The following is a 72089-nucleotide window of genomic DNA, read 5'->3' as shown; positions in this document are numbered from 1 at the left end:
CTGAAACGCACTTTAGAGCAATAAAAAAATCAAAGTTTCTAAAAGTGAATCTAATGGCTAAACATCTTCACTAAACACCTGTACCATGTTAAAACAGCCACAGAAGCATGTTATAACACTCAAAACATCAAGAAAACCATTCAGCCAGAAGTTACATGCCAAACATTGTAAATGCATTGAAAACGCTATTCTGGAGCTGAAAAGCACTTTAGAGCAACAAAAAAAATGAAAGTCTCTAAAAGTGAATCTAATAGCTAAAAATCTTCACAAAACACCTGTACCATGTTTAAACAGCCACAGAAGCATGTTATAACACTCAAAACATCAAGAAAACCATTCAGCCAGAAGTTACATGCCAAACATTGTAAATGCATTGAAAACGCTATTCTGGAGCTGAAAAGCACTTTAGAGCAATACAAAAATGAAAGTCTCTAAAAGTGAATCTACTGGCTAAACCTCTTCACAAAACACCTTTACTATGTTTAAACAGCCACAGAAGCATGTTATAACACTCAAAGCTTCAAGAAAACCTTTCAGCCAGAAGTTACATGCCAAACATTGTAAATGCATTGAAAACGCTATTCAGGAGCTGAAACGCACTTTAGAGCAATAAAAAAATGAAAGTCTCTAAAAGTGAATCTAATGGCTAAACATCTTCACAAAACACCTGTACCATGTTAAAACAGCCACAGAAGCATGTTATAACACTCAAAACATCAAGAAAACCATTCAGCCAGAAGTTACATGCCAAACATTGTAAATTAAATGAAAACGCTATTCTGGAGCTGAAAAGCACTTTAGAGCAATACAAAAATGAAAGTCTCTAAAAGTGACTCAAATGGCTAAACATCTTCACAAAACACCTTTACTATGTTTAACCAGCCACAGAAGCATGTTATAACACTCAAAACATCAAGAAAACCATTCAGCCAGAAGTTACATGCCAAACATTGTAAATGCATTGAAAACGCTATTCTGGAGCTGAAAAGCACTTTAGAGCAACAAAAAAAATGAAAGTCTCTAAAAGTGAATCTAATAGCTAAACATCTTCACAAAACACCTGTACCATGTTTAAACAGCCACAGAAGCATGTTATAACACTCAAACCATCAAGAAAACCATTCAGCCAGAAGTTACATGCCAAACATTGTAAATGCATTGAAAACGCTATTCTGGAGCTGAAAAGCACTTTAGAGCAATAAAAAAATGAAAGTCTCTAAAAGTGAATCTAATGGCTAAACATCTTCACAAAACACCTTTACTATGTTTACACAGCCACAGAAGCATGTTATAACACTCAAAACATCAAGAAAACCATTCAGCCAGAAGTTACATGCCAAACATTGTAAATTAAATGAAAACGCTATTCTGGAGCTGAAAAGCACTTTAGAGCAATACAAAAATGAAAGTCTCTAAAAGTGAATCTACTGGCTAAACCTCTTCACAAAACACCTTTACTATGTTTAAACAGCCACAGAAGCATGTTATAACACTCAAAGCTTCAAGAAAACCATTCAGCCAGAAGTTACATGCCAAACATTGTAAATGCATTGAAAACGCTATTCAGGAGCTGAAACGCACTTTAGAGCAATAAAAAAATGAAAGTCTCTAAAAGTGAATCTAATGGCTAAACGTCTTCACAAAACACCTGTACCATGTTAAAACAGCCACAGAAGCATGTTATAACACTCAAAACATCAAGAAAACCATTCAGCCAGAAGTTACATGCCAAACATTGTAAATTAAATGAAAACGCTATTCTGGAGCTGAAAAGCACTTTAGAGCAATACAAAAATGAAAGTCTCTAAAAGTGACTCAAATGGCTAAACATCTTCACAAAACACCTTTACTATGTTTACACAGCCACAGAAGCATGTTATAACACTCAAAACATCAAGAAAACCATTCAGCCAGAAGTTACATGCCAAACATTGTAAATGCATTGAAAACGCTGTTCTGGAGCTGAATAGCACTTTAGAGCAATACAAAAATGAAAGTCTCTAAAAGTGAATCTAATGGCTAAACATCTTCACAAAACACCTTTACTATGTTTAACCAGCCACAGAAGCATGTTATAACACTCAAAACATCAAGAAAACCATTCAGCCAGAAGTTACATGCCAAACATTGTAAATACAATGAAAACGCTATTCAGGAGCTGAAAAGCACTTTAGAGCAATAAAAAAATGAAAGTCTCTAAAAGTGAATCTAATGGCTTAACATCTTCACAAAACACCTTTATTATGTTTACACAGCCACAGAAGCATGTTATAACACTCAAAGCTTCAAGAAAACCATTCAGCCAGAAGTTACATGCCAAACATTGTAAATGCATTGAAAACGCTATTCAGGAGCTGAAACGCACTTTAGAGCAATAAAAAAATGAAAGTCTCTAAAAGTGAATCTAATGGCTAAACGTCTTCACAAAACACCTGTACCATGTTAAAACAGCCACAGAAGCATGTTATAACACTCAAAACATCAAGAAAACCATTCAGCCAGAAGTTACATGCCAAACATTGTAAATTAAATGAAAACGCTATTCTGGAGCTGAAAAGCACTTTAGAGCAATACAAAAATGAAAAGTCTCTAAAAGTGACTCAAATGGCTAAACATCTTCACAAAACACCTTTACTATGTTTACACAGCCACAGAAGCATGTTATAACACTCAAAACATCAAGAAAACCATTCAGCCAGAAGTTACATGCCAAACATTGTAAATGCATTGAAAACGCTGTTCTGGAGCTGAATAGCACTTTAGAGCAATACAAAAATGAAAGTCTCTAAAAGTGAATCTAATGGCTTAACATCTTCACAAAACACCTTTATTATGTTTACACAGCCACAGAAGCATGTTATAACACTCAAAGCTTCAAGAAAACCATTCAGCCAGAAGTTACATGCCAAACATTGTAAATGCATTGAAAACGCTATCAGGAGCTGAAACGCACTTTAGAGCAATAAAAAAATCAAAGTTTCTAAAAGTGAATCTAATGGCTAAACATCTTCACTAAACACCTGTACCATGTTAAAACAGCCACAGAAGCATGTTATAACACTCAAAACATCAAGAAAACCATTCAGCCAGAAGTTACATGCCAAACATTGTAAAATAAATGAAAACGCTATTTGGAGCTGAAAAGCACTTTAGAGCAATATAAAAATGAAAGTCTCTAAAAGTGACTCTAATGGCTAAACATCTTCACAAAACACCTTTACTATGTTTAACCAGCCACAGAAGCATGTTATAACACTCAAAGCATCAAGAAAACCATTCAGCCAGAAGTTACATGCCAAACATTGTAAATGCATTGAAAACGCTATTCTGGAGCTGAATAGCACTTTAGAGCAATAAAAAAATGAAAGTCTCTAAAAGTGAATCTAATGGCTAAACATCTTCACAAAACACCTTTACTATGTTTACACAGCCACAGAAGCATGTTATAACACTCAAAACATCAAGAAAACCATTCAGCCAGAAGTTACATGCCAAACATTGTAAATACAATGAAAACGCTATTCAGGAGCTGAAAAGCACTTTAGAGCAATAAAAAAATGAAAGTCTCTAAAAGTGAATCTAATGGCTTAACATCTTCACAAAACACCTTTACTATGTTTACACAGCCACAGAAGCATGTTATAACACTCAAAGCTTCAAGAAAACCATTCAGCCAGAAGTTACATGCCAAACATTGTAATTGCATTGAAAACGCTATCAGGAGCTGAAACGCACTTTAGAGCAATAAAAAAATGAAAGTCTCTAAAAGTGAATCTAATGGCTAAACATCTTCAATAAACACCTGTACCATGTTAAAACAGCCACAGAAGCATGTTATAACACTCAAAACATCAAGAAAACCATTCAGGCAGAAGTTACATGCCAAACATTGTAAAATAAATGAAAACGCTATTTGGAGATGAAAAGCACTTTAGAGAAATACAAAAATGAAAGTCTCTAAAAGTGACTCTAATGGCTAAACATCTTCACAAAACACCTTTACTATGTTTAACCAGCCACAGAAGCATGTTATAACACTCAAAGCATCAAGAAAACCATTCAGCCAGAAGTTACATGCCAAACATTGTAAATGCATTGAAAACGCTACTCTGGAAGTGAAACGCACTTAGAGCAATACAAAAATGAAAGTCTCTAAAAGTGAATCTAATGGCTAAACATCTTCACAAAACACCTTTACTATGTTTACACAGCCACAGAAGCATGTTATAACCCTCAAAACATCAAGAAAACCATTCAGCCAGAAGTTACATGCCAAACATTGTAAATGCATTGAAAACGCTATTCTGGAGCTGAAAAGCACTTTAGAGCAACAAAAAAAATGAAAGTCTCTAAAAGTGAATCTAATGGCTAAACATCTTCACAAAACACCTGTGCCATGTTTAAACAGCCACAAAAGCATGTTATAACACTCAAAACATCAAGAAAACCATTCAGCCAGAAGTTACATGCCAAACATTGTAAATGCATTGAAAACGCTATTCTGGAGCTGAAAAGCACTTTAGAGCAATAAAAAAATGAAAGTCTCTAAAAGTGAATCTAATGGCTAAACATCTCCACAAAACACCTTTACTATGTTTACACAGCCACAGAAGCATGTTATAACACTCAAAACATCAAGAAAACCATTCAGCTAGAAGTTACATGCCAAACATTGTAAATTAAATGAAAACGCTATTCTGGAGCTGAAAAGCACTTTAGAGCAATACAAAAATGAAAGTCGCTAAAAGTGACTCAAATGGCTAAACATCTTCACAAAACACCTTTACTATGTTTAACCAGCCACAGAAGCATGTTATAACACTCAAAACATCAAGAAAACCATTCAGCCAGAAGTTACATGCCAAACTTTGTAAATGAATTGAAAACGCTATTCTGGAGCTGAAAAGCACTTTAAGGCAATATAAAAATGAAAGTCTCTAAAAGTGAATCTAATGGCTAAACATCTTCACAAAACACCTGTACCATGTTAAAACAGCCACAGAAGCATGTTATAACACTCAAAACATCAAGAAAACCATTCAGCCAGAAGTTACATGCCAAACATTGTAAATTAAATGAAAACGCTATTCTGGAGCTGAAAAGCACTTTAGAGCAATACAAAAATGAAAGTCTCTAAAAGTGACTCAAATGGCTAAACATCTTCACAAAACACCTTTACTATGTTTAACCAGCCACAGAAGCATGTTATAACACTCAAAACATCAAGAAAACCATTCAGCCAGAAGTTACATGCCAAACATTGTAAATGCATTGAAAACGCTATTCAGGAGCTGAAAAGCACTTTAGAGCAATAGAAAAATTAAAGTCTCTAAAAGTAAATCTAATGGCTAAACATCTACACAAAACACCTGTACCATGTTTAAACAGCAAGAGACGCATATTATAACACTAAAAACATCAAGAAAACCATTCAGCCAGAAGTTACATGCCAAACATTGTAAATGCATTGAAAACGCCATTCAGGAGCTGAAGAGCACTTTAGAGCAACAAAAAAAATGAAAGTCTCTAAAAGTGAATCTAATGGCTAAACATCTTCACAAAACACCTTTACTATGTTTACACAGCCACAGAAGCATGTTATAACACTCAAAACATCAAGAAAACCATTCAGCCAGAAGTTACATGCCAAACATTGTAAATTAAATGAAAACGCTAATCTGGAGCTGAAAAGCACTGTAGAGCAATACAAAAATGAAAGTCTCTAAAAGTGACTCAAATGGCTAAACATCTTCACAAAACACCTTTACTATGTTTAACCAGCCACAGAAGCATGTTATAACACTCAAAACATCAAGAAAACCATTCAGCCAGAAGTTACATGCCAAACATTGTAAATGAATTGAAAACGCTATTCTGGAGCTGAAAAGCACTTTAGAGCAATATAAAAATGAAAGTCTCTAAAAGTGAATCTAATGGCTAAACATCTTCACAAAACACCTGTACTATGTCTACACAGCCCCAGAAGCATGTTATAACACTCAAAGCATCAAGAAAACCATTCAGCCAGAAGTTACATGCCAAACATTGTAAATGCATTGAAAACGCTATTCTGGAAGTGAAACGCACTTTAGAGCTAAACAAAAATGAAAGTCTCTAAAAGTGAATCTAATGGCTAAACATCTTCACAAAACACCTGTACTATGTTTACACAGCCACAGAAGCATGTTATAACACTCAAAACATCAAGAAAACCATTCAGCCAGAAGTTACATGCCAAACATTGTAAATACAATGAAAACGCTCTTCAGGAGCTGAAAAGCACTTTAGAGCAATAAAAAAATGAAAGTCTCTAAAAGTGAATCTAATGGCTTAACATCTTCACAAAACACCTTTACTATGTTTACACAGCCACAGAAGCATGTTATAACACTCAAAGCTTCAAGAAAACCATTCAGCCAGAAGTTACATGCCAAACATTCTAAATGCATTGAAAACGCTATCAGGAGCTGAAACGCACTTTAGAGCAATAAAAAAATCAAAGTTTCTAAAAGTGAATCTAATGGCTAAACATCTTCACTAAACACCTGTACCATGTTAAAACAGCCACAGAAGCATGTTATAACACTCAAAACATCAAGAAAACCATTCAGCCAGAAGTTACATGCCAAACATTGTAAAATAAATGAAAACGCTATTTGGAGCTGAAAAGCACTTTAGAGCAATACAAAAATGAAAGTCTCTAAAAGTGACTCTAATGGCTAAACATCTTCACAAAACACCTTTACTATGTTTAACCAGCCACAGAAGCATGTTATAACACTCAAAGCATCAAGAAAACCATTCAGCCAGAAGTTACATGCCAAACATTGTAAATGCATTGAAAACGCTATTCTGGAGCTGAAAAGCACTTTAGAGCAATACAAAAATGAAAGTCTCTAAAAGTGAATCTAATAGCTAAAAATCTTCACAAAACACCAGTACCATGTTTAAACAGCCACAGAAGCATGTTATAACACTCAAAACATCAAGAAAACCATTCAGCCAGAAGTTACATGCCAAACATTGTAAATGCATTGAAAACGCTATTCTGGAGCTGAAAAGCACTTTAGAGCAATACAAAAATGAAAGTCTCTAAAAGTGAATCTACTGGCTAAACCTCTTCACAAAACACCTTTACTATGTTTAAACAGCCACAGAAGCATGTTATAACACTCAAAGCTTCAAGAAAACCTTTCAGCCAGAAGTTACATGCCAAACATTGTAAATGCATTGAAAACGCTATTCAGGAGCTGAAACGCACTTTAGAGCAATAAAAAAATGAAAGTCTCTAAAAGTGAATCTAATGGCTAAACATCTTCACAAAACACCTGTACCATGTTAAAACAGCCACAGAAGCATGTTATAACACTCAAAACATCAAGAAAACCATTCAGCCAGAAGTTACATGCCAAACATTGTAAATTAAATGAAAACGCTATTCTGGAGCTGAAAAGCACTTTAGAGCAATACAAAAATGAAAGTCTCTAAAAGTGACTCAAATGGCTAAACATCTTCACAAAACACCTTTACTATGTTTAACCAGCCACAGAAGCATGTTATAACACTCAAAACATCAAGAAAACCATTCAGCCAGAAGTTACATGCCAAACATTGTAAATGCATTGAAAACGCTATTCTGGAGCTGAAAAGCACTTTAGAGCAACAAAAAAAATGAAAGTCTCTAAAAGTGAATCAAATAGCTAAACATCTTCACAAAACACCTGTACCATGTTTAAACAGCCACAGAAGCATGTTATAACACTCAAACCATCAAGAAAACCATTCAGCCAGAAGTTACATGCCAAACATTGTAAATGCATTGAAAACGCTATTCTGGAGCTGAAAAGCACTTTAGAGCAATAAAAAAATGAAAGTCTCTAAAAGTGAATCTAATGGCTAAACATCTTCACAAAACACCTTTACTATGTTTACACAGCCACAGAAGCATGTTATAACACTCAAAACATCAAGAAAACCATTCAGCCAGAAGTTACATGCCAAACATTGTAAATTAAATGAAAACGCTATTCTGGAGCTGAAAAGCACTTTAGAGCAATACAAAAATGAAAGTCTCTAAAAGTGAATCTACTGGCTAAACCTCTTCACAAAACACCTTTACTATGTTTAAACAGCCACAGAAGCATGTTATAACACTCAAAGCTTCAAGAAAACCATTCAGCCAGAAGTTACATGCCAAACATTGTAAATGCATTGAAAACGCTATTCAGGAGCTGAAACGCACTTTAGAGCAATAAAAAAATGAAAGTCTCTAAAAGTGAATCTAATGGCTAAACGTCTTCACAAAACACCTGTACCATGTTAAAACAGCCACAGAAGCATGTTATAACACTCAAAACATCAAGAAAACCATTCAGCCAGAAGTTACATGCCAAACATTGTAAATTAAATGAAAACGCTATTCTGGAGCTGAAAAGCACTTTAGAGCAATACAAAAATGAAAGTCTCTAAAAGTGACTCAAATGGCTAAACATCTTCACAAAACACCTTTACTATGTTTAACCAGCCACAGAAGCATGTTATAACACTCAAAACATCAAGAAAACCATTCAGCCAGAAGTTACATGCCAAACATTGTAAATGCATTGAAAACGCTGTTCTGGAGCTGAATAGCACTTTAGAGCAATACAAAAATGAAAGTCTCTAAAAGTGAATCTAATGGCTAAACATCTTCACAAAACACCTTTACTATGTTTAACCAGCCACAGAAGCATGTTATAACACTCAAAACATCAAGAAAACCATTCAGCCAGAAGTTACATGCCAAACATTGTAAATACAATGAAAACGCTATTCAGGAGCTGAAAAGCACTTTAGAGCAATAAAAAAATGAAAGTCTCTAAAAGTGAATCTAATGGCTTAACATCTTCACAAAACACCTTTATTATGTTTACACAGCCACAGAAGCATGTTATAACACTCAAAGCTTCAAGAAAACCATTCAGCCAGAACTTACATGCCAAACATTGTAAATGCATTGAAAACGCTATCAGGAGCTGAAACGCACTTTAGAGCAATAAAAAAATGAAAGTCTCTAAAAGTGAATCTAATGGCTAAACATCTTCACTAAACACCTGTACCATGTTAAAACAGCCACAGAAGCATGTTATAACACTCAAAACATCAAGAAAACCATTCATGAGAGTGATTTTTCTGACATGAGAGTGATTTTTCTGACAATTTATCTGAGGAAAACACAGATTTTTCAGAGTTCGATTCAGAAGCTGAGGAATTATTTCTGGAAGGAGGAGATATTACCCTGGATAAGTAAGTTTCGTTTTATATTATAAAACAGTTTACTGTATATTCCGCATGAATAAGCTTTAGTTTGAAATCCAAAAACAAAATGTTGCCGTGTTTTTGTAATCATTTGAGGTTTCTTTGTTTCACGTTTCAAGATACTAATATAGCTACTTTGGCGTTGTAAAAACAATGTTTTATACCATATCAGTAAGTAACTCTATTAGTTTATCTTATTTAGTGAAACTTGGAACAAACACACAGCAACATTTTGTTTTCGTTATTGTTTTTGTGACTTGTTTTACTGAATCAGAGCAGATAGCTCCATTTGTCATGGTATAACATTGTTTTTACATAGCCAAAGCACCCAGTATTTCTTCTAGCAACAGAAAAACTATATTTGTGTATAATAACTTATTCATTAGAAGTTTAGAAGTTCGTGTGTGTGTTTGTGTTTCCAATTTTGAACTGCATTTGGGGGAGGTGTGTGGCTCTTTGTTTCAAGGTGTGAACTGTGGGGGTGGGGGGTGTCTTTGTTTCAGTGCTAATGTTTGAGGCAGTAAACTTGTGAAAAGTAGAATACAGAAAATATGGGAATGGTTTGTAACTGGCTGTTTATATTGTCATTATAGGAAAACATCTGATGAGGACTACGAGCCAGATATTCCTGCTCAAGTCAGCAAGCGGCCCCGTACAGCAGCAGGACAGGGGGGCAGCGGCAGCTCGTCCAGTGATGAGCCTCAAACTCCACAGAGAGGTTCTGCCAGCAGGAGAAGGCCAAGAGGAAGAGGAAGGGGAAGAGGAAGGGGGAGAGGCAGCAGCAGAACTAAAGCTGGAGCATCAACAACCCCATCTGGAGAGAGATGGAATGATGTTGACATTCCTGACATCACTCCACCTCAGCCTACTTTCAGGCCGACAAACCCACCTGGACCCCAGCTAATTCAGACCGCGACCTACACAGCCCTGCAGCTTTTCCAACTGTTTTGGACAAAATCAGTTTTACAAACAATCCTTCTAAACACCAATGAGTTTGGCTCGACTCACCACTCCACACCCACTCACCCCTGGATTGATCTGACATTGCAGGACATGTTTACCTTCATTTCCATGGTAATCTACATGGGTCTGGTAAAATGCTCTGCATTTAATGATTACTGGCGAAAGGACAAACTGCACAGCTTTCCTTTCCCAAAGCAAGTAATGACCGGGAAGAAGTTCCTCCGAATGTCCCGATCTCTTCATCTGAGTAGCATGGCGGACGATGCTGCTAATGAGCAGAGGAGAGGCACAGCAGCCTTCAACCGTCTTTGCAAGATCAACCCAGTTTATCAGGAGATGAGAGAAGCCTGCAGAAGGAACTATCACCCAGACCAGGATATTGCCATTGACGAGAGGATGGTTGCCTCCAAAGCTCGCATTGGACTAAAACAATATATGAAAAATAAGCCTGTTCACTGGGGATACAAACTGTTTGTTCTGGCTGACTCAAAGAGCGGATACACATGGGACTTTTTTGTGTATGAAGGAAAGCTCCAAGGAAACACTGGCAAAGGTCTCAGCTATGAATCAGTGATGGAGCTAATAGACACACAGTTGCTGGGCACTGGGTACAAACTTTTTGTTGACAATTTCTACACAAGTCCCACCCTTTTCCTTGACCTCCTTCAGAAGAGGATCTGGGCATGCGGAACCATCCGCACAAACAGAATTGGATTCCCGAAAACAAAAGAAAACTGTCTGGACTCTAAATCTCCGCGCGGCAGCATTCGCTGGATAAGGAACGGCTCCCTCCTCTTTGTCCAGTGGCGAGACACAAGGGACGTCTTCCTGTGTTCAACACTCCACACAGCACATTCACAGGACACAGTGCAGAGGAGGGTCAAAGGTGCAGATCAGCGCTGGGTACTGAAAGACATCCCAGTTCCGCCAGTGGTCAAGAACTACAACCAGTGCATGGGTGGAGTGGACCTCTCCGATGCACTGATCGGATACTATAAAGTCCTCCACAAGACCCAGAGATGGTACAATACTTTTTTTTATCATTTCCTGGACATTGGGATTGTGAACGCCTTCCTCCTTCACAAAGACATCGCAAAAGGAAAAGGACAGGTACCTCTGACCCAGAAGGCCTTCAGAGAGACCCTGGCTGTTGAGCTTGCAGAGTTGGGGTCTCAACCCTTACCCGGTCCCTCATCTTCCATCGTGCCTCAACCCACAGCTAGTCACAGGCCAGTGCATATCAGTGGAGACAGCACCGCTGGTCGGCTGAGGTGCAAACACTGTGGTTTACGCACACCAGTGAAGTGTGCAACCTGTGATGTGGCTTTGTGCTTTGTCCCCAAACGAGACTGCTACAATGACTGGCATGTTGCCCAAAACATTTTGTAAAATTGTAAATCATTTGTCACAATTCACTGTATGTAAATAGTTTGGTGTGTTTTTCTTATATAAACTTCTTTTTTTTTTACACAATAGCTCTTGTTTTGACTCTTTTATTTGCACAACATTTAGTTTCAAGAAGGTAAGCACTCTTATGCCTCAGTTACTTTGTTTCAACACCACTAATGGTGAATCTGAATCTGGGATATGATAGCCCTGAGTGTCACCTTTCATTAGAGCCCAAACTTATGACTGTAGGTGAAATAGTTCAAAAGTTGTAGCATTTTATGCTAGGTATGTGGCAATGGTTTCCAAGGGTCCTTTTGGAGTCTCCAAAAGGCCCTTTTAGAAAACGCATGGATGTACTCTTATAAAAACATGTGTCAAATATGAATATATTGTGGTATTATGTTTGACTTTTGATCTGAATTGGGTAAGGCTTCAACCTGTGGTCCAATGCTGTCTTCCAGCTAATACCTACCACCTCTGGGCCTCTTCAGGCCTCTGTTTTCAACACAAAATCTAGGCGGAAATTGAAACTTTCAGTTTCCTTGTGTTCTAGCTTCTATTACTCAACACCAGTAGGACTTACAGGGGTCCTGACACCAGGGGAAGAAACTTCAGAGTGTCAGCTTTCAAAAGAGACCATTTACATGCATGTACTCCAAATGGTTCAAGAACAGCAGTCAATTTACTTTGGGTATGCTGTTTAGGCGTTTTTGGGAACATTTAACAGGATCCATAAGAGGTTAAGGCAATATAAAAATGAAAGTCTCTAAAAGTGAATCTAATGGCTAAACATCTTCACAAAACACCTTTACTATGTTTACACAGCCCCAAAAGCATGTTATTACACTCAAAGCATCAAGAAAACCATTCAGCCAGAAGTTACATGCCAAACATTGTAAATTAATTGAAAACGCTATTCTGGAAGTGAAACGCACTTTAGAGCAATACAAAAATGAAAGTCTCTAAAAGTGAATCTAATGGCTAAACATCTTCACAAAACACCTTTACTATGTTTACACAGCCACAGAAGCATGTTATAACACTCAAAACATCAAGAAAACCATTCAGCCAGAAGTTACATGCCAAACATTGTAAATTAAATGAAAACGCTATTCTGGAGCTGAAAAGCACTTTAGAGCAATACAAAAATGAAAGTCTCTAAAAGTGAATCTAATGGCTAAACATCTTCACAAAACACCTTTACTATGTTTACACAGCCACAGAAGCATGTTATAACCCTCAAAACATCAAGAAAACCATTCAGCCAGAAGTTACATGCCAAACATTGTAAATGCATTGAAAACGCTATTCTGGAGCTGAAAAGCACTTTAGAGCAACAAAAAAAATGAAAGTCTCTAAAAGTGAATCTAATGGCTAAACATCTTCACAAAACACCTGTACCATGTTTAAACAGCCACAGAAGCATGTTATAACACTCAAAACATCAAGAAAACCATTCAGCCAGAAGTTACATGCCAAACATTGTAAATGCATTGAAAACGCTATTCTGGAGCTGAAAAGCACTTTAGAGCAATAAAAAAATGAAAGTCTCTAAAAGTGAATCTAATGGCTAAACATCTTCACAAAACACCTTTACTATGTTTACACAGCCACAGAAGCATGTTATAACACTCAAAACATCAAGAAAACCATTCAGCCAGAAGTTACATGCCAAACATTGTAAATGCATTGAAAACGCTATCAGGAGCTGAAACGCACTTTAGAGCAATAAAAAAATGAAAGTCTCTAAAAGTGACTCAAATGGCTAAACATCTTCACAAAACACCTTTACTATGTTTAACCAGCCACAGAAGCATGTTATAACACTCAAAACATCAAGAAAACCATTCAGCCAGAAGTTACATGCCAAACATTGTAAATGAATTGAAAACGCTATTCTGGAGCTGAAAAGCACTTTAAGGCAATATAAAAATGAAAGTCTCTAAAAGTGAATCTAATGGCTAAACATCTTCACAAAACACCTTTACTATGTTTACACAGCCCCAAAAGCATGTTATTACACTCAAAGCATCAAGAAAACCATTCAGCCAGAAGTAACATGCCAAACATTGTAAATTAATTGAAAACGCTATTCTGGAAGTGAAACGCACTTTAGAGCAATACAAAAATGAAAGTCTCTAAAAGTGAATCTACTGGCTAAACCTCTTCAAAAAAACACCTTTACTATGTTTAAACAGCCACAGAAGCATGTTATAACACTCAAAACATCAAGAAAACCATTCATCCAGAAGTTAAATGCCAAACATTGTAAATGCATTGAAAACGCTATTCTGGAGCTGAAAAGCACTTTAGAGCAACAAAAAAAATGAAAGTCTCTAAAAGTGAATCTAATGGCTAAACATCTTCACAAAACACCTGTACCATGTTTAAACAGCCACAGAAGCATGTTATAACACTCAAAACATCAAGAAAACCATTCAGCCAGAAGTTACATGCCAAACATTGTAAATGCATTGAAAACGCTATTCTGGAGCTGAAAAGCACTTTAGAGCAATAAAAAAATGAAAGTCTCTAAAAGTGAATCTAATGGCTAAACATCTTCACAAAACACCTTTACTATGTTTACACAGCCACAGAAGCATGTTATAACACTCAAAACATCAAGAAAACCATTCAGCCAGAAGTTACATGCCAAACATTGTAAATGCATTGAAAACGCTATCAGGAGCTGAAACGCACTTTAGAGCAATAAAAAAATGAAAGTCTCTAAAAGTGACTCAAATGGCTAAACATCTTCACAAAACACCTTTACTATGTTTAACCAGCCACAGAAGCATGTTATAACACTCAAAACATCAAGAAAACCATTCAGCCAGAAGTTACATGCCAAACATTGTAAATGAATTGAAAACGCTATTCTGGAGCTGAAAAGCACTTTAAGGCAATATAAAAATGAAAGTCTCTAAAAGTGAATCTAATGGCTAAACATCTTCACAAAACACCTTTACTATGTTTACACAGCCCCAAAAGCATGTTATTACACTCAAAGCATCAAGAAAACCATTCAGCCAGAAGTAACATGCCAAACATTGTAAATTAATTGAAAACGCTATTCTGGAAGTGAAACGCACTTTAGAGCAATACAAAAATGAAAGTCTCTAAAAGTGAATCTACTGGCTAAACCTCTTCAAAAAAACACCTTTACTATGTTTAAACAGCCACAGAAGCATGTTATAACACTCAAAACATCAAGAAAACCATTCATCCAGAAGTTAAATGCCAAACATTTTATATGCATTGAAAACGCTATTCAGGAGCTGGAAAGCACTTTAAAGCAATACAAAAATTAAAGTCTCTAAAAGTGACTCAAATGGCTAAACATCTTCACAAAACACCTTTACTATGTTTACACAGCCACAGAAGCATGTTATAACACTCAAAACATCAAGAAAACCATTCAGCCAGAAGTTACATGCCAAACATTGTAAATTAAATGAAAACGCTATTTGGAGCTGAAAAGCACTTTAGAGCAATACAAAAATGAAAGTCTCTAAAAGTGAATCTAATGGCTAAACATCTTCACAAAACACCTGTACCATGTTTAAACAGCCACAGAAGCATGTTATAACACTCAAAACATCAAGAAAACCATTCAGCCAGAAGTTACATGCCAAACATTGTAAATGCATTGAAAACGCTATTCTGGAGCTGAAAAGCACTTTAGAGCAATACAAAAATGAAAGTCTCTAAAAGTGAATCTAATGGCTAAACCTCTTCACAAAACACCTGTACCATGCTTAATGTAAGATGAAAAGTAGATTAATTGTGAATATATAAAATATGTATGCTTGGCTAATTTCTAGAGCTTTTACCCCAAATCTTGTCTGTAGTTTGTTTAAACAAATGTAGCCTTTTAAACCTCTAGGTTTAATTCTCTCTTTTATACATTTAAAGTTGGATTTGACATTTAATCATTTAGCAAGTTGTTTGACTCAAAAACCATAACAGTACATGGCCCCAACAGTACCAAGCTCCCACCTTCACTCCTTAGTCTAGTAGACATTTTAGACTAGTAGGCATTCTGTGATTAGTTTGGCCACAGCTAATTCTACTGTTAAAAGAAACAGAAGGTCTTCTTCTTCAGAACTATACAGTTGAATCAACCAAACATAGCTTGGTCATGTTATCATCTTCTTTGGCACATCTAAATTAAGGACTAGACTTTTAAGAAAGCATGACCAAAGCAATTTGTTGAGGGATGGTTCCTCCATAAACAGTTGCCGACAAAGAATGTCAGACAATAACTTTAACATAGTCTTGCATTAAGAGTAGAGTCAACAAATTGAATAACTGTGCTGATGGTTGTTGAAACTCATTGCTCTGAGTTGGTGCATGTCAATTTAGGCAGAAGTCCATGTCTGGTGATATTTGACAACCTCAAACAGCATGAGTGTGCTCGACATACGTTCTTTTACTTATATTCATTTTACTTATTCATTTGCCTTTAATTTGTAAATTTTGTTCATTGCTAATAAAGTATTTGTTTATTCTAAAACTGCTATCTATCTTAACACCTCACAGAATATTTACCTTGCTTACATCTCAAACAGATCATACAATAAGAAATAGTCAACCACCCAGCATTCACATACATTTCCAACACAACAATGACATGGACATATTACCACATGTAACTACACTGACTACAATTGATTTAAAATTCAGTGTGTATGTTTATGTAAGACACATATGTAGTTATTCTACTTTGACATCACAAAAACTATGAAATAAGAGTGAATGCAATTAGGAAGCAACTTTGTCCATGTACAATATGGTTGATGTTTGTTTATAACTGGAATATAAATGTGTGCGCAACAATTAGTTCCATTCAAGTAAGTCTATTTTATTGGACAAGAAACATTCCATGAGTGGTGACATTTGACAACCTCAGACAGTCTGCCACTGGGCCAAATGAAAAGCTCTATTCTTGATTTGTAATGCAGCTAGAGGAAGTCCTAGACCATAAGGGGCAAAGCTGCGACCACTTGTGATGTTAAAAAGGCCAGTTACATAAAAAAAATATTACTGTCATATACCATATTTCTTTGATTAAACGCTGCAGACAAACAACTAGACAAGGAGGTCAAACAAACGCTGAGTGTAAAATTGAAGCTGCGCGTGTCTCTCCTTTTTGTAGAAATCTGAAGTAGCATGCCAAAACATTGTTATATTTTAGCTTTCAAACAGAAAGCTGTGCAGAAAGCACTCACAAGCAGCAACAGACCTGTAGCACGCAAACTTGGGGTTGATGAAAGGCACATTGACCCAAGCCGAGGACTTCAAGTGTCTCTGGGTCTTGTTCACGAGTGAGGGAAGAATGCAGCGCAAGATCGACAGGCGGATCGGTGCGGCGTTCGCAGTGATGCAGGCTCTGCATCGGTCCGTCGTGGTGAAGAAGGAGCTGAGTCGAAAGGCAAAGCTCTCTATTTACCAGTCGATCTACGTTCCTACCCTCACCAATGGTCACGAACTATGGGCGGTGACCGAATACAAGCGGCCGAAATGAGCTTTCTCCGCAGGGTGTCCGGGCTTTCCCTTAGGGGGAAGATAGGGTAAGAAGCTTGGTCATCCGGGAGGGGCTCAGAGGAGAACCGCTGCTCCTCTGCGTCAAGAGGAGCCAGCTGAGGTGGCTCGGGCATCTGATCAGGATGCCTCCTGGACGCCTCCCTGGTGAGGTGTTTTGGGCACGTCCCACTGGGAAGGGGCCCCGGGGAAGACCCAGGACACGCTGGAGGGACTGTCTCTTGGCTGGCCTGGGAACGCCTCGGGGTCCCCAAGGGGGAGCTGGTGGAAGTGGCCGGGGAGAGGGAAGTCGGGGCCTCCTTGCTTAGGTTGTTGCCCCCGCGACCCGACCCCCGGACAAGCGGTAGATGACAACGACGACAACAGCATTTTAACCCCGTTTGTCCAAAATTTCTCAAAGTTGGTACGCATGCCTCATATTGCTCATGGGGAACAAAAGAGTATCAAGAACCCACAATGTCGGCAGCATGGACATTTCTCTACAGTGACAATTTGTGAAGAATTTTTGAAAATGACTTAAAATCAGCCATTGATCCAATTGTCTTGAAATGTTGTGTACATGTGTGAAATACATGTCTGTGTCATGTCAATTTGGTAATGGTTTGCAATGTTAAGGAGGAACCCGCCATTGCTGCCTGCAGCTATATTTAGGGGCCAAGCAGCAGCGAAGCTGCTGTGGCAACTATTGTAACTGTTAGTTTTATTAGGGGCCAAGCAGCAGCGAAGCTGCTGTGGCACCTATTGTAACTGTTAGTTTTATTATTATTATTATACTTAGGACTAGGAGTCTATGGCAGCCCATAGAACCGATTGGTGCGAAGTTTTGAAATTTGGCACACTGATTTGGAACAGTCTCCTGATTATCGTCACCAAGTTTCATGTCGATCCCTGAAGCACTATAGCGCCACCAAGGCGTGAAAGTTGGAGGTGCGTTTACGCCCACAACTTTTGAACCGTGAGACCGTTTTTCTTAATTGAGGTATCATTGGATTCCTTGGATGCAGACGATTCGATTGAACTCTGTGACGTCATTGTCGTCATGATGGTTTTTACGTCATTTGTATTTTAAGAAATTGCTACTTTTTCGAACTCGTCCTAGGCCGTTGCTCCGATTTTCATGAAAATTGCAACAGATCATCTTCAGACCATGCCGACGAAATGTTATCAAAAGTTTATTGATAAGTCAAACCGTTCACGAGTAACGCGCCAACGATTTTGACAAGGAGCACGCCAAAGCGGACGTGAGGCCTTGTCTCTGCGACGGTTTACCGTATGGAGACGAAACTTTGATAATGTCATCACGAGCATGTCATCTAATCATCTTCCTACTACAATCACCTTGATATGTCAAAATATGACTGAATTACAGCTGTTTATTCTCGGGTCAAATCTGACAAAGCTCGCCGCGGGAGTAACGGCTTCCTGTTTTTTATAATGTTACCGAACACAGCATTCTCCAGCAGCGAGAATAGCTCACAGGGATACGACGTGCTGCTTTGGAACGCAAGGTCGTAGGATTGAATCCAGCCACAGTCGTCAAGCATGTCGTGACACTGGATTATCTGTTTAGCGAAACCAGGTATGCCACTGTAGCTGTCTATTAGTATAATCGTATTAGTAACAGTAACATTTCGTTGTCATGGGATTTATAGTCGAGAAGAAGTGGATTTATTGTGCTTTGTAGATACAACGCTGCTACATCTAGCCAGTGCATTTTGTCTCAAAATGACATGACTGTTTTATGATTTGTTTCTTTAGCTACTGAATTTCCATATTGAATGCTGCTTGGCCCCTTCATTGCTGCTTGCAGCTATATTTATTATTATTATTATTATTATACTTAGGACTAGGAGTCTATGGCAGCCCATAGAACCGATTGGTGCGAAGTTTTGAAATTTGGCACACTGATTTGGAACAGTCTCCTGATTATCGTCACCAAGTTTCATGTCGATCCCTGAAGCACTATAGCGCCACCAAGGCGTGAAAGTTGGAGGTGCGTTTACGCCCACAACTTTTGAACCGTGAGACCGTTTTTCTTAATTGAGGTATCATTGGATTCCTTGGATGCAGACGATTCGATTGAACCCTGTGACGTCATTGTCGTCATGATGGTTTTTACGTCATTTGTATTTTAAGAAATTGCTACTTTTTCGAACTCGTCCTAGGCCGTTGCTCCGATTTTCATGAAAATTGCAACAGATCATCTTCAGACCACGCCGACAAAAAGTTATCAAAAGTTTATTGATAAGTCAAACCGTTCACGAGTAACGCGCCAACGATTTTGACAAGGAGCACGCCAAAGCGGACGTGAGGCCTTGACTCTGCGACGGTTTACCGTATGGAGACGAAACTTTGATAATGTCATCACGAGCATGTCATCTAATCATCTTCCTACTACAATCACCTTGATATGTCAAAATATGACTGAATTACAGCTGTTTATTCTCGGGTCAAATCTGAAAAAGCTCGCCACGGGAGAAACGGCTTCCTTTTTTTTATAATGTAACCAAACACATGATTTTCCAGCACAGAGAATAGCTCACTGGAATAAGACGTGCTGCTTTGGAGTGCAAGGTCGTAGGATCGAATCCAGCCACAGTCATCAAGCATGTCGTGACACTGGATTATCTGTTTAGCGAAGCCAGGTATGCCACAGTAGCTGTCTAGCAGTATAATCATAATAGTAACGATAACGTTTCATTGTCAGGGGATTTATATTTATACTTAGGACTAGGAGTCTATGGCAGCCCATACAACCGATTGGTGCGAAGTTTTGAAATTTGGCACACTGATTTGGAACGGTCTCCTGATTATCGTCACCAAGTTTCATGTCGATCCCTGAAGCACTATAGCGCCACCAAGGCGTGAAAGTTGGAGTTGCGTTTACGCCCACAACTTTTGAACCGTGAGACCGTTTTTCTTAATTGAGGTATCATTGGATTCCTTGGATGCAGACGATTCGATTGAACCCTGTGACGTCATTGTCGTCATGATGGTTTTTACGTCATTTGTATTTTAAGAAATTGCTACTTTTTGAACTCGTAGTAGGCCGTTGCTCCGATTTTCATGAAAATTGCAACAGATCATCTTCAGACCATGCCGACAAAAAGTTATCAAAAGTTTATTGATAAGTCAAACCGTTCAAGAGTAACGCGCCAACGATTTTGACAAGGAGCACGCCACAGCGGACGTGAGGCCTTGTCTCTGCGACGGTTTACCGTATGGAGACGAAACTTTGATAATGTCATCACGAGCATGTCATCTAATCATCTTCCTACTACAATCACCTTGATATGTCAAAATATGACTGAATTACAGCTGTTTATTCTCGGGTCAAATCTGACAAAGCTCGCCACGGGAGAAACGGCTTCCTTTTTTTTATTATGTAACCGAACACATGATTTTCCAGCAGCGAGGATAGCTTACTGGAATAAGACGTGCTGCTTTGGAGTGCAAGGTCGTAGGATCGAATCCAGCCACAGTCATCAAGCATGTCGGGACACTGGATTATCTGTTTAGCGAAGCCAGGTATGCCACAGTAGCTTTCTAGCAGTATAATCATAATAGTAACGATAACGTTTCATTGTCAGGGGATTTATATTTATACTTAGGACTAGGAGTCTATGGCAGCCCATAGAACCGATTGGTGCGAAGTTTTGAAATTTGGCACACTGATTTGGAACGGTCTCCTGATTATCGTCACCAAGTTTCATGTCGATCCCTGAAGCACTATAGCGCCACCAAGGCGTGAAAGTTGGAGGTGCGTTTACGCCCACAACTTTTGAACCGTGAGACCATTTTTCTTAATTGAGGTATCATTGGATTCCTTGGATGCAGACGATTCGATTGAACCCTGTGACGTCATTGTCGTCATGATGGTTTTTACGTCATTTGTATTTTAAGAAATGCCAACTTTTTGAACTCCTCCTAGGCCGTTAATCCGATTTTCATGAAAATCGCAACAGATCATCTTCAGACCATGCCGACAAAAAGTTATCAAAATTGTATTGATGAGTCAAACCGTTCACGAGTAACGCGCAAACGATTGAGACAAAGAGCACGCCAAAGCGGACGTGAGGCCTTGTCTCTGCGACGGTTTACCGTATGGAGACGAAACTTTGATAATGTCATCACGAGCATGTCATCTAATCATCTTCCTACTACAATCACCTTGATATGTCAAAATATGACTGAATTACAGCTGTTTATTCTCGGGTCAAATCTGACAAAGCTCGCCACGGGAGAAACGGCTTCCTTTTTTTTATAATGTAACCGAACACATGATTTTCCAGCACAGAGAATAGCTCACTGGAATAAGACGTGCTGCTTTGGAGTGCAAGGTCGTAGGATCGAATCCAGCCACAGTCATCAAGCATGTCGTGACACTGGATTATCTGTTTAGCGAAGTCAGGTATGCCACAGTAGCTGTCTAGCAGTATAATCATAATAGTAACGATAACGTTTCATTGTCAGGGGATTTATATTTATACTTAGGACTAGGAGTCTATGGCAGCCCATAGAACCGATTGGTGCGAAGTTTTGAAATTTGGCACACTGATTTGGAACGGTCTCTTGATTATCGTCACCAAGTTTCATGTCGATCCCTGAAGCACTATAGCGCCACCAAGGCGTGAAAGTTGGAGGTGCGTTTACGCCCACAACTTTTGAACCGTGAGACCGTTTTTCTTAATTGAGGTATCATTGGATTCCTTGGATGCAGACGATTCGATTGAACCCTGTGACGTCATTGTCGTCATGATGGTTTTTACGTCATTTGTATTTTAAGAAATGCCAACCTTTTGAACTCCTCCTAGGCCGTTAATCCGATTTTCATGAAAATCGCAACAGATCATCTTCAGACCATGCCGACAAAAAGTTATCAAAATTGTATTGATGAGTCAAACCGTTCACGAGTAACGCACAAACGATTGAGACAAAGAGCACGCCAAAGCGGACGTGAGGCCTTGTCTCTGTGACGGTTTACCGTATGGAGTCGAAACTTTGGAAATGTCATCACGAGCATGTCATGTAATCATCTTCCTACTACAATCACCTTGATATGTCAAAATATGACTGAATTACAGCTGTTTATTCTCGGGTCAAATCTGACAAAGCTCGCCGCGGGAGTAACGGCTTCCTGTTTTTTATAATGTTACCGAACACAGCATTCTCCAGCAGCGAGAATAGCTCACAGGGATGCGACGTGATGCTTTGGAACGCAAGGTCGTAGGATCGAATTCAGCCACAGTCGTCAAGCATGTCGTGACACTGGATTATCTGTTTAGCGAAACCAGGTATGCCACTGTAGCTGTCTATTAGTATAATCGTATTAGTAACAGTAACATTTCGTTGTCGTGGGATTTATAGTCGAGAAGAAGTGGATTTATTGTGCTTTGTAGATACAACGCTGCTACATCTAGCCAGTGCATTTTGTCTCAAAATGACATGACTGTTTTATGATTTGTTTCTTTAGCTACTGAATTTCATATTGAATGCTGCTTGGCCCCTTCATTGCTGCTTGCAGCTATATTTATTATTATTATTATTATTATACTTAGGACTAGGAGTCTATGGCAGCCCATAGAACCGATTGGTGCGAAGTTTTGAAATTTGGCACACTGATTTGGAACGGTCTCTTGATTATCGTCACCAAGTTTCATGTCGATCCCTGAAGCACTATAGCGCCACCAAGGCGTGAAAGTTGGAGGTGCGTTTACGCCCACAACTTTTGAACCGTGAGACCGTTTTTCTTAATTGAGGTATCATTGGATTCCTTGGATGCAGACGATTCGATTGAACCCTGTGACGTCATTGTCGTCATGATGGTTTTTACGTCATTTGTATTTTAAGAAATTGCTACTTTTTCGAACTCGTCCTAGGCCGTTGCTCCGATTTTCATGAAAATTGCAACAGATCATCTTCAGACCATGCCGACAAAAAGTTATCAAAAGTAACGCGCCAACGATTTTGACAAGGAGCACGCCAAAGCGGACGTGAGGCCTTGTCTCTGCGACGGTTTACCGTATGGAGACGAAACTTTGATAATGTCATCACGAGCATGTCATCTAATCATCTTCCTACTACAATCACCTTGATATGTCAAAATATGACTGAATTACAGCTGTTTATTCTCGGGTCAAATCTGAAAAAGCTCGCCACGGGAGAAACGGCTTCCTTTTTTTTATAATGTAACCGAACACTTGATTTTCCAGCACAGAGAATAGCTCACTGGAATAAGACGTGCTGCTTTTGGACTGCAAGGTCATAGGATCGAATCCAGCCACAGTCATCAAGCATGTCGTGACACTGGATTATCTGTTTAGCGAAGCCAGGTATGACACAGTAGCTGTCTAGCAGTATAATCATAATAGTAACGATAACGTTTCATTGTCAGGGGATTTATATTTATACTTAGGACTAGGAGTCTATGGCAGCCCATACAACCGATTGGTGCGAAGTTTTGAAATTTGGCACACTGATTTGGAACGGTCTCCTGATTATCGTCACCAAGTTTCATGTCGATCCCTGAAGCACTATAGCGCCACCAAGGCGTGAAAGTTGGAGTTGCGTTTACGCCCACAACTTTTGAACCGTGAGACCGTTTTTCTTAATTGAGGTATCATTGGATTCCTTGGATGCAGACGATTCGATTGAACCCTGTGACGTCATTGTCGTCATGATGGTTTTTACGTCATTTGTATTTTAAGAAATTGCTACTTTTTGAACTCGTAGTAGGCCGTTGCTCCGATTTTCATGAAAATTGCAACAGATCATCTTCAGACCATGCAGACAAAAAGTTATCAAAAGTTTATTGATAAGTCAAACCGTTCAAGAGTAACGCGCCAACGATTTTGACAAGGAGCACGCCACAGCGGACGTGAGGCCTTGTCTGTGCGACGGTTTACCGTATGGAGACGAAACTTTGATAATGTCATCACGAGCATGTCATCTAATCATCTTCCTACTACAATCACCTTGATATGTCAAAATATGACTGAATTACAGCTGTTTATTCTCGGGTCAAATCTGACAAAGCTCGCCACGGGAGAAACGGCTTCCTTTTTTTTATAATGTAACCGAACACATGATTTTCCAGCAAAGTGAATAGCTCACTGGGATAAGACGTGCTGCTTTGGACTGCAAGGTCATAGGATCGAATCCAGCCACAGTCATCAAGCATGTCGTGACACTGGATTATCTGTTTAGCGAAGCCAGGTATGACACAGTAGCTGTCTAGCAGTATAATCATAATAGTAACGATAACGTTTCATTGTCAGGGGATTTATATTTATACTTAGGACTAGGAGTCTATGGCAGCCCATACAACCGATTGGTGCGAAGTTTTGAAATTTGGCACACTGATTTGGAACGGTCTCCTGATTATCGTCACCAAGTTTCATGTCGATCCCTGAAGCACTATAGCGCCACCAAGGCGTGAAAGTTGGAGTTGCGTTTACGCCCACAACTTTTGAACCGTGAGACCGTTTTTCTTAATTGAGGTATCATTGGATTCCTTGGATGCAGACGATTCGATTGAACCCTGTGACGTCATTGTCGTCATGATGGTTTTTACGTCATTTGTATTTTAAGAAATTGCTACTTTTTGAACTCGTAGTAGGCCGTTGCTCCGATTTTCATGAAAATTGCAACAGATCATCTTCAGACCATGCCGACAAAAAGTTATCAAAAGTTTATTGATAAGTCAAACCGTTCAAGAGTAACGCGCCAACGATTTTGACAAGGAGCACGCCACAGCGGACGTGAGGCCTTGTCTGTGGGACGGTTTACCGTATGGAGACGAAACTTTGATAATGTCATCACGAGCATGTCATCTAATCATCTTCCTACTACAATCACCTTGATATGTCAAAATATGACTGAATTACAGCTGTTTATTCTTGGGTCAAATCTGACAAAGCTCGCCACGGGAGAAACGGCTTCCTTTTTTTTATAATGTAACCGAACACATGATTTTCCAGCTAAGTGAATAGCTCACAGGGGGCCAGCCGTGTGTAGCCGTAGAGGATTTTTGTGACCTTTTCTACGTGCATTTGAGAGAACAGGATCGAATCCCACCCAAGGCAAAGTGTCTTATTTCAGTATTAAATATATTAATTCCCATGATTAATTTCAAGATTATAAAGTACCATTGTAAAGATTCAAATATTGTTTTGATTTATTAATTTGGTGTATTCCTGCTAAGAGAATGACTTTCCTTGAATCCTCTTTCATAAAAAAAGTATATTTTATGTTCACAAAGATGTTGGAGAACACAGAATGTATGTATAATGCATTTTACACAGACCACTTGGATGATTATCATATCTTTTTTATTTGAGAACCTGCAGTGCTTTTCATTGGCTTTGCAATTTTGACTGTAACCACAGTAAATAATTCTTAAACACCACACCACAATATAGCTATGAACAATATTAACAAAAATATGTACAGTAATGTTTATGTGCAGCAATGTACATAGATATGGATATAAACAATGATATATATATATATTTAAATATATATATACAGTGATCAAATAAATATGTACAATTTATGTTGAGCAATGAAAAAGATACAGCAAGTGAAGTCAATTAACATCATATTTACAATGTAACACACACTAAGAAATTCACACACACAAAATGCCACCTACAAATAAGTGTGAGAGAGCGAGTGTATCACTTGCCCTTCTCAACCATCCACCTCTGCTTTTCAGCCTCATAAAAGGCAGACTGCTGAAACTCCCTCCAGGTCATCTCCTTTACCATGCCCTGTGACTGGTAGAGGGACAAAACTCTGGAGGGACAGTAAATGTACTTTCCAGCTACACCAGGAAAGTTGCCATGAATGTGAGGACTGTTGGGGCCTTGCTTCACTGGCTGATGGCAGAACCTGCACAGACGGCCGGTAGGGTGCTGCTCCAAAGACTTTCTCTTTCCTCTCTCCTCTGTTACCCTCTTTCTCTCTGCCCCTCTCTGCTTTGAGGCCTCCAACTCCTGCTGAAAGAAGGCAGTGGCAGCAAAATCCTCAAAGGCCATCCTGGGGTTGGTGAGGCCTTCAGCTGAATAGGACATGAAGAACGTCTTCGAACAGTAGAAATACTTCACCTCTCCAGTCTGATAAAAGAAATGGACAGAGGAGCCATCATTGAGGTAGCGGGATTTTGGCTGTCCACATGCGAGGCAGGTCCTTGTTTTTTTAGGCTGCTGCTGTTGTTGTTGTTGCTGCATTGCTGCCTGCTGCTTTTCAAGGATCTCCTTGACCATGACCTCTACTGTAGCCTTTGGTTAGTGGGGCATCCTCAGTGGAACCCACTGTAGGTGGGTTTACAGGAGGCAGAGGAGTGGGTGGGTTTACAGGAGCAGGAGGCAGAGGAGTGACTGGCACGCTGACTGTTTGACTTTCGACAGTCAGACGCTGCCACAGCTGCTGGGTCTCCAGGAGTTTCTCTGGGCTGGTGTTTAGTGAGGAGCTGGTGTTAATTAGCTTGGCAAGATGTTTCACATATCAAGAGATATGCTGCCTTGTTGTTGGGTGCAGCAGGCTGTTGGGATCTGTGCAGGCACTCTGCACCATGGCAGCATAGCCAGCATCCACCCTCTTCAGAAGGTCTTATTCCCCGTGGTGCTTGGCTAGGAGCCCATCAATAGCAGCTCTCATTGGATCTGTCCATCGGTTGTGATCCAGGACGAAGATGCGGCCTCCTGTTTTCATGGGTCCAGTGCGGGCAGCACATGGAGATGCTGTACGGGGCAGTGGTGGTGTGTTTGGCAGAACTGCAAAAGGTATTGCAAAAAGGTAAGTATTATGTTAAACTTTAATTAAACATTGACTTGTGTGTAACATTTAAATGACTGTACCTGTGTCCATCAGGGTATCTGTAGAGCTCTCTTCTTTGGTAGTGGTAGAAGACGGCGGGTGGAAAAGGACAGCCTGTGGGGACTGCTGCTGTGAAGGCAGGACCTGTGCTGAAGCCAGGTCTTGTACGTCAGCAGTCTGAAGGAAGATGTAGAATGGCATTAAGTTACAATAATCATAGACAGCAGAAGTTTTTAAGTAAGTGTCTGTGTGTGTGAGAGAGAGAGAGAGAGAGAGAGAGAGAGAGAGAGAAATATCTGGATTACCTGAGAAATGTCTTCCTTTATGTCCTCTATAGTGGAAACAGGGGCAGCAGTGACATGGAAGACCACAGCTTCTACAGATGACAGCTCAGAGACTTGGTGGTCTGACCCCTCAGCCACATCTGTCGAGACTGTCCTTACTGCCTTGTGTTTCTCCCAGTCCAGTGGAACTGGGCGACAGTCTGGCTCTTGGTACTGGAGACCAAACCTCTTCCCTGTGTCCCTGCTCGTCACGTGGAGTGCTGGGTATTTGGCCTGCCCTGTCACGATTTGTGAGGCCCTGTTGATTTCCACCATCAAAACAGGGTCAAACACACCAGGCAGCAGCACATCAGGCTGCTTCAAGTCCACCAGCCTCTGGAAGTTCCACCGCACTACTCCCGTCATCGCCTGGGCCTGAAACAGCTCGGTGGAGACCCTGTTGCCTGTCACCCAGCGAGCCTGGTGGAAATGGAAGCCCTCCTGCTGAGAGGTGCCCCTAACGGGAATCCATACGGGTACTGCAGCTTTCTCCCCCTTGACGTGATTTAGCTGCAGGGTACCACCGTACCTGTACATGATCCCCTCCCCTGCCTGCGGGTCACTCAGGCAGCCTGTGGTGCTGTGGGTGAGCAACTCTGAAAGCTGCACAGCAATCCCTGTTTACACCAAGACAAAATATGTGTGCATGGTCAGTGTCATATTTAGATTTGAGACCTTATAGACTTCATCATGAACTTAAAATAAAAACTAAACTGAAAATAAATAAGAACAGATGACTTATCAAAATGTTGATACATCCCTTTGATGTGTGTACTAAATAAAAACATTATTAGTAAAGTGATTCATACCTGTCCACCCACTGGTAGTTGGCCTTCTCTACTCCAGCTGCAGTGTAGCGACGGGCCAGCCCCTCGTACATGGGCTCCAGTGACTTCTCACACTCTGATTGCAGCAGGACCCAGGACAGGATCATCCAATTCTTGTTCATCACCGCATAAGAAGACATGGTGCCGGATGATAGAGTCACCTTCCTTGCAAGTTTGCGGGTGTGGTCAGACCTGAAGACCTGTCCAAAGGTGCCTTGCAGAAGCTGTGTGAGGGGTTGTTCCTGACGCTGGTACTCTTGGAGGAGACAGTCTACCAGGTAGTGTGCAGACACAGACACTCCGTACCAGCCATCTGTGTCTTCGTATCCCCCAAAAGGAGCAGGTGAATCCTCCTGCCTCAGAAGCCCAGTGATGGTCTTCTGTCCATACAGGCCAGACTCAGCATACCTGATGTTCTGCACACTGAGCAGGTAGGCCAGGTGAGCTCTCTCGTACTTGAGGTGCATGATCTCCATCACCTGGTTGGCCATGTCGTGGGGAGACTTACAGCTGCGTCTCAGCTCATCCATAACTGTCTTACAGATGGCCTTCTTGTGCGTAAGGAAGGCTGGCAGGACGTTGGAAAAAAGCTTTGGCAGCTTATCCACCCACTGTGGTTTGTCAGCATACCAGTACTTTTTACAGACCTTGCAGGTGAGGCGAGAGGCAAATAAATAGTACTGGCCACTGGTGCTGAGGATTACCCTTGGTCTTCCCATGCCAGAAGACATCACCTGGGGACTGGGGCAGCCATGGAGACAGGGAAGGATGTAGTTGTTCCTCATTCTCTCCATTATGGCATGCTCTGGTTTCCAGATGAAAAATGGATGGAGCTGAAAGTACTTTGGCGATGGCAGGTCATAGGAGGACTCGATGAGCTCCGGTTGAGGGGGATGACGCCACAAGGAGACCATATTCATCAGATGGCGTACCGGTCTGGACCCTGGCCATAGTCCCATGGCCTCCAACTCCGTCTTGATCCATATCCGCTGCTGTGGAGAGCAGTTCCAGCGGCTAACATCCTGCTCGTAGCTGGGGATTACAGCTGCACAGGCAGCAGGCTGTGCCACAGGAGGATGAGCGCATGCTGGAGGACCATGAGAGTGTGATGGAGCTGTAAAAACACAACATATATAACACAAATATTGTTCAATTACATTGAATTAGAATTACATTTTTACCGTCAGTGAAAAAGAGGTGCTGTTCTGTGTTTAGTATTTTGTTGTCAAATGACACATTTGTTTTCTGAAGTTCATAAAATGTCAAACATGGAAATCCCGTACTATTTTGACTGCAGGGTATGTGTGTGTGTCTGTGTTGACATACTTTGTTCTGACACTGCAGGCTCACGTGGCCGAGGCTGTGAGATCAAGGATGGAGCCATGGCGAGCAGCTGGGGAGGCACTGGTAAAGGCACCTTCACCTGAGCTGAGGGCACTGATGCAAATGAAACAATAATTAATTAAACATAACAGGGAAACATGTTTGTAACTATAATAAATATAATATACAGATATACATATAAATAACATATAGATATGGACCTTTCAAAGGAGAAGCACTAGCGAGGCAGTCAGCTGGGCTCGATAGTGTAGCTGTTGGTTTGCTTCCCACTGTTAAGGAAAATAAAGTGTTATTATCTGACCCCTCACTACAGTCTGGTAACTAACTTATTGTTAATTGTAATTGGCTACAGTCACTGTTGCCTTAACTTGCTATTGTCATAATAACAGATGTACATGTTGCCTGATTACTTGAGATTTAAGTGTTTTTTTTTTTATCAAATAAATATAAAAGGTTTTATATACATTTTCATATGGAATCTAAGACAGAAAGCAAGTAGAGCACAGTGACAATACCAACATGTGTAAACAGTCAAAGGTTTGGCATGATGATTTCACAGGAGAGGAAACTGAGTTTAACTAAATTATGTATTTTATTTAAATCAAAGGGCACTACACTTACTCATCCCGGACTAATTGACACGCCAAACCCATGAAAGCTTTATAGAAAGCATGCACAAATAGAACTCATATGAACACTTACCCTCATCGCTGACATGTTACATCCTTAGAACAGTAGAACAAGTAGAACAAAAGAACACAAGCATCAGAACAGGCCAGAACGCGACCAAAATAACAAACAAGCATATTAAAACTCAATAATGGCAGATTAATTCTGTGAATCACAAAATTATCCTCCCAAACTGATGGTAAACCTTTAGTTGTGGATGAAGCAGGTGTTACAGCTGCCACTACTGCTGCTGGTGAGACTGAACGAATAGAGAAAAAGAGCAATACCATTAAATAATCAATCATCACTTGTCTGTAAGTGACCAATATAAGTACGGACATGTTCCTTTAGCATACTCACTCAGCTGAGTGTCTAACTTGGAAGGAGACAGACTCAGCATGGCCCTCTCCAGATCCATATCATCTTCCATGACTGTGACATAAAACAAGGAGAACATTACCATTTTTATGGGAAAATAAATACATAAATACATTTACAACAATTAGAGAAGTGTCCATTTGTTTCATGTCCAGATTTGTGTTATGAACAGACCTGGAAGATCAGGGGCAGGTGTTGAGGTGAATGAGCTTGAGGCTGCAACATTTGGGGGTGGAAGTGTGCATGCTGTTGGGTGGCTTTGCTTTATCAGGTACTGCTGCAGATTGTGCATTTTACTGCGCTGCACGCACTTTTTGGCCATTATAAAAGCTGCATACCCATCAGCTCTGCTTTTCCAAATTTCCCCCCAGGTGCTTTTAGCTCTGGCACCAAAGCCAACAAGGTTGTCATCCTCAGAGGCAACAGCGGGTGCAGCAGGTCTTTTTTTAAGGTACATCCGGAGGTCCTCAATATCCTTGAAGCCTTTGGTGTACTCCAGGAAGGACAGTAGGCTGTCTTTACTGTGGCCCGCTGGATTGAACTGCCCGGCTGTCTGCTCCTGCTCTACCTTATTGATGAGGTACAAGGTGTAGCCTACATCATTTTCCAGCAGCCACCTGAAGGACTTCCCTTTGCATTTCCAAACTGGAGGATGTATTCTCCTAACACCTCCAGCCGGTCAGACACATCCCCCCCTCTCAGAAACACCTCAGTGTGTGCGTTGGTCTTCACCAAGTCTTCCCTTTGAGGTGCAGACTTGTCCTGGAGGGAGGGGTTCTCTTTGATCCTCTGAGCTGCTTCAGAGGGGTCCTGTCGTAAATGCCCTGATGGGCCTCTTCTGAAGGACACCTGTATCCTCCCTGGGGAAAAACTGAAGTTCTCCATCTTGATCTGTACAAAAGACATGATGTGCATTGGATTATAGAAATACTTCAAACTAGACTGTTTAATTTAAATACTGTAGTACTGATACACATAGCACACATATAATGTTGTTTAAATATCTTCAACACTGCCCACTGCACTGTAGGCCTACTTATGAAATACTTATGTAATGTAGTCATGTCAAATGAGCAACATAAAAAATTACTGCTAAAATACAGGAATGTTACAGTAACTAACAGTGAGTAAATCTAGCTGTACAGTAACAGTTCACTTCTCTTCTTCATTCCAAGCCTCTCCCCTCTTCACACAAAGTCATTTATTGTAACATTTGTACAGTAGGCTAACAGTAATCTAGTTAGATTGCTAGATATAGACCGTGAGCTACTGTAGTGTACTTGATCATCATAATCACTACTAAAATGATCGTATTTAATTGCTTTGCGTATTTCTTGCTTTCTCCCAACAGTACAGTAGGCTATCGTCCAGTGTACTATTTGTTGTTGTCGTATCATAGCTAGATACAGTATACGTGAGCTTCAGAAAGTGTTTGCTGTTGCTATGATACCGTTACTGTATTACAGTAAGCTAGATATTTTCCCATACATCCCGCTCCGCTCCCCTGTCCCCACCGTACTGCTGCAGTACAGTTTTACGTGATCTGGTTAGCTCTAACAGTTTAGAAAAACGCTATCGTATTACATACACTTTGAGACATCTACAAATGTTACTGACATATTAGCTGGCTGTGTAAAACAATATGATTTACAGTACCTGTTTTTCGCGCTAGATGATTGATGAGGAGACTTGTAAAACGCTAGCAGTCAGATCGAAGTTGATAGTCAAAAGGAAAAGTGACGAAGAAAAACAGAAAACGGCAGTTCACTGATGATCTAAGTCATATAACTGTGTAGTGTTAAATGACAGAAGTGATCGGCTTTTGACAAATCTGATGAAACGGTGATCTTGGCTGTTCTAGGTGCCGTGCTTTGGCTCGAGTGAGGTTGACTGAGTGACGAGATAGTGCCTCTCTCTTTTACAATGGGTGTCTATGGGAAAGTCGGAACAGCGCCACCAGAGGCCGTTAGAATATTACATCCGTAGTGTTAAGGACTACCATAGAGAATGAATGGGGAAAGTTAAGGGAAGTTAAGACTAACTATATTCCGCTCCCGCCCGCGGCCCAGGGTACGACGTGCTGCTTTGGAACGCAAGGTCGTAGGATCGAATCCAGCCACAGTTGTCAAGCATGTCGTGACACTGGATTATCTGTTTAGCGAAACCAGGTATGCCACTGTAGCTGTCTATTAGTATAATCGTATTAGTAACAGTAACATTTCATTGTCATGGGATTTATAGTCGAGAAGAAGTGGATTTATTGTGCTTTGTAGATACAACGCTGCTACATCTAGCCAGTGCATTTTGTCTCAAAATGACATGACTGTTTTATGATTTGTTTCTTTAGCTACTGAATTTCCATATTGAATGCTGCTTGGCCCCTTCATTGCTGTTTGCAGCTATATTATTATTATTATTCTTAGGACTGGGTGTCTATGGCAGCCCCCATAAGCACATGGTCGAAAGTTTTGAAATTTGGCACACTCATTGGGGACAGTCCCCTGGTCCAATTCACAAAGTTTCATGTCCCATACTTGGGCACTCTAGCGCCACCAACGGGTCAAAGTTGGACTTGTGTTTACACACGCAACTTTTGAACCGTATGACTCATTTTCAAAAATGAGGTACCATAGGATTCCCTGGATCAAGCCGAGTTCAACGCACACCATGGCGTTAATTTCCGGTTATATAGATTTGCCGCCATTTCCGGTTTTATCAAAAACCTTTTAAAGCCTACTCCTCCTACAATTTTTGTCATATCTTCTTCAAAATCACCAGAGATGATCTTCAGACCAAGCCTCACAAAAGTTCTCAAAGGAATTTTGATCCTCATAACCGTCTGTCTGGTACAGCCAATCAAATTCATCAGAAAAGCCGCCAAACAGGATGTGAAGTCATGTCTCAGCAAATCTTTGAGATATCAACACTAAACTTGGTAGATCGGAGGAAGACACTACAACATGTTACCATGTGCAAAGGCAAATTCATATCTCTAAAAATGATTGATATAAAGCAAATTGAACTTATCGCTAAAGCTAAAATAATGCTTTACACATCAGCCAGTCAAAAACTGATACTCTGATTCAATCACAAGTTCATATGAAGACTCTTGAGAATGTTCATAACACAAATCTGTGAAAAAGTTGACTGTAAGATGAAAGGTCGATTTTTGGTGAATATTTGAAACATGCTTGCTTGGCTAATTTCTAAGCAAATTTCCAATGAATGTCTCCCCTGCTCCTCCCCGCGCGTGCTCCAAAATCTCACACACACTCAGTCTTCCCTTGACACACGCGCGGCCAAGACGCACACGCAACATTTCAGGAGAGTGTGGGCTGACCAAGCCCCCACTCATTCCTTGGTCTTTAGCAAAGGCCCATGTGGCTCTTGATGGTATTGCATTTCCGATTTTGTATGCATGGTAAAAAGGTCTCAAATCCTGAAACATTGATAGTATTGACCAAGAGTAAATACCACACCACAAATGGCCCACCATTACCCATAGGTGGCGCTACAGGCCACGCCCAAAAGCACAAAGATACAAGGCTTTCTGGAATGGATAGGCTCACCAAGCCCCCTCCCTTCACTTATTGGCTTGAAAAAAAGGCCCATGTGGATCTTGTTGGTATTGCTTTTCCGATTTTGTATACAATGGTAAAAAGTAGCGGCTGACCGAAGCTGCGGCCGCAAGGCGGTCGGTGCATGTCGCGGCGGTAACCCTCGGACCCGGTGGTGGACTCCGGAGGTGAGGGATGCCGTCAAGCTGAAGAAGGAGGCCTATCGGGCTTTATTGGCTGGTAGGACTCCTGAGGCAGCTGATGTGTACCGGCAGGCCAAGCGGAACGCGGCTCTGGCGGTCGCGGAGGCAAAAACCCGGGCATGGGAGGAGTTCGGCGAGGCCATGGAGAATGACTTCTGAACGGCTTCAAAAAGGTTCTGGACCACCATCCGGCGACTCAGGAGGGGGAAGCAGTGCTCTGTCAACACTGTATACGGTAGGGACGGTGCGCTGCTGACTTCGACGGGGGACGTCCTGGATCGGTGGAAGGAATACTTTGAAGACCTCCCTAATTCCACCAACACGCTTTCCGACGTGGAGGCAGAGTCTGGGGACATCGGGGGGGGCCCTTCTATCTCTGGGGCCGAGGTCGCCGAGGTGGTTGAAAAGCTCCGCGGTGGCAGGGCCCCTGGGGTGGACGAGGTCCGCCCGGAGTTCCTTAAGGCTCTGGATGTTGTAGGGCTGTCTCTGGACTGGCAGACCGGGGTGGTGGTTCCCCTCTTTAAAAAGGGGGACCGGAGGGTGTGCTCCAACTTTAGGGGGATCACACTCCTTAGCCTCCCTGGGAAGGTCTATTCAGGGGTCCTGGAGAGGAGGGTCCGCCGGATTGTCGAACCTCGGATTCAGGAGGAGCAATGTGGTTTTCGTCCTGGCCGTGGAACAGTGGACCAGCTCTATACCCTCCGCGGAGTCCTGGAGGGTACATGGGAGTTCGCCCAACCAGTCTACACATGTTTTGTGGATTTGGAAAAGGCGTTCGACCGTGTCCCTCGGGGGCTCATGTGGGGGGTGCTCCGAGAGTACGGGGTACAGGATTCCCTGATAGGGGCTGTCCGGTCCCTGTACGACCGGTGCCAGAGTTTGGTCCGCATTGCCGGTAGTAAGTCGAACTTGTTTCCGGTGAGGGTTGGACTCCGCCAGGGCTGCCCTATGTCACCGATTCTGTTCATTACCTATATGGACAGGATTTCTAGGCGCAGCCAGGGTGTTGAGGGGGTCCGGTTTGGTGACCTCAGGATCGGGTCGCTGCTTTTTGCAGATGATGTGGTCCTGTTGGCTTCATCGGGCCGTGACCTTCAGCTCTCACTGGAGCGGTTCGCAACCGAATGTGAAGCGGCTGGGATGCGAATCAGCACCTCCAAATCTGAGGCCATGGTTATCGACCGGAAAAGGGTGGAGTGCCATCTCCGGGTCGGGGAGGAGATCCTGAACCAAGTGGAGGAGTTCAAGTATCTCGGGGTCTTGTTCACGAGTGAGGGAAGAATGGAGCGCGAGGTCGACAGGCGGATCGGTGCGGCGTCCGCAGTGATGCGGGCTCTGCATCGGTCCGTCGTGGTGAAGAAGGAGCTGAGTTGAAAGGCGAAGCTCTCTATTTACCAGTCGATCTACGTTCCTACCCTCACCTATGGTCACGAACTATGGGTAGTGACCGAAAGAACGAGATCGCGAATACAAGCGGCCGAAATGAGCTTCCTCCGCAGGGTGTCCGGGCTCTCCCTTAGAGATAGGGTGAGAAGCTCGGTCATCCGGGAGGGGCTCAGAGTAGAACCGCTGCTCCTCCGCGTCGAGAGGAGCCAGCTGAGGTGGCTCGGGCATCTGATTAGGATGCCTCCTGGACGCCTCCCTGGTGAGGTGTTCCGGGCACGTCCCACTGGGAAGAGGCCCCGGGGAAGACCCAGGACACGCTGGAGGGACTATGTCACTCGGCTGGCCTGGGAACGCCTCGGGGTCCCCCAGGAAGAGGTGGTGGAAGTGGCCGGGGAGAGGGAAGCCTGGGCCTCCCTGCTTAGGTCGTTGCCCCCGCGACCCGATCCCCGGACAAGCGGAAGATGACGACGACGATGGTAAAAAGTAATAAAAATCCTGAAACATTGATAGTATAGACCAAGAGTAACTACCACACCACAAATGGCCCACTATTACCCATAGGTCTTCCCTTGACACACGCGCGGGCTTGGCAAGACGCACACGCAACATTTCAGGAGAGTGTGGGCTTACCAAGCCCCCACTCATTCCTTGGTCTTTTGAAAAGGCCTTGTGGATCTTGATGGTATTGCATTTCAGATTTTGTTTGCCATGGTAAAAAGTTCTCCAAATCCTGAAACATTGATAGTAAAGGCCAACAGTAACAACAACACTTTAACAAAAGCCCATGTGGATCTTGTTGGTATTGCATTTCCGATTTTGTATGCAATGGTAAAAAGTTAAAAACATCCTGAAACATTGATAGTATAGGCCAAGAGTAACTACCACACCACAAATGGCCCACCATTACCAATAGGTGTCGCTACAGGCCACGCCCTAAAGCACAAAGCACTTCACTTCTTGTGAAGATTAAAGCACTTCACTTTTTGGCTTGAAATAAAGGCCCTTGTGGATCTTGATGTTATTGCATTTCAGATTTGGTATCCCATTGGAAATTCTGCAGCATTGATTTTTCTATACAGTTACAATTTGTCAACAATATACATTTTTCAATGGTTCGCAATGCTTTACACGTAAGCCAGTCAAACAAGTTCATATGAAGAATCTTGAGAATGTTTAGTACACAAATCTGAGAAAAAGTTGACTCTAAGATGAAAGGTCGATTTTTGGTGAATCTTTGAAACATGCATGCTTGGCTAATTTCTAGGGAAATTTACAATGAAATGTGTCCCCTGCTCCTCCCCGCGCATGCTCCAAATTCTCACACATTCATTCTTCCCTTGACACGCGCGGGCTTGGCAAGACACACACGCAACATATCAGGACTGTGTGGGCTGACCAAGCCCCCACTCATTCCTTGAATATCAGCATAGGCCCTTGAGGACCTTCGTGTCATTGCATTTCCTACTTTGTATGCAATAGTAAAAAGGTCGCCAAATCCTGACACATTGACAGTACAGGCCAAGAGTAACTACCACACTTTACCCAAAGCCCATGTGGATCCTGTTGGTATTGCATTTCCAATTTTATATGCAATGGTAAAAAGTTTTTAAAATCCTGAAACATTAATAGTATAGGCCAAGAGTAACTACCACACCACAAATGGCCCACCATTACCCATAGATGGCGCTACAGGCCACGCCTTAATGCATAAAGATACAAGGCTTTCTGGAATGGATAAGCTCACCAAGCCCCCTTCCTTCACTTACTGGCTTGAAATAAAGGCCCTTGTGGATCTTGATGGTATTGCATTTCAGATTTGGTATGCCATTGGTAATTCTGCAGCATACATTTTTCTATACAGTTACAATTTGTCAAGAATAAACATTTTTCAATGGTTCGCAGTGTTTGGAGGAATCCGCCATTACTGGAGTCTATGGCAGCCCCTAGAACCGTATGGTAAAAAGTTGTGAAATTTGGCACACTCATTAAGCACAGTCCCCTCTTTATATTCACCAAGTTTCATGTCTCTCATTGGAGCACTCTAGCGCCACCAACTGGTCAAAATTGGACTTGTGTTTACACATGTAACTTTTGAACCGTATGACCGATTTTCAATTATGAGGTACCGTTGGATTCCCTGGATCAAGACGAGTTCAACACACCCTATGACGTCAATTTCCGGTTATATAGATTTTCCACCATTTTGAATTTTAAGGAAACACGTTGTTTCGCTTCAACTACTTCTATTTTTGTCAAATCTTCCCCAGAATTGGCACACATTATCATCAGACCAATCCTCACAGAATTTATCAAAGGATCTTTGATTTTCAAAACCGTTTGTCCGGTACTGCCAATCAAAATCGGCAACAAAGCAACCAAACAGGAAGTTGGGTCATATCTCAGCAAATCTTTGAGAAATCAACACCAAACTTAATATAATGACTCGGAACCCTCTTCTGAGGCTGTCCAATTAATTTGGTGTCATGTGATCACTGGGCGTGGCCACAGGAAGCAAAAATGTGTTTTGGCCAATAACTGTTGATTTGTTTGCTTTTATTAAGTGATTCCTTTGTCTCATGATATGTTGGGACGTCCCGTGTGTGATATATGATAACTTGTGATAGTAGCCGAATTGATCCTGCCGCCATTTTGAATTCATTGAAAAACTTTTTTTCTTTACTCCTCCTACACATGTAGTCCAATCTTCACCAAATTTGGCAGAGAGTATCTTCAAACCAAGCCTCACAAAGGGGTTCACATGATTTTCTGATTTTCAGAACGGTTTGCCCGGTACAGGCAGTCAAAATGTGCCATTAAGCCAGCCAACAGGAAGTTGGGTCGTATCTCAGCAAATCTTTGATGGATTCACACCAAACTTGCTGCATGCACTCGGAAGCCTGTTCTGAGGATTTCTAAAGTGTTTTATGGGTCATTTGACTGCTTGGCCACCACATTGCTGCTTGCAGCTATATGTAGGATTCCTCCGTAAGGAGGAAACCTATTGTTATTGTTAGTTTTATTGGGGTGTGCTTGCCTTCGGCGAGCACAAACCATTGTTATCTCACATATATATTATTTATTATTCATTGTTTCTTTTCGCCCCCCTAAGGATGCCTCAATATTTGGACTACATAGACAACGACGATGTCAAAAGGTTCGTCTCGGTAGCGATTGCGTTGGTTGTATTGGGATATATGTTCCATTGCACGGTTTAAGTAGAAATTACGTTTTTGTGGCAAAAAGTGAAGCTAACGGTGGCTAACTTGCTAGCCACAGTCACTGACGCCACTAACGTCACCAACGTCACGAAAACTCGCGTGACTATCTCTAGCAGAACATTAGTTTCCCATCTGTTAACTTGGGGGATACTAATCTGCAAGGCAGCTGCAGAAACGCCACAAGCAAAGAGGCCAGGGTGATATTTAATCATTTTACTTTGTGGTGTGAAACATAATTGTGAAATGTAATGTACAATATTAGCTGATATTATTAAGTAAGTAGGCCCACATCTACTTTCGGAAACGGTAGTCTACTATTTCACTGAAGCATTAGCATCATGACATTAGCCTCTGTTGCTTGGGCAACACATACTACAGTGGTCATGATGCATCTGTTTTCAATCGTTAAAATAAACATTCCTCACAAATACGTTTTTGTTGTAGGATTTATTTTGACATTAATAAACGATTTGTTGGTGAAATGACCATTACCTGTGGTTTCAAATCAGTGTGGCGGCTCACTGCAACGCTGTAGCCTACCCGAGACACTAATGAGTAGCTAACAAAAACATCTCTTTAGAGATGTTTAGAAAGTCAAACGGCGACGGAACATGTTTGGCTTTCCCCTTACTCAAAAGTTTTTCAATAGGTGAAAGTATCTGACTACTAACCTGAACTTCATTGCCACAGCCTAAACTTTGTCAATGTCAAAACTTTGTCTGTTCATGAAAATAATTAATGTCAGCCTGCTTCAGCCTTGCTTAGCTGTAGGATATACATTTTACTGGGTCTTGCTGCGCTGCTTGATTTATTGAAATTATTATGAAATGTTATGTTTTACTAGCCATTTGCCTTCTTAAGCAAATCACAGTATTTCCCACCCCTCATGGTGTAACTGAGACGACCGTAAATAGCCTAATTCATCTTTCAAGTAATAAGCCCCCGTTGAAGTGTTGAGCAGGAAATTAGCTGGTCTGTAGAGATCTTGGGTTGGTGGTTTTACTGATGCAGAATTCGCTCAAATAAAATCGATAGACGTAACGAGTGGCACATAACGTGAAGTAGGCCTAACATTGCATTTTATTTTGTTTGAGTTTTAATAACTTGTCCAGTGCATCGGGGCAAGTAGCACTAGCCTAAATTGATCTTCCAGACTTGCCGTAAAAAAAAAATGTACTCTTCCCGGACAAGCCTTAGCTACATGGCTAGACTGTTGATCCAGATCAGAATCCATCATATCTTGGACACTCAAAATCAGCGAATCTTGCAGCCAAATCAAGTAGCCTATATTTATAGGCCTTTATATGGCTACAAACTTCTGCTCGGTTTCTAGCTGGCTACTTGTTACCAAGTTACAACTTTGTTGCAGGGGCATTCTTTGTCTACATTGCGAGCTAACAGTGTCCGGTAATTATGTCGCTATAAATAATGATGTTAAACCGAGACCACTAAGCCCTCAAAGAAAATGTAAGGTCAAAGAAACAAAAGAAAGGTTTGAGGTTACTCTGAAAATTATTAATAAAATAGGCTTCTAATATTAAACTGCTAAATCCTTCTCTAACTAGGCTCCTCTATGATGCATAATGAAACTTAACGTTTTTTAAGTAATCAATAAGCCTACGCTTGCCCTCATTACTCAAATGATGCCGTTCAGGGCGTTCAAATTACATAATAGGGCGATGATAGGAGGATAATAGGACATAATAGGGCAACCAACAAGTTGTTTATATCTGATTACAATTTAATAAGTTATCTAGCGCTGCATCTTCATGAGCTACATTTGGCCTCCTTCTCTTCCAACCAACCAGTATCACCTCTCCTCCATCTGAGTGATGCATGTCATTTTTACAAACTTATTATCAAGGGAACACAATGGTCAGAACTGTAGTCATACACTTTAATGCTTTTTGAAATATGTAAACACCAGGAGTGTATGGAAAGCTGGGGCAGCCACAAGCACACCCTCACAATTTCCCCAGAAATTGTATGCTCTCTAGTTCTTTTTTTTTTAATTCTAGTGCCATGGAAGTCAATGGCAGCCCCTAGAACCATATGGTAACTTTTTGAGAAATTTGGCACACTCATTAAGGACAGTTACTTCTATACTTACACCAAGTTTCATGTCTCCCATTAGACCACTCTAGCGCCACCAACGGGTCAAAGTTGGACTTGTGTTTACACACGCAACTTTTGAACCGTAAGACCGATTTTCACAAATGAAGTACCATTGGATTCCCTGGATCAAGCCGAGTTCAACGCACCCTATGACGTCAATTTCCGGTTATATAGATTTTCCGCTATTTCCGGTTTTATCAAAAACCTTTGAAAGCCTACTCCTCCTACAATTTTTGTCAAAACTTCTTCAAAATGACCAGAGATGATTTTCAGACCAAGCCTCACAAAAGTTATCAATTAGAATTGTGATCCTCACAACCGTTTGTCCGGTACAGCCAATCAAATTCAGCAGAAAAGCAGCCAAACAGGAAGTGAAGTCATATCTCAGCAAATCTTCAAGATATCAACACCAAACTTGGTATGATGACTCGGAACCCTCTTCTGAGGATATCTAGACAATTTGGTGTCATGTGATCACTGGGCGTGGCCGCAGGAAGCAAAAATGTGTTTTGGCCAATAACTATTGATTTGTTTGCCTTTATTGAGTGATTCCTTTGTCTCATGATATCTTGGGACATCCCGTGTGTGACTCATAATAATTTGTGATAATAGCCGAATTTATGCGGCCGCCATTTTGAATTCAATGAAAAACGTTTTTTCTGTACTCCTCCTACACATGTTGTCAAATCTTCACCAAATTTAGCAGAGATTATCTTCAGACCAAGCCTCACAAAAGCTAACACATGGTTTTCTGATTTTCGAAACCGTTTTTTCGGTACAGGCAATCAAAATGTGCCGTTAAGCCAGCAAACAGGAAGTTGGGTTGTATCTCAGCAAATCTTTGATGGATTCACACCAAACTTGCTGCGTGTACTTGTTACCCTCTTCTGAGGATGTCTAAAATGTTTTCTGGGTTATTTGACTGCTTGGCCACCTCATTGCTGCTTGCAGCTATATTTGGAATTGGTCAGATTTGGTATCCCCTTGGTAAGTCAGCAGCATTGATTTTTCTATACAGTTACAATTTGTCAAGAATTAAAAAAAATCAATGGTTCACAATGTTTGGAGGAATCCGCCATTACTGCTTGCAGTTATATTTAGGATTCCTCCGTAAGGAGGAAACCTATTGTTATTGGTGGTTTTATTATTTGTAATTCTTGTACCATGGGAGTCAATGGCAGCCCCTAGACCCCATCGACAACTTTTTGTGAAATTTGGCACACTCATTAAGGACAGTTTCTTCTATACCTACACCAAGTTTCATGTCTCCCATTAGACCACTCTAGCGCCACCAATGGGTCAAAGTTGGACTTGTGTTTACACGCGCAACTTTTGAACCGTATGACTCATTTTCAAAAATGAAGTACCATTGGATTCCCTGGATCAAGCCGAGTTCAACGCACACCATGGCGTTAATTTCCGGTTATATAGATTTCCCGCCATTTCCGGTTTTATCAAAAACCTTTGAAAGCCTACTCCTCCTACAATTTTTGTCATATCTTCTTCAAAATCACCAGAGATGATCTTCAGACCAAGCCTCACAAAAGTTATCAATGGAATTTTGATCCTCATAACCGTCTGTCCGGTACAGCCAATCAAATTCATCAGAAAAGCCGCCAAACAGGATGTGAAGTCATGTCTCAGCAAATCTTTGAGATATCAACACTAAACTTGGTAGATCGGAGAAAGACACTACAACATATTACCATGTGCAAAGGCAAATTCATATCTCTAAAAATGATTGATATAAATCAAATTGAACTTATCGCTAACGCTAAAATAATGCTTTACACATCAGCCAGTCAAAAACTGATACTCTGATTCAATCACAAGTTCATATGAAGACTCTTGAGAATGTTCATAACACAAATCTGTGAAAAAGTTGACTGTAAGATGAAAGGTAGATTTTTGGTGAATATTTGAAACATGCTTGCTTGGCTAATTTCTAGGCAAATTTCCAATGAATGTCTCCCCTGCTCCTCCCCGCGCGTGCTCCAAAATCTCACACACACACTCAGCCTTCCCTTGACACACGCGCGGCCAAGACGCACACGCAACATTTCAGGAGAGTGTGGGCTGACCAAGCCCCCACTCATTCCTTGGTCTTTAGCAAAGGCCCATGTGGCTCTTGATGGTATTGCATTTCCGATTTTGTATGCAATGGTAAAAAGGTCTCAAATCCTGAAACATTGATAGTGTAGGCCGAGAAACACTTTAACAAAAGCCCATGTGGATCTTGTTGGTATTGCATTTCCGATTTTGTATACAATGGTAAAAAGTTATAAAAATCCTGAAACATTGATAGTATAGACCAAGAGTAACTACCACACCACAAATGGCCCACCATTACCCATAGGTGGCGCTACAGGCCACGCCTTAATGCATAAAGATACAAGGCTTTCTAGAATGGATAAGCTCACCAAGCCCCCTTCCTTCACTTACTGGCTTGAAATAAAGGCCCTTGTGGATCTTGATGGTATTTCTGATTTGGTATGCCATTGGTAATTCTGCAGCATACATTTTTCTATACAGTTACAATTTGTCAAGAATAAACATTTTTCAATGGTTCGCAGTGTTTGGAGGAATCCGCCATTACTGCTTGCAGTTATATTTAGGATTCCTCCGTAAGGAGGAAACCTATTGTTATTGGTGGTTTTATTATTTGTAATTCTTGTACCATGGGAGTCAATGGCAGCCCCTAGACCCCATCGACAACTTTTTGTGAAATTTGGCACACTCATTAAGGACAGTTTCTTCTATACCTACACCAAGTTTCATGTCTCCCATTAGACCACTCTAGCGCCACCAATGGGTCAAAGTTGGACTTGTGTTTACACACGCAACTTTTGAACCGTATGACTCATTTTCAAAAATGAGGTACCATTGGATTCCCTGGATCAAGCCGAGTTCAACGCACACCATGGCGTTAATTTCCGGTTATATAGATTTCCCGCCATTTCCGGTTTTATCAAAAACCTTTGAAAGCCTACTCCTCCTACAATTTTTGTCATATCTTCTTCAAAATCACCAGAGGTGATCTTCAGACCAAGCCTCACAAAAGTTATCAAAGGAATTTTGATCCTCATAACCGTCTGTCCGGTACAGCCAATCAAATTCATCAGAAAAGCCGCAAAACAGGATGTGAAGTCATGTCTCAGCAAATCTTTGAGATATCAACACTAAACTTGGTAGATCGGAGGAAGACACTACAACATGTTACCATGTGCAAAGGCAAATTCATATCTCAAAAAATGATTGATATAAAGCAAATTGAACTTATCGCTAACGCTAAAATTATGCTTTACACATCAGCCATTCAAAAACTGATACTCTGATTCAATCACAAGTTCATATGAAAACTCTTGAGAATGTTCATAACACAAATCTGTGAAAAAGTTGACTGTAAGATGAAAGGTCGATTTTTGGTGAATATTTGAAACATGCTTGCTTGGCTAATTTCTAGGCAAATTTCCAATGAATGTCTCCCTTGCTCCTCCCCGCGCGTGCTCCAAAATCTCACACACACTCAGCCTTCCCTTGACACACGCGCGGCCAAGACGCACACGCAACATTTCAGGAGAGTGTGGGCTGACCAAGCCCCCACTCATTCCTTGGTCTTTAGCAAAGGCCCATGTGGCTCTTGATGGTATTGCATTTCCGATTTTGTATGCAATGGTAAAAAGGTCTCAAATCCTGAAACATTGATAGTGTAGGCCGAGAAACACTTTAACAAAAGCCCATGTGGATCTTGTTGGTATTGCATTTCCGATTTTGTATGCAATGGTAAAAAGTTATAAAAATCCTGAAACATTGATAGTATAGACCAAGAGTAACTACCACACCACAAATGGCCCACCATTACCCATAGGTGGCGCTACAGGCCACGCCAAAAAGCACAAATATACAAGGCTTTCTGGAATGGATAGGCTCACCAAGCCCCCTCCCTTCACTTATTGGCTTGAAAAAAAGGCCCATGTGGCTCTTGATGGTATTGCATTTCCGATTTTGTATGCAATGGTAAAAAGGTCTCAAAATCCTGAAACATAGATAGTATAGGCAAAGAAACACTTTAACAAAAAGCCCATGTGGATCTTGTTGGTATTGCTTTTCCGATTTTGTATACAATGGTAAAAAGTTATAAAAATCCTGAAACATTGATAGTATAGACCAAGAGTAACTACCACACCACAAATGGCCCACTATTACCCATAGGTCTTCCCCTGACACACGCGCGGGATTGGCAAGACGCACACGCAACATTTCAGGAGAGTGTGGGCTTACCAAGCCCCCACTCATTCCTTGGTCTTTTGCAAAGGCCTTGTGGATCTTGATGGTATTGCATTTCAGATTTTGTTTGCCATGGTAAAAAGTTCTCCAAATCCTGAAACATTGATAGTAAAGGCCAAGAGTAACAACAACACTTTAACAAAAGCCCATGTGGATCTTGTTGGTATTGCATTTCCGATTTTGTATGCAATGGTAAAAAGTTAAAAACATCCTGAAACATTGATAGTATAGGCCAAGAGTAACTACCACACCACAAATGGCCCACCATTACCAATAGGTGTCGCTACAGGCCACGCCCTAAAGCACAAAGCACTTCACTTCTTGTGAAGATTAAAGCGCTTCACTTCTTAGCTTGAAATAAAGGCCCTTGTGGATGTTGATGTTATTGCATTTCAGATTTGGTATCCCATTGGAAATTCTGCAGCATTGATTTTTCTATACAGTTACAATTTGTCAAGAATATACATTTTTCAATGGTTCGCAATGCTTTACACGTAAGCCAGTCAAACAAGTTCATATGAAGACTCTTGAGAATGTTTCGTACACAAATCTGAGAAAAAGTTGACTCTAAGATGAAAGGTCGATTTTTGGTGAATCTTTGAAACATGCATGCTTGGCTAATTTCTAGGGAAATTTACAATGAAATGTGTCCCCTGCTCCTCCCCGCGCATGCTCCAAATTCTCAGACACTCATTCTTCCCTTGACACGCGCGGGCTTGGCAAGACACACACGCAACATATCAGGACTGTGTGGGCTGACCAAGCCCCCACTCATTCCTTGAATATCAGCATAGGCCCTTGAGGACCTTGGTGTCATTGCATTTCCTACTTTGTATGCAATAGTAAAAAGGTCTCCAAATCCTGACACATTGACAGTACAGGCCAAGAGTAACTACCACACTTTACCCAAAGCCCATGTGGATCCTGTTGGTATTGCATTTCCGATTTTATATGCAATGGTAAAAAGTTTTTAAAATCCTGAAACATTAATAGTATAGGCCAAGAGTAACTACCACACCACAAATGGTCCACCATTACCCATAGGTGGCGCTACAGGCCACGCCTTAATGCATAAAGATACAAGGCTTTCTGGAATGGATAAGCTCACCAAGCCCCCTTCCTTCACTTACTGGCTTGAAATAAAGGCCCTTGTGGATCTTGATGGTATTGCATTTCAGATTTGGTATGCCATTGGTAATTCTGCAGCATACATTTTTCTATACAGTTACAATTTGTCAAAAATAAACATTTTTCAATGGTTCGCAGTGTTTGGAGGAATCCGCCATTACTGCTTGCAGTTATATTTAGGATTCCTCCGTAAGGAGGAAACCTATTGTTATTGGTGGTTTTATTATTTGTAATTCTTGTACCATGGGAGTCAATGGCAGCCCCTAGACCCCATCGACAACTTTTTGTGAAATTTGGCACACTCATTAAGGACAGTTTCTTCTATACCTACACCAAGTTTCATGTCTCCCATTAGACCACTCTAGCGCCACCAATGGGTCAAAGTTGGACTTGTGTTTACACACGCAACTTTTGAACCGTATGACTAATTTTCAAAAATGAGGTACCATTGGATTCCCTGGATCAAGCCGAGTTCAACGCACACCATGGCGTTAATTTCCGGTTATATAGATTTCCCGCCATTTCCGGTTTTATCAAAAACCTTTGAAAGCCTACTCCTCCTACAATTTTTGTCATATATTCTTCAAAATCACCAGAGATGATCTTCAAACCAAGCCTCACAAAAGTTATCAAAGGAATTTTGATCCTCATAACCGTCTGTCCGGTACAGCCAATCAAATTCATCAGAAAAGCCGCCAAACAGGATGTGAAGTCATGTCTCAGCAAATCTTTGAGATATCAACACTAAACTTGGTAGATCGGAGGAAGACACTACAACATATTACCATGTGCAAAGGCAAATTCATATCTCTAAAAATGATTGATATAAATCAAATTGAACTTATCGCTAACGCTAAAATAATGCTTTGCACATCAGCCAGTCAAAAACTGATACTCTGATTCAATCACAAGTTCATATGAAGACTCTTGAGAATGTTCATAACACAAATCTGTGAAAAAGTTGACTGTAAGATGAAAGGTCGATTTTTGGTGAATATTTGAAACATGCTTGCTTGGCTAATTTCTAGGCAAATTTCCAATGAATGTCTCCCCTGCTCCTCCCCGCGCGTGCTCCAAAATCTCACACACACTCAGCCTTCCCTTGACACACGCGCGGCCAAGACGCACACGCAACATTTCAGGAGAGTGTGGGCTGACCAAGCCCCCACTCATTCCTTGGTCTTTAGCAAAGGCCCATGTGGCTCTTGATGGTATTGCATTTCCGATTTTGTATGCAATGGTAAAAAGGTCTCAAATCCTGAAACATTGATAGTATAGACCAAGAGTAAATACCACACCTCAAATGGCCCACCATTACCCATAGGTGGCGCTATAGGCCACGCCCAAAAGCACAAAGATACAAGGCTTTCTGGAATGGATAGGTTCACCAAGCCCCCTCCCTTCACGTATTGGCTTGAAAAAAGGCCCATGTGGATCTTGATGGTATTGCATTTCCGATTTTGTATGCAATGGTAAAAAGGTCTCAAAATCCTGAAACATAGATAGTATAGGCAAAGAAACAGTTTAACAAAAAGCCCATGTGGATCTTGTTGGTATTGCTTTTCCGATTTTGTATACAATGGTAAAAAGTTATAAAAATCCTGAAACATTGATAGTATAGACCAAGAGTAACTACCACACCACAAATGGCCCACTATTACCCATAGGTCTTCCCTTGACACACGCGCGGGCTTGGCAAGACGCACACGCAACATTTCAGGAGAGTGTGGGCTTACCAAGCCCCCACTCATTCCTTGGTCTTTTGCAAAGGCCTTGTGGATCTTGATGGTATTGCATTTCAGATTTTGTTTGCCATGGTAAAAAGTTCTCCAAATCCTGAAATATTGATAGTAAAGGCCAACAGTAACAACAACACTTTAACAAAAGCCCATGTGGATATTGTTGGTATATTTTTCCGATTTTGTATGCAATGGTAAAAAGTTAAAAACATCCTGAAACATTGATAGTATAGGCCAAGAGTAACTACCACACCACAAATGGCCCACCATTACCAATAGGTGTCGCTACAGGCCACGCCTTAAAGCACAAAGCACTTCACTTCTTGTGAAGATTAAAGCACTTCACTTCTTGGCTTGAAATAAAGGCCCTTGTGGATCTTGATGTTATTGCATTTCAGATTTGGTATCCCATTGGAAATTCTGCAGCATTGATTTTTCTATACAGTTACAATTTGTCAAGAATATACATTTTTCAATGGTTCGCAATGCTTTACATGTAAGCCAGTCAAACAAGTTCATATGAAGACTCTTGAGAATGTTTAGTACACAAATCTGAGAAAAAGTTGACTCTAAGATGAAAGGTCGATTTTTGGTGAATCTTTGAAACATGCATGCTTGGCTAATTTCTAGGGAAATTTACAATGAAATGTGTCCCCTGCTCCTCCCCGCGCATGCTCCAAATTCTCACACACTCATTCTTCCCTTGACACGCGCGGGCTTGGCAAGACATACACGCAACATATCAGGACTGTGTGGGCTGACCAAGCCCCAACTCATTCCTTGAATATCAGCATAGGCCCTTGAGGACCTTGGTGTCATTGCATTTCCTACTTTGTATGCAATAGTAAAAAGGTCTCCAAATCCTGACACATTGACAGTACAGGCCAAGAGTAACTACCACACTTTACCCAAAGCCCATGTGGATCCTGTTGGTATTGCATTTTCGATTTTATATGCAGTGGTAAAAAGTTTTTAAAATCCTGAAACATTAATAGTATAGGCCAAGAGTAACTACCACACCACAAATGGCCCACCATTACCCATAGGTGGCGCTACAGGCCACGCCTTAATGCATAAAGATACAAGGCTTTCTGGAATGGATAAGCTCACCAAGCCCCCTTCCTTCACTTACTGGCTTGAAATAAAGGCCCTTGTGGATCTTGATGGTATTGCATTTCAGATTTGGTATGCCATTGGTAATTCTGCAGCATACATTCTTCTATACAGTTACAATTTGTCAAGAATAAACATTGTTCAATGGTTTGCAGTGTTTGGAGGAATCCGCCATTACTGCTTGCAGTTATATTTTGTAATTCTTGTACCATGGGAGTCAATGGCAGCCCCTAGACCCCATCGACAACTTTTTGTGAAATTTGGCACACTCATTAAGGACAGTTTCTTCTATATCTACACCAAGTTTCATGTCTCCCATTAGACCACTCTAGCGCCACCAATGGGTCAAAGTTGGACTTGTGTTTACACACGCAACTTTTGAACCGTATGACTCATTTTCAAAAATGAGGTACCACTGGATTCCCTGGATCAAGCCGAGTTCAACACACACCATGGCGTTAATTTCCGGTTATATAGATTTCCCGCCATTTCCGGTTTTATCAAAAACCTTTGAAAGCCTACTCCTCCTACAATTTTTGTCATATCTTCTTCAAAATCACCAGAGATGATCTTCAGACCAAGCCTCACAAAAGTTATCAAAGGAATTTTGATCCTCATAACCGTCTGCCCGGTACAGCCAATCAAATTCATCAGAAAAGCCGCCAAACAGGATGTGAAGTCATGTCCCAGCAAATCTTTGAGATATCAACACTAAACTTGGTAGATCGGAGGAAGGCACTACAACATGTTACCATGTGCAAAGGCAAATTCATATCTCTAAAAATGATTGATATAAATCAAATTGAACTTATCGCTAACGCTAAAATAATGCTTTACACATCAGCCAGTCAAAAACTGATACTCTGATTCAATCACAAGTTCATATGAAGACTCTTGAGAATGTTCATAACACAAATCTGTGAAAAAGTTGACTGTAAGATGAAAGGTCGATTTTTGGTGAATATTTGAAACATGCTTGCTTGGCTAATTTCTAGGCAAATTTCCAATGAATGTCTCCCCTGCTCCTCCCGGCGCGTGCTCCAAAATCGCACACACACTCAGCCTTCCCTTGACACACGCGCGGCCAAGACGCACACGCAACATTTCAGGAGAGTGTGGGCTGACCAAGCCCCCACTCATTCCTTGGTATTTAGCAAAGAGCCCATGTGGCTCTTGATGGTATTGCATTTCCGATTTTGTATGCAATGGTAAAAAGGTCTCAAATCCTGAAACATTGATAGTGTAGGCCGAGAAACACTTTAACAAAAGCCCATGTGGATCTTGTTGGTATTGCATTTCCGATTTTGTATGCAATGGTAAAAAGTTATAAAAATCCTGAAACATTGATAGTATAGACCAAGAGTAACTACCACACCACAAATGGCCCACCATTAACCATAGGTGGCACTACAGGCCATGCCCAAAAGCACAAAGATACAAGGCTTTCTGGAATGGATAGGCTCACCAAGCCCCCTCCCTTCACTTATTGGCTTGAAAAAAAGGCCCATGTGGATCTTGATGGTATTGCATTTCCGATTTTGTATGCAATGGTAAAAAGGTCTCAAAATCCTGAAACATAGATAGTATAGGCAAAGAAACACTTTAACAAAAAACCCATGTGGATCTTGTTGGTATTGCTTTTCCGATTTTGTATGCAATGGTAAAAAGTTAAAAACATCCTGAAACATTGATAGTATAGGCCAAGAGTAACTACCACACCACAAATGGCCCACCATTACCAATAGGTGTCGCTACAGGCCATGCCCTAAAGCACAAAGCACTTCACTTCTTGTGAAGATTAAAGCACTTCACTTCTTGGCTTGAAATAAAGGCCCTTGTGGATCTTGATGTTATTGCATTTCAGATTTGGTATCCCATTGGAAATTCTGCAGCATTGATTTTTCTATACAGTTACAATTTGTCAAGAATAAACATGCTTTACACGTATGCCAGTCAAACAAGTTCATATGAAGACTCTTGAGAATGTTCATAACACAAATCTGTGAAAAAGTTGACTGTAAGATGAAAGGTCGATTTTTGGTGAATATTTGAAACATGCTTGCTTGGCTAATTTCTAGGCAAATTTCCAATGAATGTCTCCCCTGCTCCTCCCGGCGCGTGCTCCAAAATCGCACACACACTCAGCCTTCCCTTGACACACGCGCGGCCACGACGCACACGCAACATTTCAGGAGAGTGTGGGCTGACCAAGCCCCCACTCATTCCTTGGTATTTAGCAAAGAGCCCATGTGGCTCTTGATGGTATTGCATTTCCGATTTTGTATGCAATGGTAAAAAGGTCTCAAATCCTGAAACATTGATAGTGTAGGCCGAGAAACACTTTAACAAAAGCCCATGTGGATCTTGTTGGTATTGCATTTCCGATTTTGTATGCAATGGTAAAAAGTTATAAAAATCCTGAAACATTGATAGTATAGACCAAGAGTAACTACCACACCACAAATGGCCCACCATTAACCATAGGTGGCACTACAGGCCATGCCCTAAAGCACAAAGATACAAGGCTTTCTGGAATGGATAGGCTCACCAAGCCCCCTCCCTTCACTTATTGGCTTGAAAAAAAGGCCCATGTGGATCTTGATGGTATTGCATTTCCGATTTTGTATGCAATGGTAAAAAGGTCTCAAAATCCTGAAACATAGATAGTATAGGCAAAGAAACACTTTAACAAAAAACCCATGTGGATCTTGTTGGTATTGCTTTTCCGATTTTGTATGCAATGGTAAAAAGTTAAAAACATCCTGAAACATTGATAGTATAGGCCAAGAGTAACTACCACACCACAAATGGCCCACCATTACCAATAGGTGTCGCTACAGGCCATGCCCTAAAGCACAAAGCACTTCACTTCTTGTGAAGATTAAAGCACTTCACTTCTTGGCTTGAAATAAAGGCCCTTGTGGATCTTGATGTTATTGCATTTCAGATTTGGTATCCCATTGGAAATTCTGCAGCATTGATTTTTCTATACAGTTACAATTTGTCAAGAATAAACATGCTTTACACGTATACCAGTCAAACAAGTTCATATGAAGACTCTTGAGAATGTTCATAACACAAATCTGTGAAAAAGTTGACTGTAAGATGAAAGGTCGATTTTTGGTGAATATTTGAAACATGCTTGCTTGGCTAATTTCTAGGCAAATTTCCAATGAATGTCTCCCCTGCTCCTCCCGGCGCGTGCTCCAAAATCGCACACACACTCAGCCTTCCCTTGACACACGCGCGGCCAAGACGCACACGCAACATTTCAGGAGAGTGTGGGCTGACCAAGCCCCCACTCATTCCTTGGTATTTAGCAAAGAGCCCATGTGGCTCTTGATGGTATTGCATTTCCGATTTTGTATGCAATGGTAAAAAGGTCTCAAATCCTGAAACATTGATAGTGTAGGCCGAGAAACACTTTAACAAAAGCCCATGTGGATCTTGTTGGTATTGCATTTCCGATTTTGTATGCAATGGTAAAAAGTTATAAAAATCCTGAAACATTGATAGTATAGACCAAGAGTAACTACCACACCACAAATGGCCCACCATTAACCATAGGTGGCACTACAGGCCATGCCCAAAAGCACAAAGATACAAGGCTTTCTGGAATGGATAGGCTCACCAAGCCCCCTCCCTTCACTTATTGGCTTGAAAAAAAGGCCCATGTGGATCTTGATGGTATTGCATTTCCGATTTTGTATGCAATGGTAAAAAGGTCTCAAAATCCTGAAACATAGATAGTATAGGCAAAGAAACACTTTAACAAAAAACCCATGTGGATCTTGTTGGTATTGCTTTTCCGATTTTGTATGCAATGGTAAAAAGTTAAAAACATCCTGAAACATTGATAGTATAGGCCAAGAGTAACTACCACACCACAAATGGCCCACCATTACCAATAGGTGTCGCTACAGGCCATGCCCTAAAGCACAAAGCACTTCACTTCTTGTGAAGATTAAAGCACTTCACTTCTTGGCTTGAAATAAAGGCCCTTGTGGATCTTGATGTTATTGCATTTCAGATTTGGTATCCCATTGGAAATTCTGCAGCATTGATTTTTCTATACAGTTACAATTTGTCAAGAATAAACATGCTTTACACGTATGCCAGTCAAACAAGTTCATATGAAGACTCTTGAGAATGTTTAGTACACAAATCTGAGAAAAAGTTGACTAAGATGAAAGGTCGATTTTTGGTGAATCTTTGAAACATGCATGCTTGGCTAATTTCTAGGGAAATTTACAATGAAATGTGTCCCCTGCTCCTCCCCGCGCATGCTCCAAATTCTCACACACTCATTCTTCCCTTGACACGCGCGGGCTTGGCAAGACACACACGCAACATATCAGGACTGTGTGGGCTGACCAAGCCCCCACTCATTCCTTGAATATCAGCATAGGCCCTTGAGGACCTTGGTGTCATTGCATTTCCTACTTTGTATGCAATAGTAAAAAGGTCTCCAAATCCTGACACATTGACAGTACAGGCCAAGAGTAACTACCACACTTTACCCAAAGCCCATGTGGATCCTGTTGGTATTGCATTTCCGATTTTGTATGCAATGGTAAAAAGTTATACAAATCCTGAAACATTGATAGTATAGACCAAGAGTAACTACCCCACCACAAATGGCCCACCATTACCCATAGGTGGCGCTACAGGCCACGCCCAAAAGCACAAAGATACAAGGCTTTCTGGAATGGATAGGCTCAACAAGCCCCTTCACTTATTGGCTTGAAAAAAAGGCCCATGTGGATCTTGATGGTATTGCATTTCCGATTTTGTATGCAATGGTAAAAAGGTCTCAAAATCCTGAAACATAGATAGTATAGGCAAAGAAACACTTTAACAAAAGCCCATGTGGATCTTGTTGGTATTGCATTTCCGATTTTGTATGCAATGGTAAAAAGTTAAAAACATCCTGAAACATTGATAGTATAGGCCAAGAGTAACTACCACACCACAAATGGCCCACCATTACCAATAGGTGTCGCTACAGGCCACGCCCTAAAGCACAAAGCACTTCACTTCTTGGCTTGAAATAAAGGCCCTTGTGGATCTTGATGTTATTGCATTTCAGATTTTGTATCCCATTGGAAATTCTGCAGCATTGATTTTTCTATACAGTTACAATTTGTCAAGACTATACATTTTTCAATGGTTCGCAATGCTTTACATGTAAGCCAGTCAAACAAGTTCATATGAAGACTCTTGAGAATGTTTAGTACACAAATCTGAGAAAAAGTTGACTCTAAGATGAAAGGTCGATTTTTGGTGAATCTTTGAAACATGCATGCTTGGCTAATTTCTAGGGAAATTTACAATGAAATGTGTCCCCTGCTCCTCCCCGCGCATGCTCCAATTTCTCACACACTCATTCTTCCCTTGACACGCGCGGGCTTGGCAAGACATACACGCAACATATCAGGACTGTGTGGGCTGACCAAGCCCCCACTCATTCCTTGAATATCAGCATAGGCCCTTGAGGACCTTGGTGTCATTGCATTTCCTACTTTGTATGCAACAGTAAAAAGGTCTCCAAATCCTGACACATTGACAGTACAGGCCAAGAGTAACTACCACACTTTACCCAAAGCCCATGTGGATCCTGTTGGTATTGCATTTTCGATTTTATATGCAATGGTAAAAAGTTTTTAAAATCCTGAAACATTAATAGTATAGGCCAAGAGTAACTACCACACCACAAATGGCCCACCATTACCCATAGGTGGCGCTACAGGCCACGCCTTAATGCATAAAGATACAAGGCTTTCTGGAATGGATAAGCTCACCAAGCCCCCTTCCTTCACTAACTGGCTTGAAATAAAGGCCCTTGTGGATCTTGATGGTATTGCATTTCAGATTTGGTATGCCATTGGTAATTCTGCAGCATACATTTTTCTATACAGTTACAATTTGTCAAGAATAAACATTTTTCAATGGTTCGCAGTGTTTGGAGGAATCCGCCATTACTGCTTGCAGTTATATTTATTATTACACTTCTTCTGTCATTGGAGTCTAAGGCAGCCCCTAGAACCGTATGGTAAAAAGTTGTGAAATTTGGCAGACTTATTAAGCACAGTCCCCTCTTTATATTCACCAAGTTTCATGTCTCTCATTGGAGCACTCTAGCGCCACCAACTGGTCAAAGTTGGACTTGTGTTTACACACGTAACTTTTGAACCGTGTGACCGATTTTCAAAAATGAGGTACCGTTGGATTCCCTGGATCAAGACGAGTTCAAGACACCCTATGACGTCAATTTCCGGTTATATAGATTTTCCACCATTTTGAATTTTAAGGAAACACGTTTTTTCGCTTCAACTACTTCTATTTTTTTCAAATCTTCCCCAGAATTGGCACACATTATCATCAGACCAACCCTCACAGAAGTTATCAAAGGATATTCGATTTTCAAGACCGTTTGTCCGGTACAGTCATCAAAATTGGCAACAAAGCAACCAAACAGGAAGTTGGGCCATATCTCAGCTAATCTTTGAGAAATCAACACCAAACTCAATATGATGACTCGGAACCCTCTTCTGAGGCTGTCCAATTAATTTGGTGTCATGTGATCACTGGGCGTGGCCGCAGGAAGCAAAAATGTGGTTTGGCCAATAACTGTTGATTTGTTTGCTTTTATTAAGTGATTCCTTTGTCTCATGATATGTTGGGACATCCCGTATGTGATACATGATAAGTTGTGATAATAGCCGAATTGATCCGGCCGCCATTTTGAATTAATTGAAAAACGCTTTTTCTTTACTCCTCCTACACATGTTGTCCAATCTTCACCAAATTTGGCAGAGAGTATCTTCAGACCAGGCCTCACAAAGGGCTTCACATGATTTTTTGATTTTCAGAACCGTTTACCCGGTACAGGCAGTCAAAATGTGCCATTAAGCCAGCCAACAAGAAGTTGGGTCGTATCTCAGCAAATCTTCACACCAAACTTGCTGCATGCACTCGGAACCCTGTTCTGAGGATTTCTAAAGTGTTTTATGGGTCATTTGACTGCTTGGCCACCTCATTGCTGCTTGCAGCTATATTTTTACATTGTGATAAAAAACACAATTGTGAGATTTAATGTACAATACAATATACTCTGATATTATTAGTACATTCACTTTCGAAAACAGTAATTAATTTTCGTTTGATGACTGAGTCGTTAGCGTAATTAGCCTCTGTTGAACGACATATACGATAGCAGTCTGTGATACATCCGTTTTCAATCGTTAAAATAATAAATATGCCTCACATATCAATGAACCTTTCATGATTTATTATGACATTATATTACTAGTAAACAATTCATGGGTATAATTGTCCTTATATACCTGTAGTTTTAAACCAGTGTGGCTCACTGTAATGCTGTATGCGACGCAGTTTAGAGAAACTTGGAATTCTACTGCTGTTTAGGAAGCCAAACGGCGACAGTAAAATCTCGGCACTCCCCTTACAAAAATCAAAATTCCCAGATGATTTTTTCAATTGGTGAATCAACCTGTCACTCAAATTTAAGCCAACGCCTGTGTGAATACCATCCCGTATGTGGCACAGAAGTTTTCCCATTTTAAGAGGTCTGTAATTGGCTGAGAGTACTTTGAGCCATTGCCTACTAACCTGAACTTCAATGCCACAGCCTCGATTTGATGTCATTGTGTTCATGAAGGTCTCCTCTACAAGACTGTGAAAACCGCGAACATTTCCCAGCTGGGGGATTTTTTATAATCGAGCTCATGTCCTAGGAGTGCCCCTGTTTTAGAGCTACATTTTGAGTGCTAACAAACTCCCCATCGCTCTACCCAGCTAGTTAGCTTTCCACGAGCAATCCTCTCTCTGCTTCACTAACAAACTATGGACAGATGTGCCTTGTTTTCGCTCATTTTATCGGATCGACCTCAAAATACATTAACATATAGTGGAAACGTACATCTACGAATGTGTGGTCTCAAATATACATAAAGATGAACATTTTTTTATTCCAGCGCGTTCAAACAGTCCCCTCAGTAAAGGTTGGCTAGCAAGTTACAGCAGCAGCCTGGCCCTGTGACGGGTGGGGGGAGGGGCGCAAAGGCACACTTAATAGTGGTATTTTGTTCCAACTGATTTTTTAGTCAACTCTTTTATTTGTAGCAGATAAACATCTAAAAACATTCAAGATAGTAGGCCCGAAAACTAGGATTGAGCCAATGCCCGTGTGAATACCGTCCCGAATGTGGCACTGGCGTTTTAACAGTTTAAGACGTCTGTAATTAGCCGAGTGGTCTTTACACCCTTGGCTACTAACCTGAACTTTAATGCCACAACCTTAACTTGATGTCAATCTGTTCAGGAAAATGTCCTCTACAGGACTGTGAAACCGCTAACATTTTCCAGTTGGGACTTTTGAGATATGAGTTTAAGTCCGATGAGTGCCTGCACCCATTCAATGCAACGCTTCATGTAACTCGACTCGGAATCTGAGCTTCAGGGACGCTTGACAAAAAAAGACAACATTTGGCGTGTCAAGCATTTTTGAAGTGTTAATGTGATGTGTTCCCATCGTCTTTAAGACGACATACTTCACAAGCAAGAGGTTTGTTAAGGTAACTGTATACATATCTCACTCATACTGGCTAATCAGCTAACATGTTAAAGTAGTCTACGTCCAAAGTCGCTGTCGTAAAACTAGTCTCTTTTTCACAAACTGCTGATTAACGGAAGTAGCTTCGAGGTAAAATTAAAAACCTTTAAAAACGTCTACATTTAGCAGTATTGTGCACACGTATTTTAGTATCGTTAATATGTTATTTACTTCCATAATTTCCCCAGGAATAACTAATAAAACGTATTTCAGGAAAAACGCTCATACGGGTTTGTCCTCCCTATTTATAGATGCTATTGCTGTGCATGCCATGACCGACTGATCAAAACGTGATCAGCCACGCGCTAGCTCCACAGTCTTTGAAAATCCAGGGCTATATAAACTATTTTTGGTCAAGGTTTTTCGAACAGTTCTGAACGTTTATTTTCACTCATTCTTTTGTGGGTGATTTGTGAGACGCTAAACTTTGATGTATGTATTTAAACATAGCCTAACTTTCTGGAGGGTATAGCCTTACCTCTACAGTACATTATACTAGCTCTACTACTAATAGCTAGCAAAATCCTAACGTAAACAATGTAAATCTGAAACAGATAACCAGGCTAAATAGCCTAAATTTCAAACCTAAACGTAATAGCATGCTCCATCCAATTTCAGAAAATATGTCTATATATTTAAAGCTATTTCTGTAAAGAAACTCACCTTTGAAGTAGCTAATTTCCAGTTGAAATCCATGCGTTCCAGACGGTTTTGAATCCCTGCAAACTCTTTTCTGAAATCCCAGGTTCAGAGATGCGTTCAAATGGGCATGCGCAAAGTTGTTGCTCAGGGGTAGGTCACCCGATACAGAATGAATCAGTAGATTTAATCGAACCAAATCACAAAAAAATCACTAATTTGAATCAATTAGTAGGGCACCTCCTGTCCTACCAGTAGTTTAGAAGGTTGGAATTACTCGATTTGTCTAATGATATGCTAAGCCGTGTGTGTTAATAATGAGCCACCCTGGACCTTAAACAAGCAGAAGGGCAGTAGATTACAATCGCACGTTTCATATAGTGATCCCAGTCATGAAAAATAATCAAATATTTCGTGACACGTTCACGAAAATAGCACTTTTTACGTGACTATGCCACGTTTTTTCAACGAGTGCATTTCAATGGAGAGAATATTTTGTGATCTCGGCACGTTTTAATTAGCCTACCCAATTTATTTCAATGGAGCAACAATGGTGAAATGTTTTCGTGTTCATTTAAGGTTTTGTTCCAATTTTTAAGCGATAAAAAACGACTTCATAATATAACTTGCCGTGTTCTTTTTTAAGAGGTAGGCTTTAGAATATGTATTCAAATAATACCCTAACCTATTAAAGCCTACTACTTAACCACTGATCCTTGATTTTACGTATCCTTTACCACCCGTATTCAACCGATCTTCATATTTACAACCAAGGAAGGACTTAAGCAATACCCGAGGAAATATAGAAGCTGTCAATGTCATTCATAATGGAACGAGAGCACGCGACCTGGCTGGTTGCCCTGGCTACTATCTACCATGCTATTTTAACTTTCAGTGCCACTTCATCCCTTTCCTGGTAAGTAGCATAATCAACCTGCTCGATTTTTCATGTTTAGTCTACTTTGTGATGAAATTTGCCATAATTCCTGTTCTTGCAACAAAACATTGAAGCCCAACTGTATTGCAATTTTATTTTATTGCAGTATTCATACATATAGTAACATTAAAGATTAGGAGGCATATTGAGGAATAATGTGGTCCCGGTTCTTGGGCCTTTATAGCGTATATATCTATAATTGGGACACCACCGGATAGAAAATCAGGAAATGACGTACTCGAATTAAGAGAGTTCGTGTAACTTTGTGTCTTTATCAGGAAATGACGTCCCGAAATGAAGATTTTGTGTAACTTCGGTGCTTTAAATCGATTGTCAAGAGTGTTTCCATTGCATTCAGAAATATACAACCACGCAAATCGCGGTTAATACTGTAGAGTTTTCCTTGATGCTAGCTAGAGGCTAACGTTGTTAGTTAATGGGTTAGTGGGGTGGTTCAGTTACATGTAGCAACATCTATCTGTATTACATACTTAGACATATCCAATGTTTATCAGTGTTTATTATGACTAGACAGACCATCTTCAAATCTCAAAGCAAAACAGCTATTTATCAACCTGCCTTTCAGGTCCACAACCCCTGGTACCCTGAGTGTGCCAGCCTCCTAGCCCTACCTCCTGCTCTGCATCCAGCGCTGGTCCCAGCCTCCTTTCACTAACCCCTGCTCTGCATCCAGCACTGGTCCCAACCTCCTGCTCTGCATCCAGCGCTGGTCCCAGCCTCCTTCCACTAACCTCCTGCTCTGCATCCAGCACTGGTCCCAGCCTCCTTCCACTAACCTCCTGCTCTGCATCCAGCGCTGGTCCCAGCCTCCTACCACTAACTCCTTCCCAGAATCCAAGAGGTAAACTAATAAACTATATATAACTACAGTTAATATATAATGACACTAACACTTTGCTGGGACTGCATTCACATAATGGTCTTGTTTTTAATTTAATTTATCCCAATGTTAAATAATTCACCAAAATAATACTCTGTGCACAAACTACACTTACAAATGATACTGTTGTTCCTATTGCCCCACAAACTGTGTTGGTGTAACCTAAAGTAAACACTCTTTACCCATCTACCATTACAGATGTAGAAGCCCAGCAACCCTGGCAAGTTGGGCAAGGTCACCCAGGACCATCAGGAGGCGCATGCATCCCAATGCAACAAGACTCTCAACTCTGCATATGCTCACTTCAACAAGAGCAACAGAAAGCAGAGTGTATAGGTGTGTGTGTGTGTGTGTGTGTGTGTGTGTGTGTGAGAGAGAGAGAGAGAGAGAGAGAGAGAGAGAGAGAGAGAGAGAGAGAGAGAGAGAGAGAGAGAGAGAGAGAGAGAGAGAGAGAGAGAGAGTGGTCGGGTTGTGATTAAAAAAGAAAGTCTGTATATGAAATAATGCATTTGCATTTGTTTTGATTATCTGTGGGGGACAGACCCAAGAATAGACACCAACAATAATTGTATTGAATAACTAATGATACATAATTGAATAATAATTTGATTAAATACAAATCTTTATTAATATGTTGATGCTACAGAGATGTTGATTTAGGTCCCCTCAGCTACTTTTTCTCCACAGCTCCACCCTCACCTCCACCACCTAACCATCACCCTTTTATTTGTGTTATTTGGAATACATTTGAAAAGTAAAGATTTATTATTATCAACTTTAAATAGTCATTCATTTCCATTCAGTATTCCTCTTTTGTTTCGGCAAGAAATTTACAATTTATGTAGGTAAGGGCCTATTAGAAATATTTTTTTACCATGATGGGGATCGATTAGTTATTGAAGGTTCACTGTATTTAATAGTGGGCTATTCCAACAAGTTTTAAAAGTAATTTCATATTTAATAACTTTATATCATCTGTGCTACAACCAAAGTAAACAAACCAAACAAAAAATATGGTGCCTATTATCGTTCAAACTTGTTGGCATCGATTTGAGAAATGTAGTTTTCTTTTTAAACTCGTTATTTTAAACATCTTTGTCATCATTTTAAAATATACATACAAGCCACTAATGATCAATACTCAACAACTCAATATTTAACTGTCTTTATATGTAACCTTCACCTAGCATTATTTCACATCCTCTTCGAAAGTGGTTCCGACATTATGTGAAGAGTTATGTGAAAAGGATACGTAAAAGCACGGGTTAAATAGTAGGCTTTAATAGGTTAGGGTATTATTTGAATAAATATTTTAAAGCCTACCTCTTAAAAAAGGACACGGCAAGTTATATTATGAAGTCGTGTTTTATCGCTTAAAAATTGGAACAAAACCTTAAATGAACACGAAAACATTTCACCATTGAAATAAATTGAGTAGGCTAATTAAAACGTGCCGAGTTCACGAAATATTCTCTCCATTGAAATGCACTGGTTGAAAAAACGTGGCATAGTCACGAAAAAAGTGCTATTTTCGTGAACGTGTCACAAAATATTTGATTATTTTTCGTGACTGGGATCACTATATGAAACGTGCGATTGTAATCTACTGCCCTTCTGCTTGTTTAAGGTCCAGGGTGGCTCATTATTAACACACACGGCTTAGCATATCATTAGACAAATCGAGTAATTCCAACCTTCTAAACTACTGGTAGGACAGGAGGTGCCCTACTAATTGATTCAAATTAGTGATTTTTTTGTGATTTGGTTAGATTAAATCTACTGATTCATTCTGTATTGGGTGGGCAGGTTTGCTAAGGAAGAATTGTAATATTCTGTGATGACTTTGGAAATGAAACTTAAGAATCGCTTACCTTTTGGTCACATTTAACAATTTTGTATTACAAAATTATTGCACCTCAAATTTGCATTGTGTGTCATACAGCTTTGGTGTGCTGGACATAGAATGTTTGCTTAATCATGTTACACATCACACATTGCTTTTGTACATGTAAATAATGAAATACTTATATTTTAATATAGGCCTAAGGCTAAGAATATAAGAATTATATTCCAAATTCAGTCTTTTATTATTAAAGCTATGTTCCTGCATATGAGAAAATTGATGACCGTGCTGGGGCTGAGCTGCACATGAATTACATACATTGTCTACATTTACACGTGCTGGGTGCAACATTTAATATTGTGTGATTGAAATTCATGTAGACTATGGCTACATTACAAAAGTGTCAGAACTGAGAGCAGTCCAGCGGGGCCGGATCCAGGGGGGGGGCTGGGGTGGGCTGCGCCCCCCCAGATTTCTGTCGCGCCCCCCCCCCCCAAGCTCCTTCTAACTTCAGCCAAAATGGTTACATGTTGAAGCTATGAAAAAGTCTGTTAGTGCTTTTAGTAATATGCTTCTTTTTTTACCAGAGATTTTCTGGTTTATAATGGGCAACATTAGAGAGTAGAACGTTAGTAGTAGAACGTTAGAGCTCCGCATCCACGTTTACCGATAAAAGTTAAATCAACCTCGAATCTCTTGCCACTCACTTGTTCTCGAAGTTATTGTTTATCGGTCTTTTGTGGAGGGCTTTTGACGAATAGTAAAGTGTAGCATTGGTGTTTAATGTAAGACCCTGGAATTTCATACTTCTGTTTCAGTTGTAATCTTTATTTGAGATACACGGATTAAAGACGTTAACAGTGGTCGCTTCTTTTAGCTTCGTTAGCCATCGATTCTTGCGTGCGTGTTTTTACCTACAAAGAAAAACCTTTTATCATGCATCAATTTCTGATCCCAAACCATCTACTACTGCCCCAGCGACAAGGGATATTAAACTCATACTCCAGAGCAGTATGGAGCTAGAAAGCTGACAAAAGTATCTGAACTTGAATATGAAACATCAGAAATATTTGCGTGTCGAATTTCATAAAACTGAAATATTTTGCTGTTGAATATATAATATCTGAATTATTTGTATGCCAAATTTAATAAAACAGAATTCTTTTGATCCCAAAATACAAATTTCAAAAATTCAGATTGCAGGAATTCAGATTGTTGAAATTCAGATTGCTGAAATTCAGATTCTTGAAATTCAGATTGCTGAAATTCAGATTGCGGAAATTCAGATTCAGATTTTGTCTGAACTAGGCCAAAGGTGAAACAGCTTGCCTTCACAGGGAAAAGTAGACGATTTCAGAACGACCGAATATAGACATTCTCTGACCGAATTTTACCCCAGAACAAAAGCTAAGAGTTGCTCGTTGGAGGAAGAGTATGGAGCAAGTGCTTATGAAACTTATTTATGTTCCGTTGATCTCTTTTCTGTGTTGGAATTCTTTTAAGAGCTTGATGGCATCAACATCCAGCCTGATATAAAATCATGAACTTCAATAGTGTCTCTTAATTATAATACCCACACAGAAAATCCAGGTTGAATCAAGTCACGCTAGCTAGCTACTGTATTAGCCAATTTTGGATGGTCAAGCATATTTTTCATTGTCTCCTTATTCCTATCAAAGTCAATGTTCAGCCTATAGGCTATGTTCATTTCCTAAGTGACATTTCAGATCGGTTATGGATAGTGAAATATTTGCTGTCTGAGAGATCGGACATAGTTTTTAACAGCATAGATATAAGGAGTTATCTATGGTTAACAGGATATATCTGTAGTGCGGCCGGGTGTGATTGGATTTATTGTCCACACGTCGTCTGGAAGTCAGTTTCGATCAAATGGCAACGGTCTCCATACTAGATCTTGCCGACGTATCTTCTACACATCGGAACGTATGTGTGCTATCCCAGATACTTATGTGTGATCTGGGTATTCCTCCAACTAGTAACTCAGTTTGTTCTGAGGTAAAATTCGGTCGTTTTGAAATCGTCTACTTTTGCCTGTGAAAGCAAGCTTTTTCACCTTTGGCCTAGTTCAGACAAAATCTGAATCTGAATTTCCGCAATCTGAATTTCAGCAATCTGAATTTCAAGAATTTGAATTACTGCAATCTGAATTTTAGAAATGTGTATTTTTGGATCACAATAATTCAGTTTTATTAAATTCGGCATAAGAATTATTCAGATATTATATATTAAACAGCAAAATATTTCAGTTTTATGAAATTCAACACACAAATATTTCAGATCTTTCATATTCAAATTCAGATACTTTTGTCAGCTTTCTAGCTCCATAGAGCAGGCAGAGCGTGCTGGTCCGAGTGGAATCACTTCCCTGTCTTTCGGTACCAACGTTACCGCTGCTGGGTGAAGGTGAGCATGGTTTGGATCCAATGCGGCCTGTTCTGCAAACGTACCCCATGCGCATTTTCATCCAAGGTCCTCGGCATTGCTCTCAAACTTGGTTAGAATACTCAGTCAAGCTACATGCATGTTTCTGCTTCCCTTGTCGACAATTTGGAGCCAGAAATGATAAAGACATCACCTTCATAGACAAAGTTTTTACCAATTGGAAAACAGCAGCAGTTTATTTTACATAGAGCTCAAAAAACTATTTTGCGCTCAAATGAATGCCCAAAGATTTTGCTCGCGAGCTGCGCGTGCTCGCACTGTGAAGGATCCTGTCCAGAATCAGATCGAACCGAGGATATGTCATGGGTTTGGGTTAAGCCCCAAATGTGTATAACGTCTGGCTCCGTGCCTGATTAACCCTCAGATCGTTAAGTAGACTAAAAAATAAGAAAATAATGGTTAGGCCTATTAAAAGAATTATACGACCCCCTTCCGTAATCATAATGCCCCCCCAGAAATGTTCACTGCCCCCCCAGTCAAAGCAGGCTGCATCCAGCCCTGCAGTCCAGTGTGATCTCTCCATGGATAAACCACTGCACTCGAGATCCGTTGTCCTGCGACCAAAGAGAGACTTAACGGCAACTTAACCCATGGTACCAAAATTAATGTATCCAGCCGACCAAGGGACAACGTCACGGCAACGTTGTCCACGGGACCAAAATAACAGTATCCAACCGACCAAGGTACGACGTTGCGGCAACGTTGTCCACGGGACCATAAAATAACGTAACCGGCCGACCAAGGTACAACGTCGCGGCAACGTTGTCCATGGGACCAAAAAATAACGTAACCAGCCGACCAAGGTACAACGTCGCGGCAACGTTGCCCACGGACCTAAAAATGACGTAACCAGCCGACCAAGGTACGACGTCGCGGCAACGTTGGCCACAGGTCTAAAAATAACGTAACCAGCCGACCAAGGTACGACGTCGCGGCAACGTTGCCCACGGACCTAAAAATGACGTAACCAGCCGACCAAGGTACGATGTCGTGGCAACGTTGTCCAAGGGACCAACTGGCAAAATTCCCTTTATAACGTTGCTAAGACGTTGCCACGACGTTGCCAGAAGGTAACGTCGCGGGTAACCAACTGAGCACCTACTGGCAACGTTGCCGCAACGTCATGTGTTAGCTGGGATATTTACTTGACAATTCCGATAAGCAGTGCTGAGGCAGAGAGGACTTTCAGCCGTCTGAAATTAACAGTTTCTTGCGATCAAGCATGGGAGAGGAGCGGCTGTCCAACTTAGCGCTGCTGTGCACCGAGAGGGACGTTGAGATATACATTAACAAAGTAATCGCCAGATTTGCTAACGATAAGAACAGACAGATGACGGTTCATATTTGTTGTGGCCTAGGTTTCATGTCTGCATAGCCTATTCTGCCTTTGTTAAATTAAAGTTTAATAATGTATTTTGACCTGTATGTACGCTATGAGTTTGCTGGTTTTGAATATGTACAAGGCTCGACATTAACTTTTTGAGGCACTTGTCCTTTGGACAAGTACGTTTCACTTGTCCATGCACAAAAGTCACTTGTCCGGGTACAGATTTATCATAAAAGAAAAAGGGTTTTGAGTGTTGACGTTTCTAGGTAGCTGGCGTCGGCAGCTGTGTACCTAGCAAGCATTAGCAACATTTGTATTGGTTGTAGGTAGGTGTACGTAGTTAAATATCAGCTAATATTCAACTGTAAAGTAGGCTATACACCTCTTTTAATACAGGGCTGCCAACTCTCACGCATTGGCCGTGAGACACACGCATGTCAACCAATTTACACGCTCTCACGTCAAAACCTTGTATTTCTCAGGCAAAGCCAACCAAGTAGTTCTGCTAACGTTGTAAACAGTAATGGACGAGGCGCAGGCACACGGATGCGCGATCACCCATGAAAGCTCGTCTCGGGGCTATTTATCTACAGTATAAGTTTAGCCAGCTTGCAAATACTGAGGATTGCCTACCGAAGTAGAGTTAGCCTATGTTATTAGCGATGCTAGCTAACGTTAGTTTGCTAGCTGTAGAACATTTCACTGGGTCTTGCAGGGCTGCTTGATTTACGAAAATATTTTTGAAACGTTATGTTCTACTAGCCATTTGCCTACTTGAGCAAGTCACAGTATTTCAAAGCTAATTTAATCATTTGGTCTCAATCTAGAGCCCTGCGTGGAGAAGCTGAATTGTCCCTAGAGCAAGCTAGCCAAGCTACTGTTGCTATCCAAACTTCACTGAATGTTCTGGAAATGAAAAACGTTTCTTTTGACAGAAAGTTTAGCCTGTGACATTGAAGACAGCGACGCACCACACAAGCTTCCCAGCTAACACATGACGTTGCGGCAACGTTGCCAGTAGGTGCTCAGTTGGTAACCCGCGACGTTACCTTCTGGCAACGTCGTGGCAACGTTGTGGCAACGTTATAAAGGGAATGTTGTCAGTTGGTCCCATGGACAACGTTGCTACGACGTCGTACCTTGGTCGGCTGGTTACGTTATTTTTAGACCTGTGGGCAAGGTTGCCGCGACGTCGTCCCTTGGTCGGCTGGTAACGTCATTTTTAGGTCCATGGGCAACGTTGCCGCGACGTCGTACCTTGGTCGGCTGGTAACGTCATTTTTAGGTCCGTGGGCAACGTTGCCGCGACGTCGTACCTTGGTCGGCTGGTAACGTTATTTTTAGGTCCGTGGGCAACGTTGCCGCGACGTCGTACCTTGGTCGGCTGGTAACGTCATTCTTAGGTCCGTGGGCAACGTTGCCGCGACGTTGTACCTTGGTCGGCTGGTTACGTTATTTTTTGGTCCCATGGACAACGTTGCGGCAACGTTGTACCTTGGTCGGCTGGTAACGTCATTTTTAGGTCCGTGGGCAACGTTGCCACGACATTGTACCTTGGTCGGTTGGATACATTCATTTTGGTACCATGGGTTAAGTTGCCGTTAAGTCGCTCTTTGGTCGCAGGACAACGGATCTCGAGTGCAGTGGTTATCATGGAGAGATCACACTGGATTGCTCTCAGTTCTGACACTTTTGTAATTTAGCCATAGTCTACATGAATTTCAATCACACAATATTAAATGTTGCACCCAGCACGTATAAATGTAGACAATGTATGTAATTCATGTGCAGCTCAGCCCCAGCATGGTCATATGCAGGAACATACCTTTAATAAATAAAAGACAGAATTTTGAATATAATTCTTATATTCTTAGCCTTAGGCCTATATTAAAATATAAGTATTTCATCCTTTACATGTACAAAAGCAATCAATGTGTGATGTGTAACATGATTAAGCAAACATTCTTTGTCCAGCACACCAAAGCTGTATGACACACAATGCAAATCTGAGCTGCAATAATTTTGTAATACAAAATTGTTAAATGTGACCAAAAGGCAAGCGATTCTCAAGTTGTATTTCCAAAGACATGAGTCATCACAGAATATTACAATTCTTCCTTAGCAAACCTAGGTTTGCTCAGTCTGCCCCTGAGCAACGACTTTGCGCATGCCCATTTCAACGCATCTCTGAAACTGGGATTTCAGAGAAGAGTTTGCAACTGAACGCATGGATTTCAACTGGAAATTAGCTACTTCAAAGGTGAGTTTCTTTACAGAAATAGATTTAAATATATAAACATATTTTCTGAAATCGGATGGAGGATGCTATTACGTATAGGTTTGAAATTTAGGCTATTAAGCCTGGTTATCTGTTTCAGATTAACATTGTTTACGTTAGGATTTTGCTAGCTACTACTAGCTAGTAGTAAAGCTAGTATAATGTACTGTAGAGTTACGCTAAACCCTCCAGAAAGTTAAATACTGAAAATACATACAAAGTTTAGCGTCTCACAAATCGCCCACAAAAGAATCAGTAAAAATAAACGTTCAGAACTAGAAAAAACCTTGTCCGAAAATAGTTTATTTAGCCCTGGAAGATTGTGGAGATAGCGCATGGCTGATCACGTTTTGATCAGTCGGCACAGCAATGGCGTCTATAAAAGTATCATGATTCATGTCACTAATTCTTCCAATTTGTACATGCCATCTGTTTTTGGATAAGTTTATTCGTTTTAACCTTAAGATGCGTGAGTTTTTCCGACGCTTCCACGAGTGAGTTTTTTCCAAAACGGCAGCTAGGTAGCTTTTATTAGCTTCCGTATAGCAACCTAGCATAATACTCGTAGCAATGCTCCGACCTGCTAGTGTTACTTGTTAGCCTACTAATTGTAAATTTTGAAGCCATACTATAGCGTTTGTCACATTGTTTGTCTATCGGAAAATAGTCGGTTGTAATGTTCAGAATCACACATGTGCGACGCTACGCTGTGTGGGGCCCTGCTTTCGAACGATCACACATGTGCGATGCTGATCCTTTTATATTTATATCAAAATGCTAATACTATGTACTTAAACTACATTCCACTTTCATTTCTGTACAGAGTATCCTACCACCGTCACACGGCCTAGCACTGTGTCCCTGGGAAATTATGGTAAAGTAATGAATGACCGTTTTTAACAGTGACGATAATTGTATGAACCATGGCAACCCTAAAGGCTATGTTTTGAAGCAAAAGCATGACTTAAAACTTTTGCATCACCGGTGTCAACTCTGGTCTGGTAGAGGAGAACCCATATGGGGTCCAGGAAAACAGCTGGCAGCCAGGCAAGTGCAAATATAAGACACTCAAAGCTTTTCAATAGCATTGCCAACTCATTGTAAGGCATACTTAAGTTGTTCTGATCGTGGCAGGGGGATACATATTTGTCAAAACAACAAATGTTGTCTTACAAATGCTTTGTATACAGCCATTCAAGGTAACATGTGTTATTTACATCAATGTTACAGCTAATCTAGAAGAACCACAGTGTATGCCAATCATGTTAACTCTTGCAAACTTGTTTTACTTGTCTTTACTGACAGACACATTACAGGTTATGTTCCTGAAGATGGAGACATTGGAGGAGAACCAGCGAGAGGCTCTCCTATTCAGGCGACGACAGGGCAAACATGCTGAAGAGGTGCCAGTGATGGACCTACAGGTGGCCCAAACACAGGCTGAACTCCAAGACCTTGAGGAGCGCCTTAAGGTGCTGGAGTTCCGAAAGAGTGGTAGGTGTTTTGAGATGTTGTGAACTATGGCTTATACGCAGCGTTCAAAGTTCAAACTGGTGCTAACAATAAGTTCATGACTTGTAATTGCAGATGCTGTGATGAAGTGGAAGACGGGACTAGGAGAGAAGGCTGTGGAGCTCCTTACAGCGTAGACACTCAAACACGCCCCGGCAGCCCATTCAAAACAAGCCAGGTGAATAAATGATGATGGCAGCTTCCCAATCCGACCTTTCACATGGCTATGTGACCAAAAACTAGAATCCCATAATATTTTTTTGATGATGTATATTATTCTAGATGTGATTTTTTTATGACTTGTATAGCCCCTTTCATATGTGCAATTATGTTGATAGGACACTAACTTATTTTGTGCTTCATTGTCAGGGCCAACAGACAGGACCTGTAGCGGGGACTGGCAGAAGATGTTCATTCACTGTTTCATTCACTGTATTCACTGGCACTTTGTTTGAAATAAAATGATTGAATGTTACATGGAAATGCTGCCTTGTTTATGATTAGCTTGAGTTAGGCAACACACCACACAAACATAGTCCTCCTGAAGTTGGCTATGTAGCTTATTATACAAGAACAAGTAGCATTTGGGGCAAATGAGGTCTGCATATGAACCGCCCCAATATAGCAAAAGAACTGAGAAATATAGGTTAGTAATTAACGTCGCAGTTACGGACTGGCAACGTCGGAAAATAACGTTGCCACGACGTTGCGGTTACGGACTGGCAACGTCACAAAACAACGTTGCAAGGAGGTCGCGGTTACCGACTGGCAACGTCGGAAAATAACGTTACCACGACGTCGCGGTTACAGACTGGCAACGTCGGAAAGTTACGTTGCTAGGAGGTTGCGGTTACGGACTGGCAACGTCGGAAAATAACGTTGCCACAACGTTGCGGTTACGGACTGGCAACGTCACAAAACAACGTTGCAAGGAGGTCGCGGTTACCAACTGGCAACGTCGGAAAATAACGTTGCGACGACGTCGCGGTTACAGACTGGCAACGTTGGAAAGTTACGTTGCTAGGAGGTTGCGGTTACGGACTGGCAACGTCGGAAAATAACGTTGCCACGACGTTGCGGTTACGGACTGGCAACGTCACAAGATGACGTTGCGGCAACCTACTGGCGCCCCACAGATGCACGGTCCCGCAACGTCGCCAAAGACGTTGCGGCAACGTATGTTTGGTCAACGAGTGACGTTGCGGCAACGTAAGGGCAACGTAACTGTGTTAGCTGGGTTGAGTTTAAATAAATTATTTAATGTGACATTACTAACTGTACAACTGCTTAAATGCATGATACTGCCAGGACACCAAGGCACGATACTAGTACTTACTGTGCAACAGTCTGTCCAGCCTAGCACATCTGTGCACGTCATATCTACTGCGTCGTCTCAGTTACACTCTCAGGGCTTGGAAATACTGTGATTTGCTAAACAAACAGCTGCAAGACCCAGTGAAATGTTATATACTGCTAGAAAACTAACATTAGCTAGCATCACTAACGACATTGGCTAACTCAACTTCGGTAGGCTACTGAGTATTTGCAAGCTGGCCAGTGCAAGTAACATGGCTTTTTAGTTTTAACTTGTCCAGTGGGACAAGTTTCTCTTCCATTTGCCCTACAAAAAAAATCCACTTTATTAGCTCTAGTAGTAGTAGTAGAAGACATCATGCTAGCTATGGGCTAGCAATGGGCTAATTTGCCAGTCCCACCTGTAAAATACCCCCAAGATCATCCCTAATTAAATATTTTCCCCAACGTTGTAAACACATTTTCGATTAGATGTCCCACGTTTTGATGGTACTAGCAGAGCCCATATTAGACATTCTCTGGTACTAGCCTCAGGGCTGCCAACTTTTCCAAAAACCTTGGCTGTAGATTTGGTAGAACCCCCCCCCCCCCCCCCCCTCCTTCATTTGTTACTGTGTACAACGTTAGCGTTGTAAATGCGACCCGACCCCCGGATAAGCGGCAGATGACGACGACGTTAGCTTGGTTACTTGTTTGGCATTGCCTTTTCAGCATGCGATATACAAAGTGTGGCGTGAGAAATGGTTGAAATGCACGGCGAAACCATGAGAGTTGGCGGCTCTGTAGCCTAGTGTTTAATTCTAATAGATTTCAATGGTCTCAAAGCAGGCTTTGGTCTGTCGTCTCCCCAACGTGACGTCATGCAAAACATTTTGGGGGAAACAAGAATCATTGCAAAAAGTAGCTATTTTTTTGTATAATATTACGTTTTGTGACACCCA

The 72089-nt window shown here is 41.0% G+C and overlaps 1 long non-coding RNA gene and 2 pseudogenes across 4 annotated transcripts; 1 reads left to right on the top strand and 2 right to left on the bottom strand.

Moving 5' to 3' along the window:
* Positions 1 to 25558: 25558 nt before the first annotated feature.
* LOC146219488 (uncharacterized) lies at positions 25559 to 29307 on the bottom strand (annotated as a pseudogene). Its single transcript, XR_014751087.1, has 5 exons — positions 28145 to 29307; positions 27934 to 27952; positions 27318 to 27902; positions 27054 to 27189; positions 25559 to 26969 (listed from the first exon to the last, which is right to left on the bottom strand). The product of XR_014751087.1 is annotated as an uncharacterized LOC146219488 (transcript).
* Positions 29308 to 29488: 181 nt separating this feature from the next.
* LOC146219487 (uncharacterized) lies at positions 29489 to 31438 on the bottom strand (annotated as a pseudogene).
* Positions 31439 to 67459: 36021 nt separating this feature from the next.
* Positions 67460 to 70305, top strand: LOC146219486 (uncharacterized). Of its 3 annotated transcripts, none has more exons than XR_014751026.1 (4): positions 67460 to 68304; positions 69146 to 69816; positions 69910 to 70012; positions 70204 to 70305. It is a non-coding gene; the product is annotated as an uncharacterized LOC146219486 (long non-coding RNA). The 3 variants fall into 3 exon arrangements; XR_014751025.1 differs by lacking the exon at positions 67460 to 68304 and adding an exon at positions 68335 to 68816; XR_014751024.1 differs by lacking the exon at positions 67460 to 68304 and having other exon boundaries at positions 68383 to 69816.
* The last annotated feature ends 1784 nt before the right edge of the window (positions 70306 to 72089 follow it).

The sequence above is a fragment of the Hypomesus nipponensis genome, chromosome 28 (genome assembly GCF_054491055.1).
Source record: "Hypomesus nipponensis isolate SF chromosome 28, ASM5449105v1, whole genome shotgun sequence".
NCBI classification, from domain to species: Eukaryota; Metazoa; Chordata; class Actinopteri; order Osmeriformes; family Osmeridae; genus Hypomesus; species Hypomesus nipponensis.
Note: the sequence above shows the minus strand (reverse complement) of the source record. Positions and strands in the feature narration are given on the sequence as shown.